Consider the following 72,089-nt stretch of genomic DNA (forward strand, 5'->3'; position numbering starts at 1 on the left):
AACAAAATTATTCTTTTTAAAAGAAGATTTACAACCATGTGGTAGTAAGCATGCATACAGTTGCAAATAAGCATGTGAGCATGTGGAGAATTACAATGTTGAAGCGTATCTTTAACCTTTTTAATTTACTACTCTAGAATGGCGTTTAAATATTTAGAATCTGATTATTTTATATCTGCTGGTTAAATTCGAAGCTATCTAACTAGAGAGAATGGATTATATTTCCTGACAAAAACATTTCATTGATGAAAGGAACAAACATATTTCTTCTTTTGTTATCAACCCAAAGCGTTCGGTTCAGCGTTCCGTCTATGTACATTATTGAAAAGTGTAACATAGTAGCTTAACGCCTTGTTAAAGCACGTGAAAGAAGGCATGTGGTCCGGGCACACCAGTTGACGCTTCTGTAAACGTTCTATATATATCGCGTTTGGTTTTTAAAACTTCTAGACACATGTTCAGAATTTTCAGCTTGATTTTGTCTAAGGATTTTAAAATAAAGTCTATCACTGGTTCATTTGTATTCACTTCTTCAAAGCCAAACCATTCTTCTGGTATCATCGTTCCTACGCAACTGATCTAAAATATCAGTGCTACTGGTATCGAACACCTTCTCATTTGATAATACATCACTACCCCTAGCCCTGTCGTAATAAGCCTCTTCATCAAGACAGCTTTGCATTTGTCAAGATCTATATCATCCGCGGAATTTCTTCTATTTGATGGAAAACGACTCCATCCAACATCCTCCCAACAATTTTGGACCCCGGGTCTGGGAAGCTTCGCACTATATCGATCTTTTGTAATTCATTTAAAAATGGAGAAAAAAATACAACTTCTTTTTTGCTATTCCCATTAATAAATAGCTCTTTAAGACTTATCAGTGAATTAGGGGAAAACAAAACGGCTGACCTATTATTTTCCATAGCTTATAAAGTATATTGGTGCTCATATTTTATATTGGTGTTTGTACAAAAGTGAACGAGGCTAAAAACACTTTTTTGGGCATATGTAAAAAGACTGTTTATATTAGTTATATGATAATACTTCTAAAACTGGCTTAGCGTATATCATAGAACAGGTTGAAGTTTTAGGCTTATATATCATAATTGTTGCTAGCATGAGTGCGCGTATTTGTACAATTTTCGTTATGGGTCTTATTATTTGTTTTGTTGTTGTTGCTTTTAAATTCAACGTGATTTTTATTTTCACACAAATAGCAATAAACATTGCATAGTATTAACATGGAACACACGTAGTTAATTAGAAATATTATGCTGATGGCTTACAATAATTTTTAATTGTTTACAACATACACGTACATAAGACCTTTTATAAGAATAGTGTTAAAATATATTTTGTAGGAAATTGCATAAACTGCTCAAATTTCCTTTTGTGTTATATCACGCATCCATATAGTTATTTTTATATATATAAGCCATACTGTATGACCGATCTATATAATAATACGTATACAATACATATTATCAATGATTAAGGGTCCTTCTCTATCTATTTCATGTTTTATGTTGTGTGAAAATCAACATGGGTTTCCAGCAGCAACTTTTTTATTTTTTTCAAATTATACGTTATTTTCTAACGTATTTTTCGAAATTATCAGTTTATTTATTTTATCTATACTTTGTCAGTTTATTTTGTGTTTCTGAGATATACATATGTATAGGTCTGTTTTTAATCTTGAACGGCGACTTTATCGTTGCATAAGAAGTATGCTGATTTGCCAATAAATGTTGAAACAGTATTGCTTGTATATCAGACATGCGAACCATTAAAAACGACGACGTTATATTGCTCGAGAACTGTTTCACATACATTTCAAATAACTGAGCGTCCTGACGTCCGACGAACGCGCGTTTTGATGAAGTGTATAAAACACTTCTTCAGCTTCGAATTTAACACAAAGATATCATTTCATTGCCATTTCTCATATACCGGCTTCCGTATGAGCTCTCGGGTCGGTTATTTTAAACCACCCTGTTTGCAAAATTTAATTTTTCTTCATGAATGAGTCTGCAAAACCATAAACATGTAACGCAGACTATTTAGCAAGAAGCAAGACATCTTTTGTACCGTTTTAGAGGTGAAACTTAGATTTAGTTTCATGTAATTTTAATATATGCCATAGTAATCTCTGGAGATTTTCATGTCTTACTTAGATTGAGCATTAATGTGAAATTCGAGCTTAGTCTTTTCCGTTGAGCTTTAACGTTCTTACTCTTTAAATCACAACAATCGTATCATAAAAGATTCTTTTCATTCTATTTCATTAATACACTTGATTCTTCTAAATTATACGAAAATAGATCGAGGTATCAGTTGACAATTATTCATTGAAAAATAATCCGGAAAATGTAATCTTCTCTGCCAACAAAATAGTATGATTGAAACCTACTTAATCGTTAAATGGGCTAGGTCAATGACATTGTCAACACGGTCATATCAACTTCCGCTCTATACGCTTAAAGTGATTAATTTACTCTACAATCAACAATATTGTATATTGAACAAAGCCGCTGTCAAGGCAATAATTAATCAATTAATTGCCAAACAGTGCGTTTGTTTACGCTTTTTCAATAAATCTTTTCTACTAGTACTATTTTAATTACTAGGACCAGCCCATGTCATCGTCCGGCGTTTCTCTTTGTTAAATACCCTCAATCAACTATTTCATTTTTAGACCCAGTTCGAAATTGATACGCTAATCTGTTTATATTGCATGACTATTCATAATGATTGTACCTTCAGACTGAAGTAATTGTATTGTTTTATGTTATTGGTTTCCATATAAGAGTTGTGTTTAACAAAAAAATTCGTCTGGAACAATTTGCTCTGTTCATGTTTTTGTACAATTAACACGGACTTTCGTAGTTTAATAAGTGTGTTTGAATCGCATCGTTACATCGTTGTGGCCTTTTGATTGTACAATATGTTATCACGAGCTTTAATCTCTTCATTTTTTGGGGAATAACATAGTCGTATAATTTGTCACAAAAATATCGCGCCAAGAAATATGAATATCAATACTCCTTCATCGTTTGAAAACCATTGTTTATGTTAATCCACAGATATGGAATCTCCTGAAACATTGCTGAGAAAACTAATTGAAATTTAAGTCGCACCCTATGGTCCCGTTGCATCCAATTTTCTTATCGACAGCGTGAATTCTCATAGGACAACGAACCTTAATTGACACTATAAAATCTTGTGTCCGATTCAAATTACTTTGTCGTTGGAAATTCAGAAATCCCTGTTTATGAAAGAATTGTTTGGCTGATCCGAACGATCAGTTGCAGATAACAATGATTCGTGATTGATAGTTACTGTCGCAAGGGTATGATTATTACTCGTTAGGGATTTACTTGACACGTTTAACCCGAAGAGCTCATTTAATTACGCATCAACACGTTCCTCCGAAACATCTCAAGCTGATGAAATCGTGATCCTTTAAATGCATCTCCATATCCGATTCACTCCCAACCGTTTTCCAGCTTAAATAGTAATTTGAAGATATGTTTTAATACCATATTAATGCAAACATGTTAATAAGGTCGTACAGAACTCTCTTGTTCTATTGCTCTGGATCGTATTATCACCGTACTCATGCCACAAACACCGTACCGTAGCAAATATGAGTCTATAATACCTATGTCATATACATTGTGTCACGACTTCTGCTACGAGTTGCGCAAAATATACTCGTACACACGCGTAGTCGCGTAGTGATTTAACCTCATCCCGAAAGATGGACGAAGTTTCATGCTTATGTAGAGCACACTCATGCAAAAGTCTCATATGAACGGCTAAACATACCGTAGAGATGTTAAAGAACACGCGTACATACATTTTGACACTTCACTAAGATCGTTATGAAACACAATGTCCTAATTGTGTGACAGTCTGACAGGTGTATCTACGACCAGTCAATAGCTAGAAAAATACTCTTATTCCTTGGTACTTGTGTTTCCCTATTAAAATGAATATTTTATAAGACGTCTCACATTAAGGCGAGCACTATTGTAGAATATCGCAGACGTAGATATAGTTGGATTTTTCTGCGTCATCCATGAATCACTGTTATTGCAAGCTTAAAGACCAAGACAATAGTGACTTTCTTCGGCGCTAATTTTGTTATTCGTTATTCGAGCGAAGATTATACTCTTGCGTGCGATAACGAGACAATGTGAGCCAGACTGGGAGGGATTGTTCGTCTTTGCGTTAATATTGGGGCGCATTACAATGCAAGATAAAACGTCAAAAAAAATTCTATTGAACCTAATAGTTTTACACATATAAACGGTATTCCAAAATGTTGGAGTTTACCAAGGAGACACATACAAATACATCGATTGGTCAGGAAAAAACAACGTTCCGCCTTTTATGAGACAACCGTTTGTTTTCTGCAAACGATTTAAAGAATAATTTTTACTTAGTTTTGATAGAACATAAAAAACACAGTGCGAACATAAGAATACGAGTTTAATGACCACAACAGTACATGTTTATTGCGAATGCATGTACGAAACGGTAATTGAACATGTGAACAACATTGTCAAGACTGCGAGGAGAATATCGACGGACACGGCAGTAATACAAATGACGTTTTCTGGTCAAAATATAAATGTTCTTTACGTTAAAATTAGAACAGAATCGTGGGTTTTCCCCGGATAATCTTACCAAGAAATATTTTAGTTCATTAACGTTTCTATATCAATGTTAGTAAAAGTTTGGAAATCTAGATCTTGAAATATATTGGTACATGTATTTTATAACAATAATATATGTTCAAGATATTGCATTCCGATAAGAGAACAATAAACCAAAAACGTGTATATGTCTTTATAACTGTATATCGGTTTACTTATTGTTTCTATCTGAAACATCGGAAGACCACTAGCAATTAGAATAAAGTGTTTCTTCTTTTTTCGTAATAGTGATACAGTTTGGGTAGCAACAATTTGTGGACGTAAATATCATGACCTTTTAAAGACTCAAGTCTGAAAGAAGAGGGTGTTTATTACTCACGAAACCTATGAACAGAAACAGTGATCAGTCTTAAAATTGCTCCAGAATGGTATTATCTAAGTCAGAAGTGTATATCAATGAACGTTTTATCACTCCTAGATGATTGAGTCATTCGTCTGTAGACTGGATTCTATACTGGCAGTCAAAGATAACTGTGCACAATAAAAGGGTGTCGTCTGACTCTCCTTGAATGTTATTAACCACAGTAATGCCATCTGACACAGAAATGTCCCCCCCACAGGAAGAAAGGATGTCACCTTTATCAGAGTCATCTTTAGAAGATTTCATTTCTGTAATAATTTAACGACCAGTAAGTACGTTTAACAGACATAGTAACATTTTTATACAAGTATGATTATGAAAAATGAATTATACGAATAATAAATACAATGGCTGCTCTAGATCATATTTAATTAGATCAGTCTTAATGGAACATGTGTTGCTTTGCTACAAAGCCAATACCAAATCGTTTCTGTTTAGCATCCGCGGACTGATAGATTTGGGCATTTTATATCAGAACAGAATTGATTTTGTGTGATACCATTAGATTAATACACTTAAAAAAGGTTTTATTTGAACTCATTTTGTAGTTGAAATTTGTCTCGCAATTGAGAATGGTCCAGAATTGACTAAGGAGGCTCTGTTGTCCATATTCATAAGATATCACTCATTTAGTAAAAAAAATCGGGAGGTTCGTGTTTGTTTTTCAGGAAAGGTTTATTAGATATTAGCTAGATAGGTTTTTTCAATAAGTGTTGACGCATAGCATAAACCAATTGGCCTAAAGAAAAAGGACACATGGTTGATATCATATCGACATCATATTTATGTTTTAAAACGGATGGTTAAAATTTGTTGAAATCGCCAAATCAAGGTGTTGTTATCATCTACCACTTCAGTCGAAATTGTTTAATGCTATTTTAGCTGCTGTTTGAAATCACCTGAAGATATCTATATCTATTTTAATCGCATTTTTGTGATTTATGCCCTGCGTCCTCCATCAGATACAAGTTTTTCTCCGTAAAGGTTGTGCTTGCAGCTGGTAAATTACGTACATTGCCTGACTTTGATAGAAATATGTATTAATTTATCCTTAGGGGACTATTAATCTTCACTGTAATACGTTTCAGAAAACAAAACCGGCATGTCAAAGGCCGTCATTATTTGTTAATTGTTTTTTTTCAAGAAATACCACCTAACTCAACTAAACTTATCTTTATTTCCACCAAAGACAGTGCTTTGCTCCAAATATACAACAAAAAATACAGGGACAAGCCCAATAACCGTAAATGCAAATGATTACTCCGTTTAATGGCACCAGACACACGACATAAAACGTTCACAAAATAGCTTGAAATCGTAAAAATGAATTTACTAGTCCTCTTCTTAGCTCGTCAAATTTTTCTGTTTAATATTTAATAAAGAATCAAATTTTTCTGTTAAATATTTAATAAAAAAAATTAAATATGTTTTCCTTTAACGTGTTCCACAAATTCAAAGAAAGCATCAACATTTCAAGTTACCGTTGTATTTTTAAGCAAAACATTGCTCGTTTAAAATAACCATACACAACCTTGCAACATATTTTACGGAATGGTGAAGGTAGGTTCAACAACTTTGAACTGCTTATACTTTTCGTATTGTTCTAGCAAGCTCTTCGATAGTAATTGGAAGCATTTAAATTCGGCGTCATATACAGTTTTACCTCATGCTAAACCTTGTGTCCGGTTTAATATATCCATCACGTATTTTTCTGTAGTATACATGTGCAATTTAACATTGCCCAGTTTCTATCGGACAGAAAATATATCAATGCGCATGTTTGTTAACAAATTCATTGGCAAAACTTATTGCTCAATTGGCAATATTTCAGAAATAATACGTTTATTTCTTATTTTGTACTTATGCTGAAAATATATTTGAATATAGTAGTACATTTTCCATCGAATTCATAAGAGAAAATTGTGGTATTTCGTCTTGATTTCATGACCATATAATTAAATTAATATTTAATGTATTGAAACTTCAAATGATGTCATGAACGAAGCACAAATTATGACGTAATGTTTCCGGAAATGACGTCAGAATTTAAAAGAAAATTTCGAAAAAAGTATAGTGTTGTTGTTATTGTTCGTATCGGATATCAATTAGATAGCTTTCTTCTTATTAACAGAATTAAAATGATGAACAGTTTCTGTGTTTTTATGTTATGTTCATATTATTCCGTGTACAACATGTCAGCAATGCATGTATAGCCCAAGTAATGACATTGCTTTGTGGTAATCTGCTCATTACTAGAGTAGTTGAAACAGGTAGGTCGTTTTTACTAATGTTATACTGTAAAACATGTGATATAAAGAGTCTGACACTCGTTATCATATAATACACAATGTTAACTAATCAACTCGTCTAACATTTCAAAGGCGGTCAATATTTATTGTATTAAAACTTGATATGACGTCATAAACATATAAAAAATTATGACGTCATATCATCAGAAAAGACGTGCGATTTTATTTTTTTTAAAAATCGTGAAAGTATAGTGTTGTTTTTGTTCGTATCGGATATCATTTCGGTATGCTTTCTTTTTATAAACATAATTAAAATGATCGCATGTTTCTGTGTTTTTAAAATACTGCTCATTCAGGTCAACAAAGGTGTAAATCAAGTGAAAATTGCTAAAAAAAATCATTTATTTACCTCATTAAAATAGTGTAGTTATTTGATAAATACTCATTTCCCATCATATTAATCCGAAAGAGGACCGCATAAAATGTACTCCTAAGATGCACCACCCATATACGAACCACCACCTAAAACAAGCAACAATCTATAAAAGTTATGTAGCATTTAAAAGTTTTGATTAATATACATTGTGCTTCAAATGCTTATTAATGAATGACCTGGGTTCATGTATCATGTATGATGTATTTATATTGTCGACATTTAAGGTCATTTAAAGGTTTTATACTATCTCAATGTTAAACCTGTAGTAGGCATTATTTATTAGTTGAGTGACAATCAGTAGGTTTTGGGAAAGAGTGGCAACAAAAGTAGTATAAGCAATGTTATATACCTAAATGTTTGGCAAAGCAGGTAGTATATGGAACTGGTGTCATAATTTGGTGAGGACCAAAAAATATAAGATGGCCATCATCAATTGCGTCAAATATTTGTGGCAGAATTGTAAATTGAATGATTCTTCATTTAGAAAAAAAATATTTTACGGTACAACTTCATATTGGCTTTTTGAAACGGGAAGGTTTCATTCAATTGCAACTCGCAGAAGGTTAACAAAAGGTTGTTATGAGACTCTTATGGCAAATAGTGCTAGGCTTAGTGTATCCTCGAAATTACAACAGCATGTTATCTATCTATTTTACAAAGTCCTTTATTGTTGCATACATAACTGACTTCATCGATGCCAAGTTCATTTGAATGTAAGCATTAATTTTTGACCGTGAAAGTTTTTAAAGTTTAATGAAAACAACAAGGTCCCAATATATGTTGCCAAAGGCGGTCGCCAAAAACAAGCTGTTTCTAAAAGGCTATCATGTCACATTTTAACTGTTTTACTTTAAAATTTGTATTTAAATGAATATGATTGAACTGAATAAATTATGTACATCATAATGATATACAAAATTAAGCAATTCAAAATTAAAGTCAAAATAATCAGTTAAATTCCGAAATGCAAATATACCCAATATCGACTGTGCTATTTATTATTTCGGGATTTTGGATGGAAGTTGATATGGAAAGGAATCATAACAACATCAAAATCATAGAACAGTTTAATTTTACATCATTTCTTTTTCGATATTTAGACTTAATAAAAATCAAGTTAACTTCAATTGTTCTTACTTTAGCTAACCCTGTGCTTAACAAGTTACATGTATACTATTTGTGTGAATGTTATGTATGCCAAAATATTTCGGGTTTAATGTATTAGTGTTAAGCAAGCCAACCAAGGGCTTATTCAACCATAGCTTGTCTACCATCAACCCTTATCTGCCAAGCATACATTAAATACTGGCTCTTTTCAAGTCTACCAACTCTATTGTATTCAATAAACATTTTGGTACTCCGTTTGCTGTCATGCATGCCAATAAAGGGCCATATTAAGCCAATGCAGTGTACATTTTGGTTGTCAACTTTGACGCAAGGTTGAATTTCGTATAGTCCAAAATGCCCAGTAGTTATGTTCAATATTTTTAATTTGCCAACAATATCAATAAATTGATTTCTGACAAAATAAGAAGAGTTAATGCACATATTAAAAGAAATTCATAAGTATGGGATATCCGGGCAGCCATCTTGGACGTCGTCTTGGATCCGATTTTGAACGCGATTTTATCTAAAACGCTTTTTGAATACTGAACGTTTGCGTTTTATTAAAAACAATATCATTTAGCTTATTCTTGACAAACCATCAACGCAAAGGGATTAACATTTTAGTATTACATAAGGACTATTAGTTACACTGTTAGTAGCTGGGGGTATTTGATATACATCCCCAGTAGTTTCATACCATGCAAGAGCGAAGCGAATATATATCTCACCAAGTTCTTTTAATAATAAGATTATATTAAGATATAATGTATTTGTTACGAAAATATTCAGTGACGCTTAAATATTGTCTCAAAATTATATTTTAAGAAATACAAAAAGTTTATGTAATCAAGTTTATTTGGAACAAATGCAATAACAACAAAATTGTTTAACAGCATACAGTATATATTTTCTCAGAAAGATTACATTAAATTATAACTGAACACAAAAGATGTATCACAGTCAATAAATGTATAATAATAAGAAAAACAACAGTTTAACAATTAACTGTTTTTAACACTTAAAAGTAAAATTTCTTGAAGGTAACTCCTCAGCACATTTACAGATTGATTTCTTGTTGCATGGAAGCGTCTCTTCTGGATTTAATTTTAACCTTTTCTCGACGGCTTCGTCACTTGTTGTGCTTGCACACCGTTTTTAGTCGCCATTTTGTAACCAATGACTAATGTAAACAGTCGATTACACTCAACTGATTGCTTGAATAAAATGGATATTCAATAACGTGCATGAGTTAGCTCCCCTACAGTGAAAAGATAAGCCGAGTGAGAAGTTAAAAATTATTCGGCCGCCATTTTGGTACGTCTTCTGCGGAGTATGAAAGTGACAGGGGCGGTATGAAGCATACTGGAAATGACAGGGGGTGTATGGATTATACACGTCGTGCACGTGACAGCTCTAGGCCAATCGGATAGAGTCATTCATGTAGGAGGTGAGATATATTAACGATACAGCAACATGAATCTTATCACGGTTACATGTATGAAGTATGCGCTAAATCTCTCAGTACAATTCCCATTAATTACAGTATTCTTTAATATTGAATATAAAATAAAATAAATGCAACAAAGTATAACTATTTCGTCAGTTATATTTGTTTTCGCGGTCAATTTGGATGCAATAATGACTGAAGAATGTTAAGAATTTCATTAAATGTCCATTGGAATTTATCAAGTCATATGTATGAACTGTATAGTTTGTTAGAAGGATCAAAGCAGTAAAATGGCGAAATGCTAAAACTTCAACTTCGACAACTTCACCGCAATCTTAAATAATAAGGTCACTATAAATGGCGCGAACCCATCATTCGAAATTTGTATAAGAAGGTATTGGATGAAGTTTCCTTTTTGGCACACGACCTTTACAGCCGAAGTTTACATAAGCACACCACCCCTGTTCAAGTGTCATATGGGAAGCTGCAGACTAAACACTTGAAAGTATTGCCAAGCATATAATGTAAGCTGTACCTATCATTATTCAATTCTGCATTATTTATTCAAGAGCCATTATTTTCCAGTATATTTCTTAGCAATTACAATTCTTTAAATTCAACAAAATATTTCTTTTAAAAAGAAGCTTTACAAGCTTGTGGAAATAAGCATGGAAAATTTGCAAGTAATCATGTGAGCATGTGGAGATCTGCATGTAAACATGTGGTGATTTGCAAGTAAGCTTGCCATTTTCGAATTATTTTTCACTTCGGTACGACCATTTTAATCTCAATTTATAATACCATAACATTTTTGGAGTACGGTCATACATCGGTTCGAACGGTGTTTTTTTTATCTAAAAACAGGCAAACAGCACAACTCTGACTTAGATTCAATGCATCAAAAGACGCCACTGTATGTCTACGGCTTAGTTAAATGGCACAAGGGCATTAATGTATCAATTAAAACCAAAAGACAAAGGCTACACAACCAAACACACAGGGCTCGAGACTGTTTACCAACAGAAACATATTGATGCAATAGTATTCAACAAAATAATGATTAAACATCAATTGGCAATGTTTTACTCTTGAATGGCGTTTAAATATTTGGAATCTGATAATATTATCTCTGCTGGTAAAATTCGAGGCTTTCTAACTAAAGGAATGCTTTAAATTTCCTGATCAAAACATTGAATAAAATGACAAACAGGTGTCCGTCTATGTACAGTATTGAAAAGTGTGACATAGTAGCTTAACGCCTTGTTAAAGCACGTGGAAGAAGGCATGTGGTCCGGGCACACCAGTTGACGCTTCTGTAAACGTTCTATATCGCGTTTGGTTTTTGAATTTCTAGACACATGAATTCAGAATTTCAGAATTCACAGGTTGTTTTCTGTCTAAGGATTTTATAATAAAGTCTATCACTGGTTCATTTGTTTTATCTTCTTCAAGGTCAAACCATTCTTCTGGTATTGTGTTTTCATCGCTCCTACGTAACTCATCTAAGTCCATTTGATTGAAAACGACTCCATCCAACATCCTCCCCAAATTCTCTGGACCCCGGCTCTGGGAAGCTTCGCTTACCGATATTGCGTTGTGAGACGGGGTCCATAAAGCCTACCTGCATCTTAAAATACAACTGTATATGCTTTTGGAAGCACAGATCCGAACTAGTGCCAAGCGGACAAAGGCAGTCGTTGATTGCATGGTTACTTCGCACTATACGGATCTTTTGTAATTCATCTGAATATAAAATACAATTTTTTATATGCTAATTCTTATTATATATAGCTCTTTACCACTCATCCGTGAACAAAAGGGTTGACGAAGTATTTTCAATATTTTACATATTATAAGTTATATTGGTGCTCATTATATTAAATTGAGCTTGTACCTAAGTGAATGACATTGTTTTGGCATATGTAAAAAAATGGACTCTGGTTATATATGTAAAATGATTCTGGTATGATATATCATATCATAGTTTCTCTACTGAAGTTTTAAGCTTATATATAACCTTATTTCTTACTGTCAGTGTAATTATTCAATCATTAAGGTACAGGCTAATAAGTCTTAAAGAAAATATAATTAATTGTGGCGTACATGTGTGCGCGTATTTGTACATTTTCGTTATGTTTTTTTGTTTATAAAAAAGCATATACACCTTGCATCGATTGTATTAGCATGGAACAACTGCAGATAATTTGAAATTATATGCCATTTTATGTTCATTAATTGCACTATATTTTTAATTTTCATAGTATTCACGTACATGTACACTACCAACGGCCGATGAAAGAGATTGCGTCATCGCGGGAATTCGCGGCGATATATTCAGCAGTAGCCTACGCGGTGGAACGCGTCATCGCCGTGCTAATCTCAGCTTCCGCGTACGACTTCCGAAAATATGCACACGGTGTATCCCCACGATGCGACTTACCGCGATATTTCAACAGGTGAAGGTCGTACATGATGAATGAACTTGTAAATTGAACCGTGCTCGCAGAATAGATTCTACTTCATTGCGAGATTTAACAACCTCTTCCCTTAAACTTTATAATAATGTTGTTTGAATATTGAGTGAAATAGTCAAACAATTGAAAAATGTGTGGAATTTTATTCAAATATAGTACTTATTCACAATCACAAAAGTAAAATGAGGGCATTTAAAAAAATTTCGAACAAGGTGACAGTAGCGTCTTAATACTTTCACAGTTGCAAAGCATAATGTTTAGCGATAAAACTACATCTTGAGTATGAACTTAGATTTTTAGATTACGTATCGAGATTGTATCAGTGTAATAAAACTGACAAGACTTATATGTATAGGGTGTGAACAAAGAAAATGCCTTCAAATAGTTTACAGCTACGCTACCTTAATTACTGTTCATTAACACTTCGCGTCGCCGCGTATCGCGGTGGCTCTACGCTGTGTAACGCGGTCGACATTATGCTTCAATCGCCGCGTATAGTAAAAAAATAGATCACAACTGCGGTAAGGAAAAATCGGCGAATTTCGAAATGTGCAAAAATAGCGTAGTTGGTAGTGTACCTAGGATCTTTAATCAGATTTTTTTTTAGATTTATTTGTTTGCAGAAAAAGTAGTTTCGAGAGTATTTTTTGAAATTTTAAGTTTCTTTATTTCATTCAAATTTGTCAGTTTATTTTATGTTCTCTGAGATGTATTTATGTTTAAGTCTGTTATTTTTGTATCCGAAAAGACAACTTTATCGTTGCATGTCAAGTCACTGAAATTGCAATGTTTTTAATGTTAATGTTTAAATAGAATGTATATTTGCAAAAACACGTTGAAACAGTATTGTTTGCATATCAAACATGTTATTTTGGCATGTTAACAACGCGTAGTTGCAGAATAAAAATTTGATACATAATTACACGCGATTGAAATTTGGGTGTTTTAGAAGAGTAATTCAGATAGATATGTTTAAATAAAACCAGTACTATAAAAGTTCTAAAACCATTGAAATCGGCGACGATGCTCGAGAACTTTTACACATAAACTTCAAATAACTGCGCGCCCTGACGTCCGACGAATGCGCTTTTTGATGAAGTGAATTAAACACTTCTTCAGCGCCATGTTAAACACAAAGATATCGTTTCATTGTCATTTCTCGTTTACCGGCTTCCGTATGAGCTCTCGGGTCGGTTATTTCAAACCTGTGTACAAAAACTATATTTTGACAATTTTTCTTCTTAGAAATGACTTAGACTGCAAAACTCAGATTTTTTCGTTATTTTCATTTTCAATGCCATGTTCCATCGTATTAAGTTATAACGTTTCATGGAGAAGGAATAGATAATATAATCGCAGTGATTAATATGCTCCAGAATCTATCCGCCTAGCTTTAAACGCTGAAGCAAGAAATCTGTTTTGCCCTTTTTGATGTAAATCTGATATTTGATTTAATGTCATTTTGATATCAGACAGAGCAATCTCTGGAGATGTTCATGTGTCACTTAAATTGAGCTTTAATGGGAAATTCGAGCTTAGTCTTTTCCGTTGAGGTTACACGTTATTACTCTATAAATCACAACAATCGTATGTTAAAAGGCACTTTTAATACGGTTTCATTAATGCACTTGATTCTTCTCAAATGTACAAATATAGGTCGAGGTTATATATTCTAAAATTGACAGTATGTGTACGAGCCAAAAATGCGAAGTTCTATTTTGATTAGTCAAGTCAAGTCAAATATTATTTGTAAAGAAAGGCCTCCGGCCCATGATACAACATATATAATACAAAACATAAAAACTTTTGAGTTGTGTTTTCTTAATGACAGTCATTTTCCCCTATCGTTTTGCTTCATTATTACATAAATTAAGAATGCTATATTTTTTATTCGGTCATCGTTTATACTTTGCATAAGATTTATGAAGTTTTGGATGTTTTGCTTTCCTGTATATCACTGATCGATATAAAACTGCATTTCTTGCCTGAATTTGTTACATTGAAACAATACTTGAAATTCATCTTCTACAAATCTGATATCAAAATTAATAAGGCAATATCTACACACTCGATTTTCTCTTTCATAAGCAACGTATAATATTACATCGTGCATATAACGAAATATAGTACTATTAATATATAATACTACACAATCCGCATATTCATGGCATATTCTAGTAGTAAAATCATTTTTAAATAAATAATTCTTAATGTAAACAGCTATTCCACCACTATTATGCAAAGCGTTTAAGGATTTCGATCTAACACAATCAAACATGTATAATTATCAAGAAAATTCAAATTCATTACTAAAATCACTCCACGTTTCTAATAGACCAATAATGTCAAACGATTGCAAATAGTTTGTAAAATGTTTATCATCAGTTCACTTTCTTAAACCGCACACATTCCACGTGATAGCGTTTATGTTTACAGGGCCTTGACCTGCATCCTAGTCCGTCCCGCCTACTGCCTCGCTTTAGTATCCGCCCTAAATATTTGTTTTGAGTTTTTGATAATTGTCTCACAGTCTTTATAGCGTCAGGATTTAGCAATAATAGGACATGCATCTGAATTCCTACTACCCACGCGAAAGCCCAAGATTGTCTGAAATTATTGCCTTACTTTCAATTCGCTGTCCTCCCATTTTTCACCAAGCCTTCCTTGAATTCAATAAAAACGCAGACTGTTCCTACGAGAATGCCCCTCGAGAATATCAACTTTGACATAAGCTTACCAAGTTCTTGCTTAATTTTGAGATTTTCTTGCCTGAAAGATTCGTTTTCAGCCTTTAGAATATTAACATAATTGTGTATGTCGTCCACTTAAGAACTAATGGCGGCTAGGACCGTGCGCACTTCCGCTTTCATATCCCTGAGAAAAGCCAAAACTTAACTATCTTTACTCAATCTGGTCGCCCGCTTTGTGGCTTGTTACTAAGATTAACCCATGTCATCGTCCGGCGTTTCCCTTTGTTAAATACGTTTACCAACTATAGCATTTTTACACCAACTTCCAAATGGATACGCTTAACAAGTTATATTGCATGACTTTCCCTAATGATTGTATATCAGACTGAAGTAATCGTATTGTTATTATGTTATTGTTTTCCATATAAGCGTTGTTAATATAAAAAAGAATCGACTAGAGCAATTTGCTCTGTTCGTGTTTTGGACAATTTACACGGAATTTAACAATTAAACCAGTGTGTTAAAATCGCATCATTACATCGTTGTGGCCTTTTGATTGTACAATGTGTTATGACAAGCTATTATTTCTTCATTTTTGGAGAATTACATGATCGCAGAAATTGTGACAAGAATATCGTCAATATCGGGCCAGGAAATATGATTATCAATACTTTTTCATCGTTTGAAAACCATTGTTTATGTTAATTCACAGATACGGAATCTTCTGAAACATTGCTGAGAAAACTAATTGAAATTTAAGTCGCACCCTATGGTCCCGTTGCATCCAATATTCTTAACGACAGCGTGAATTCTCATAGGACAACGAAACTTAATTGACACTATAAAATCTTGTGTCCGATTCAAATTACTTTGTCATTGGGAATTCAGAAATCCCTGTTTATAAAAGAATTGTTAGGCTAATCCGAACGATCAGTTGCAGATAACAATGATTCGTGATTGATAGTGAGTGTCACAGGGGTAGGATTATTCCTCGTTAGGGATTTACTGAACACGTTTAACCCTCATTTTATTACGCATCAACACGTTCCTCCGAAACACCTCAAGCTGATGAAATTGTGATCCTTTAAATGAATCTCCATATCGGTCTCACGCCAAACTGTTTTCCAGCTTAAATAGTTATTTGAAAACATGTTTAAATACTAAATTAATCAAACATGTTAATAAAGTCGTACAGAACTCGCATTATATTGCACTGAATCGTATTATCACCGTACCCATGCCACAAACATCGTACCGTAGCAAATATGAGTCTATAATACCTTAGTCATGTATATTCTGTCACGACTTTTACTAGGAGGTTTTTCGCAATTTGAGCGAAGATTATACTCTTGTGTGCGATAACGAGACGATGTGAGGCCGACTGGGATGGACCGTTAGCCATTGCGTTAATATTGGGGGCGCATTAAAGTGCAAGATAAAACGTCAAAACAAATTCTATGGAACTTAACAGATTTACACATGTAATCAGATTGTAATCTACTTTAACTTAATTTTAATTAAACATTGAAAAAACAGTGCGAACATTAAAATACGAGTATAATGACGACAACAGAACACGCATATTGCGAATGCATGCACGAAACAGTAATTTAACATGTGAACAATATTGTCAAGACGGCGAGGAGAATATTGACGGACACGGCAGTGATGCGACTGACATTTTCTTGTCGAGTATATACATGCTTTTTTAAAGTAGAACGAGTCATGGGTTTTCCTCGGATTATCTTACTAATAAATATTTTAGTTAATTAACGTTTCCAAATCAATGTTAGTAAAAGTTTGGAAAACTAGATCTTGAAATATATTGGTACATGTATTTTATAACATATAATTATTTATCTCGAAGAATGAGTGATATTAATCGTGTACTTGTCTTTATAACTGTATATCGGTTTATTTATTGTTTCTATCGAAAACTTCGGAAGACCACTCGCAATTAGAATAAAAATTTTTTTCTATTTTCGTAGTAGTGATACAGTTTGGGTAGCAACAATTTGTGGACGTAAATATCCTGACCTTTTAAAGTTTAAAGTCTTAAAGAAGAGGTTGTTTATTACTCACGAAACCTATGAACAGAAACAGTGACCAGTCTTAAAATCAATGTTTATCAATCAACGTTTTATCACTTGAGTCAATCGTCTGTAGACTGTAGACTGGAATCTATACTGGCAGTCAAAGATAACTGTGCACAATAAAAAGGTATCGTCTGGCTCTCCGTGAATGTTACTAACCACAGTTATGCCATCTGACACAGAAATGTCTCCATCACAGGATAAAAGGATGTTACATTTATCTGAGTCATCTTTAGAAGATTCCATTTCTGTTGTAATTAAAGGACCAGTCAGTATGTTTTACAGGCAAAGTTTAACATCCGCTGACTGATAGCTTTGAGCATTTTATATCATAACAGAATTCATTTTTGTGTGATTCCCTTGATTAACACACTTAAATAAGGTTTTATTGGAACTCATTTTGCAGTTGAAATCTGTCTAACAATTGAGAATAATCCAGAATGGACTAAGGAAGCTCTTGTGTCTTTATTAATAAGATATTACTCATTCAGTAATATTTTATTCGGGGGTTAGTTTATTATAAGGATAGCTGGATACGTTTTCGTACGAAGAGTTGACGCTAAGTATAAAACAATTTCGTATGGCCTAAAGAAAAAGGACTCATCGACTTCGCCATCAAATTTGTGTTTCAAAAAGGATGGTTAAAATTTGTTGAAATCGCAAATTCAATGTGTTGTTATCATCTTCCACTTCAATTGTTATTCCTTAATGCTATTTAAGCTGCAGTTAAAAATCGTCTGAAGAGATATCTTTATCTATTGTAAATCGCATTTTTGTGGTCTATGTTGTGTCGGTGCTTAACATCCCCCATCAGATACAAGTCTTTCTCCGTAACGGTTTCGCTTGCAGCTGGTTTATTACGTACATTGCCTAACTTTGATAGAAATTTGTATCAGTTTATCCTTAGGGGATTATTCATCTTCGCTGTAACGCGTTTCAGAAAACAACTCCGGCATGTCAAAATCCTTCATTATCTGTTAATTGTTTTTAACTTTTTTTTTCACCAAAGACGGTTCTTTGTTCCAAAAATACAAGGAAAAATACAGAGATAAGCCAAGAAGTCGAACATTTAAAAATAATCCCTGTTTTGTGACAGAATTGTAAATTGAATGTTGCTTCATTTAAAAAAATATTTTACGGTACAACTTTTAGATTGGCTTTTTAAAACATCATGATTTCATACAATTGCAACTCGCAGAAGGTTAACAAAATGTTGTTATTAGAGTCGTCTGGTAAATAGTGCTAGACTCACTTAACACTCGAAAGTACAACAGCGTGGTATCTTTCTTTTTTACAAAGTCCTTGTGTGCAGCATGCATAACTGACTTCATCAATGCCAAGTTCATTTGAATGTAAAAAAAAAGTTAGCGTAGAAAACCTATGGGTTAATTTTTCTATATTTCTTTTTATTTATAGTTTTTATGAAAGCAACTAGGTATGATTCCAATATATGTTGACAAAGGCATGTCGCCAAAAACAAGCTGTTTCTCAAAGGCTATCATGTCATATCTTAACTGTTTTACTTTAAAAAAAATATTAAAATGAACTGAATAAAACATATACTTCATAATGATATACAAAACTAAGCAATTCAAAATTAAAGTCAAAATAATCAGTTAAATTTCAAAATGCAAATATACCCAATATCGACTGTGCTATTTATTATTTCAGTATGTTGAATGAAATTTGATATGGAAAGGAATCATACCAACATTAAAATCACAGAACAGTTTAATTCTACATCATTTCTTATTCCATTATTAACTTCATTTTTTCTTACTTTACCTAAACCAGTGTTTAACAAGTTACATGTATACTATTTGTGTGAATGTCATGTATGCCAAAGCATTTCGGGTTTAATGTATGAGTTTTAAGCAAGCCATAAAGTGCTTCTACCAAGAGTGCCTTGCACGTGCAGAGCCAATTCTATATTGTCTATTTTAGTCAAAACAGGTCCCCAACAATCCTCTTTATGGTTACAATAAAGCCCATGTATGCCTTATTTAATAAAGAGTGGGTTTCCAATAGCTCAATACTCCATATTGTGGTTTCGGTCAGGCCCACTCAAAACAACCAGATATTTTCTTCAAAGGCCAACCAAAGGCTTATTCAGCCATAGTTTGTCTAACATCGACCCTAATCTGCCAAGCATTTATTAAATACTGGCTCTGTTCAAGTCTACCAACTCTATTGTATTCAATAAATATTTTGGTACTCCGTTTGCTGTCAAACATGGCAATAAAGGGCCATATTTAGCCAATGCAGTGTAAATTTTGGTTGTCAACTTTGACGCAAGGTTGAATTTCGTATTGTCCAAAATGACCATATTTTTAATTTGCAAACAATATCAATAAATTGATTTCTGACAAAATAAGCAGGGTTAATGCACATATTAAAAGAAATCCATAAGTATGGGATTTCCGGGCAGCCATCTTGAACGTCGTCTTCGATGCGATTTTAAACGCGATTTTATTCAAAACGCTTTTTGAATACTTTAAAAATTGCGTCTTATTAAAAACAATATCATATAGGTTATTTTTGACAAACCATCAACGCAAAGGCAGATGTTTATAAGAAAGTTGACATTTTAGTATTCCATAAGGACATTAACGATAGAGCAACATAAATCCTATCACGCTTACATGTATGAAGTATACGCTAAATCTCTCAATATAATTCACATTAATTACAGTATGTTTTAATAGTGAATAGAAAATAAAATAAATGCAACAAAGCAAAACTATTTCGTCAGTTATATTTGTTTTCGCGGTCATATGGGATGCAATAATGACTGAAGGATGTTATGAATTTCATTAAATGTTCATTGGAATTTATCAAGTCATATGTTAAGGTATGAACAGTACAGTTCGTCAGAAGAATCAAAGCATTAACACACAATTTAAAGTAAAATGGCGATTTGCTAAAACTTGGCGACGTCTTCACCGCCATCTTAAATTAAAAGGTCACCATAAGTGGCGCGAACCCATCATTCGGAATTTGTATAAAAAGGTCTGGATTGAAGTTTCCTATTTGGCCTCCGGACTATACAGCCGAAGTTGGCATTTAGCCCACCAACTCTGTTCAAACGCCATATGGGAAACTGCATTAAAAAGAATACGTGATCTTTTGCGAGCTTATTGCAATTAGAGTATAGTTTTAAAAATATTTCCAAGAATATAATGTTAGCTTTTCCTAGCATTATTCCATTCTGCATTATTTGTTTAAGCATCAGTATTCTCCAGCATATTTCTTAGCAATTACAGCACTTTAAATTCAAAAAAATAATTATTTGTAAAAGAAGCTTTACAAGCATGTGGAAGTAAGCATGCAAAAATCGGCAAGTAAGCATGTGATCTTGTGGAGATCTGCATGTAAACATATGGTGAATGCAAGTAAGCTTGCTCTTGACGAATTACTTTACACTTTACTTTAGGTATGGCCCTTTAATCTCAATATGTAATACCATAACATTTTTGGAGTACGGTCATACATCTATTCGGTGATCTTTTTGCAATAAAAGGCAAACAGTATAAAACGTATATTCAATGCAACAATAGGCGCTGTATATTTACGGCTTAGTTTAATGGCACAAGGGCATTAGTGTATCAATTAAAACCGAAAGACAAAGGCTACACAACCAAATACACAGGGCTCGAGACTGTTTACCAACAGAAACATATTGATGCAATAGTATTCAACAAAATAATGATTAAACATCAATTGGCATGGCTGCATATGATAAGAAACAAAAGTATCTTTAACCTTTTTAATGTTTTACTCTTGAATGGCGTTTAAATATTTGGAATCTGATAATATCATCTCTGCTGGTAAATTTCGAGGCTTTCTAACTGAAGGAATGCATTTAATTTCCTGATCAAAACATTGAATAAAATGACAAACAGGTGTCCGTCAATATACAGTATTGAAAAGTGTAACATAGTAGCTTAACGCCTTGTTAAAGCACGTGGAAGAAGGCATGTGTTCCGGGCACACCAGTTGACGCTTCTGTAAACGTTCTATATCGCGTTTGGTTTTTGAATTTCTAGACACATGAATTCAGAATTTCAGAATTCACAGGTTGTTTTCTGTCTAAGGATTTTAAAATAAAATCTATCACTGGTTTATTTGTATTATCTTCTTCAAGGTCAAACCATTCTTCTGGTATTGTAATTTCATCGTTCCTACGTAACTGATCTAAGATATCATTGTTTATAGTATCGAACTCATTCTCATTTGATAATCCATAACTACCCCTGTCGTCATAAGCGTCTTCATCAAGATAGCTTTGCATTTGGTCAAGAATTTCTTGAAGATCTATATCATCCGCGGAATTTCTTCCATTAGATGGAAAACGATTCCATCGTCCGGCGTTTCTCTCTGTTAAATACGTTGACCAACTATTACATGTTTACACCCAGTTTCAAATGGAAAATCTAAACTGATCATATTGCCTCACCTTTCATAGTGATTGTACCTATAGACTTAAGTAATTGTATTGTTATTATGTTCTTGTTTTCCATATAAGAGTTTTAAATATCAAAAAGAATTGGGAAATATAAATATAAATCCCGTTACATCCAATATTTAACGACAGCGTGAATTCTCATAGGACAACGAAACTTAATTGACACTATAAAATCTTGTGTCCGATCCAAATAACTTTATCATTGGGAATTTCGGAAATCAGACAGACAGACAGACATTTTTATTTAGACTTGTACAATGTACATCATCTACATAAACATATATATTTTCATAAAACATGTCCACGTGTATATACAACATGTAATGGTAAATACGTTTTGTTTTATAAAACACAACATACTATGTGTAACAAAGCAACATACTATCATTTACTATGTGTAACAAAAAAATTGGAGGCTGAACTTAATATTTATCTTTCAACATTCAACAAATTATTTCGAATAACAAGAGCATATTTAATATACAAAGCTAGTTTAATTAATTCATTTCTATCATTTGATTTCAATAATTGTAGAAATTTGTATACAGAAGGGTGCATATAGTAACAACGTTTTAGATATTTCTTTCTAACATCGGAATAACATGGACATATGCATATTAAATGAATTCTCAGAGGAAATACAGATAACCTTAGTCTGGAGAAGTACAAGCGTAAATTTTTGGTAAAATATCGAGGTATTTTTCGTATTCTAATGAAGATTTAATCTCCTTATATATTGTTAAAACTGTACTATTGTTAAGTGTTCCGAGCCAATTTTGCTGAAAAATATCTAGCAGTCTACGTTTAAATTCATACAAAAAAACTTTACAATCTATATTGGCAACATTGTCAAATATATAAGAAAAACCATGAGCGTGTAACAAATTCTTAACATTTGATACCCAATTTCTTTTACCATTATTATAATCTGACAAAGCTTGCTCATATACAGTTTTTAAAATAATATTATCAGTTTTAACTACTTTAAACCAATAGTTCATTATTCTCATATATATATATGTATATAAAGCGGATATCTTCCTAGTTCACCATAGATACAGGCATTACATGTATTTGGCCTAACCTTCAGTAGTCTTTTTCAAAATTTTAAGTGTATTCTCTCTATTTCTTTTGATTTAGAATTTCCCCAAAGTTCACAAGCATAATTCAAAACAGACAAAACAAAAGCGTCAAACAATTGGCAAAACGTTTTTGGACTAATGTCATAATCTTTACATTTGCAAAATAGAGCATTCATAGCCTTAAGGGCTTTGCCAATTAAATGTTCTTGATTAAGTGCAAAATTACCCGTGTAGTTGAAAACAGTTCCAAGATAGTTAAAATGATTTACTACATCAATAACGTTTCCATTATAGGTCCAACGTTCAGTGTCCAATAATCCACCACGTTTACGAAGAACCATAATTTTAGTTTTAGTGGTATTCACTATAAGTCCCCATGTATAACAATATTCGAATAATGTGTCTAAATGATCTTGCAATTATTTAGGTGTTTTACCTACGATGGCCTATCATCTGCGAATAACAGTAACATCAGTACTATATCATCAAATTGTAAACCGGATTCAACATTGTTTTGTAAATACAATTCAAAGTCTTCAACAAAGACAGAAATAAAAGAGGGGACATAACTTCCCATTGGCGTAAGCCAACAGCATAATTAAAATACTCCGAATAGTTAGAACATGATTTGACACAGGATTTAACTTGTTTGTACATATCGCGTATAATTCTAAGAAGTTTGCCTTGGATTCCACATTTATACATTTTAAGCCATAATGCATTTCTATATATGGAATCAAAACATTTCATCATATCGACAAATATAACATATAATCGTTTATTTTCATTTAAATATTTTTGTACTAATGACAAGTATAAATATTGCATCAACCGTAGATCTGCCTTTGTGAAATCCGAATTATGCATCCGAAATTATGTTATGTTAATTGCAAAAAAGTTCAAGTCGTTTGTTAAGCACAGAGGCAAATAACTTAGACATACAACTAACAAGGGTAATACCTCTATAATTGTTTACATCATTAACATTGCCTTTTTTATGCAAAGGGATTATAATACCATCCATCCACTTATCCGGATAAATACCCGAGTTCAAAATACAATTGAATAGATCACATAAATGCGCCGATAATAAATCTAAACTTTCAATAAAATATTCATTTAGCAAGCAATCACTGCCAGATGCTTTCTCTTTTCAGAGACTTAACAGCTTTTTAAAATTTCATCTACAACGATAGGTTGGTCAAGTTCTGGGAACGTTTCATTTGGTTTATTAATCCCTGTTTATGAAAGAATTGTATGGCTAATCCGAACGATCAGTTGCAGATAACAATGATTCGTGATTGATAGTGAGTGTCACAGGGGTAGGATTATTCCTCGTTAGGGATTTACTGAACACGTTTAACCCAACGAGCTCATTTTATTACGCATCAACACGTTCCTCCGAAACACCTCAAGCTGATGAAATCGTGATCCTTTAAATGCATGTTTATATCCGCTTCACTCCCAAACTGTTCCCCGCAGCTTAAAGAGTTTTTGAAGATGTTTTTAATACTAAATTTATGCATACCTTTTAATAAAGTCATACAATACTCGCACTGTGTTACACTGATTCGTACGATAACCGTGCTCATGACTTAAACAACGTACCGTAGCAAAAACGAGGTATGTTCTTAATTGGTGTTCGCACATATTTGTGGACAAATGACAACCGAGGATTTACCCTACTTATTGCATCTCCATATCATGCAGAGCAGGTTTGACAGCGAATATAAACACTTATGTTTGTAGAGGGAATTTTATTGATCTACATGATTTGGTCAAGTCGTCTATTTTTCATAGATCGTTCTGCCCTCTGCACATGAGCGAAGTAACTATGATTGACAGTTAAGGGTGCTGTTTTTAATCAGTTGAAGCTTACGTCATGAACCCGAATTTAACAATAAATGTGTATTCAGCTATCAATTCGTATTGACATCTTTTAAATCCACAATTTAAATATTATTGTTCTTTTAAATATGAATAACAGTAAAGTTTTGCAATCTTTACTGTTATTCATATTAGCAAAAAATATCAACAATTTGTTAATTTTAAACTAAAAGTATAATATACGTTCAAGTTTCAGTGCTTTTCCATTTTTGTACAAACATCAATCAATTTTATTCGCCTTTATAACCTATTCACAAAGTCGCGACAATATTCCATCGCCGACAGTCATATAATGAAACAAACGCCTTGGCAAATTAACTTTCGCGCCAAAATACCACGTAACTACACAGAGGGCGGAGCTAGTGGGTCAACTTAGCGAACACCAAATAAGTTAGGGTTTATTTTCGCGATATACAGAAATTGGTGAAAGCTTTCTCGGCCTGTGGCATTGCTGCATTTTTTAGATCGCCAAAATGAACTTTAACTTATAGCATATACGTAGCGCCAACTCAAGCAAAATTATCATATCAGTGCTTTAAATTACGGTGAGGTTGTTAAAGAACACCATTACATACATTTTGTTGACACTCAACTTAGACAAATTGTTTTGAAAGATCACAATCATGTCTCAAGAATTGTGCTGATTGTGTGACAGGGGTATCAGCGAGCAGTACATAGCTAAACAATGCCCAAATCCCATGGTTATTGTGTTTCCCTATTAAAATGAATATTTTATAAAGACGTCTCATTTTAAGGCGAACTGTATTGTAGAATATCGCAGACGTAGATATAGTTGGATTTTACTGCGACATCCATGTATCTGTTATTGTAAGCTTAAAGACCAAAACACTAGTGACTTTCTTCGGCGCTAATTTTATTTTTTCGCAAATTGAGCGAAGATTATACTCTAGCGTGTGATAATGATACGATGTGAGCCAGACTGGGAGGGATCGTTCGTCTTTGCGTTAATATCGGGGCGCATTTAGGTGCAAGACAAAGCGTCAAAACAAATTCCATTAAACCTTACAGTTTTACATTTGTAATCAAATTGTAGCCTACTTTATTGTCGAATGTACTGTTTTCCGATTTTCGTGTTTATTTAGTAAAGATGTCAGAGTTATGTGTAAACAGTATTCGAAAATTCTAGAGTTTACCAAGAAGACAGATGCGAATACATCGATTGGTCGAAAACTACAAAAAATGTTCCGCCTTTTATGAAACATATTTGATATTTTCTGCAAACAATTTAAAAAAAAAGAATTTTCACTTAATTTTAATAGAACATTGAAATACAGTGCGAACATTAAAATACGAGTACAATGACGACAATAGAACACATGTATTGCTAGTGCATGCAAGAAACAGTAATTGGACATGTGAACAACATTGTCAATGCGTTGAAGAGAATATCGAGTGACACGGCAGAGATACGAATGACATTTTCTGCTCAAAAATATAAATGTTCTTTACGATAAAAGTAGAACGTTTCCCCCGGATGATCTTACCAAGAACTATTTAGTTAATTAACGTTTCCATATCAATGTTAATACACGTTTGGTAATATAAATCTTGAAATATATTGGTACATGTATTTTATAACATCGTAATATATGTTCAGCAAATGAAAAGAAATTGCATTTCGATAAGAGAACAATAAACCATTTAATTATTTGTCTCGTAGAATGAGTTATATTAATCGTATATATGTTTTCATAACTGAATATCGGTTGACTTATTGTTTCTATCGAAAACTTCGGAAGACCACTAGCAATAAGAATAAAGTGTTTCTTCTATTTTCGTAATAGTGATACAGTTTGGGTAGCAACAATTTGTGGACGTAAATATCATGACCTTTTCAAGACTCAAGTCTGAAAGAAAAGGGTGATTATTACTCACGAAACCTATGAACAGAAACAGTGAACAGTCGTGAAATTGCACCAGAATGGTATTATCTAAGTCACTTGGTATGTTATTGGGTTGATGTGTATATAAATCAACGTTTTATCCCTTGAGTCATTCGTCTGTAGACTGGAATCTATACTGGCAGTCAAAGATAACTGTGCACAATCAAAAGGTATCGACTCTATCTCTGAAAGGTATTAACCACAGTAATGCCATCTGACACAGAAATTTCTCCCTCACAGGATGAAAGGATGTTACCTTTATCAGAGTCATCTTTAGAAGAGTCCATTTCTGTGGTAATTTAATGACCAGTAAGTATGTTTCACAGGGAAAGTAACACTATTTACTAATTTATCAAAACAATGAATTATACGAAAAATGAATACAATGGTTGCTGTAGATCATATTTAATTATAGCAGTCATATTAAAACATGTGTTGCTTTGCTACTAAGACCATACAAAATCGTTTCTATGTTTAGCATCCGCGGACTGATAGCTTTGAGCATTTGATATCGATCAGAATGCATTTTGTGTGATTCCCATGATGAACACACTTAAATAAGGTTTTATTCGAACTCATTTTGCAGCTGAAATCTATCTAACTATTAAGAAAGATCCCGAATGGACTAAGGAAGCTCTGGTGTCTTTATTAATAAGATACCACTCATTCAGTGATATTTTATTCGAGGGTTCGTTTATTTCAGGATAGATGGATACGTTTGTGTACTAAGAGGTCACTCTAAGTATAAAACAATTTCGTATGGCTTAAAGAAAAAGGGCACATGGCTAACCGACTTCGGCATCAAATTTGTTTTTTAAAAAGGATGGTTAAAATGTGTTGCAATCGCCAATTCAAGGTGTTGTTTTCAACTTCCACTTCAATCGATATTCCTTAATGTAATTTAAGCTGCAGTTAAAACTCGCCTGAAGAGATATCTCTTTCTATTGTAAATCGCATTTTTGTGGTCTATGTTGAGTCTGTGCTAAGCGTCCCCCTTCAAATACAAGCCTTTCCCCGTAAAGACTTCGTTTGCAGCTGGTTTATTACGTACATTGCCTAACTTTGATAGAAATTTGTATCAGTTTATCCTTAGGGGATTATTCATCTTCGCTGTAACGCGTTTCAGAAAACAACTCCGGCATGTCAAAATCCTTCATTGTCTGTTAATTGTTTTAACCTTTTTTCCAACAAAGATTGTACTTTGTTCCAAAAATACAACGAAAAATATAGGGATAAGCCAGGAAGTCGAACATTTAAAAATAATCCCTGTTTTGTGGTAGAATTGTTAATTGAATGCTTCTTTATTTAGAAATTAATTTTATTGTACAACTTTCAGATTGGCTTTTTAAAATGCCATGGGTTCAAACCAGTGCCACTCTCAGAAAGTTAACGAAAGGTTGTTATTAGAGTCGTGTGGCAAATAGTGCTAGACTTATTTAACAATCGAAGGTTCAACAGCATGGTATCTTTCAAGTTCAAAAAGTCCTTCTTTGTAGCATACATAACTGACTTCATCAATGCCAAGTTCATTTGAATGTAAAAAAATATTTTTTGTTACCTTATAAAAGTTAGCGTAGAAATATGTGACGCGTCATTAGACTTTTGGCCCGAAACCGATAGCCTCGATTTCGAGAAAAACGTGCGCAAAGTTGAAGCGTAAAAAATAAGAAAGTAATGAAGTTTTTTATCGTAAAAACAACCATTAAACATTTTGTCACCCTAGATTGTTAAGTCAAGTATATTCTTTAAAATGTAATGTTCATAGAAATAGTGTTTTTTAACCACTTTCTTTCGTATTGTTTATTACTTTTGGTGTTATCTCCCGTAGTTGTCATGTGCTATTTTTTAACCAAAATTTGAGGATGTAGGTTGAGCTGAACTAAAGGCATTTACATCAAATTATAGGAATTTGTTGGTAAGTAGAATTATTTTCATTGTTTAAGCATATAATTTTACGAATGTGTATATCTTTAATGTAATGCAATATATTCTAAATTCGGTTAAATGGATGGAACTTGATCGCAGGAAAACAAAACGGAAGTGAAATTTGACAGTGTGACGTTGAAAATGTAAACAGATCAAAATCCAGCAGATATTCCTTTTTTGCATACTTATGATGACTGAAAAAGGACATAATCAATTTTTCATCATCTTACCGCGGCCAACTATCAATAAAATTATTGATGGATTTTACAAATTAATTTTGAGTTGCAGTTTAACTGTAATTTTAGCTATGTTGATGAATTTAAAGTTGTAAATGAACTTTTTTAGCAATGTTGACTTATGTGCATAACATTCCATCTCATGAGGTTCAGGTACATTGAAATAAATTTCTGTTATGATGAAGATGATCATGATGATTATGAAAATAATAGACTAATGCAGTTGGGGAAAATGTTTATATAGAATTTGAGCACAATACTGTAAAAGTCAGGACCAATATTAATGACTGTAGCTGCAAGCTGCTTTTTGGGAATGCATGACATTCAGACTAACAGGAATTTTCTTTGGCATGCAATATTGTGTACATGTTGATCTGCCGGGGCATCACCCCAACTATAAACAGTTAAAGATTTGTATTTCTGTAAATACATATTTTTACAACATTATGATCACATGTGAATTTCAGGTCAAGCACCTGCTGTACACAGAACAACAATCCATTACAGCTTTGATTATGCCGAGCAGGTCTTCTACCCATACTAGGCACAGCAAGAAGGCCCTGCTTTGAAGTGTTCTATAAATCATATGGTAAATCTTATTTATAAATTGAGTGGTAAATACAGTTTTGCCATTTGACTTAATTATTATAGGGGAAATGGAAAACCTTTATATTTTGTAAATTCACTGAAAAAAACAGAGAAGCGCTCACATTTGCTCTGGGCGCTCTTGTTTAAATATTTTATATCCCTTTTATTCAAAGTTCTTACTTGAACATGAAATTATAGTGTAAATAAATATATATATATATATCTTTTCTATTTCAAAGTCTGTTTTTTTCAGGTTCACAGATATTTATCTCAGTGATAAGGGTTTAGCTGTTATGTGGCCAATGGTGTGGTACCTCATTTTGAACATCATCCATATAGAGAAGACTTTGCATACCTGCACATTGACAACTGTGTTGGGCGGAATAAAAAACAATGCAGTCATTGGGTATGATTGACAAAAATAGTGTTGAAATGCATCACTAATGCACTGCATATTGACACATGAGAACATTAGAATAACAAAACAATGTAACATTTATTTATTTTTCAATACAAGTAATCAGAAATCTCAAAATATTTATTAGACTTATAAAAATAGTTTGGGCTTAAATCTGTTCTCTTACTTCTCTAAATGTCATAGAATGAAGGCAATAAATTGTATGTTATTCTATGTTTAAGGGTCTGATGTATTCTGAAGGGAGAGAAACAGCATTTACTAAAATGGAAGCAGGTGACATAAAGTTCAGTCCTGTCAGAGATGTGGAAGGTAAGTTGTAAGTTTTTTTTTAGTTTTTTTTTAATTTTGTTGCTTTAAATGTCGATTTAAAGCCATATTAAAGGATTTTGTGTACAAAAAATATTGAAGTTTGGTACTTTATTTAGACACTGATGTTGGTTATAATACCTTATTATGTGAAAGAAAGCTTGTGTTAAAACAATAGGTATTATATCATAATCTAAACAACATGTTTATTTATTAAGACCAAATGGAGGCAGCACACATCTTTTGTGGATTGATGACCTTGGCAAACTGGTTATATTCTTTGACTGGTTGGAGTACACCAAGAGACCCCTGAAGTACATTCTAAACTTAAGGAAATATCATCACTTCAGGTATAACAAAAGTATTATGGACAGTATCACTGCCTGTGTATGTATATCTAGACTAATTTTCCATTTTATTCAGATGTGAGTTTTGATGTTCAAGTTTATTTGCATAATTATTCCAAACACTAAGTATTGTACATATGAACATTATTTTTCAGAACTTCAGCTGACAACCCAGTGAGTGAATTCATGAGATAGCATGCCAAGGACAGTGAGATTGAAGTTAAAATTGACAAGCCCACAACAATGGCTTTTCCATGGAGAGTATCCTGAACCATCCAACTAAAAGGACTTGATGCAAAAAGGCTCTGATACCTTAAATAAGTGAAAAGAACTTTTCAGTATACTGATATGTGATCTTTATAAACTAAATCAATTTTTTTTTGACAATTATTTTTTCAATAGAAACTTGTTTATGTGAAATAAGGCTACCAGTGATTTTGAGTGATAAACTGTGGTTTTAGCAAATGAGTGATGGAAGGGTGCTGCACCCAGTCTTTTGTTGGTAGAACTCTTCTGCCATAATGGAGACCACTTTATGATTATTAATTATTAATACAAACTTAAAAAAATCTGGCAGTTGAAGCCTATAAATGCTTGAATTGAAGACATTTATCATACTGTTTGTCAAAATTAGTTAATTCACAGCCTGATAAAATGTACCTTACCAACTTTTACCTATGAAAAAGCATCGAGAATATCATTTGTCATGTACTATGTGGCCAATTGCATACTTCTTGAAACTACGTAATGACTTGTACATGCTAAGTAGTTAGTATGTTAAGAAATTGTTTTCATTTTGTAAATGTGCCCATTTATTAACTGATCTTATTATATAATAGTGTAAATTATGCAGTATTGTTATGTTTATTAAATTAAGAGTATATTAACCACCATTTCATGTTTTATGAGCTATGAATGATTATACAAAAATCACATTTGAGGTTAAGTTGGTGTGATACTGATCATGTTTGTGGCCTGTTGCCATGGTAACCAGGATAAAAAACAAACCCTTTAAGACCATTCAAAGAAGATAAATAATAGTTAATTACAGTGGTAACATACTTTAACCTCTACATATACATTGGTTTGTATTAGGTGCAAGTTCCAACCTAATGTCAATTTATTGTGAAAAATTTCCAATAAACTACAGCAAATAGTTTTTATTTATTCTGACATTTGTCAAATACATAAACCAGGTACAGTAAGGTTTGAGGATATCAATTAACAAATCAATTATTACCGAATGCTTCAAATGACTTTTATTGTATATTTAAATGCAAATTTAACCCCAAAACGCCTTTTTTCAATAATGGTTGCCATGGTAACCAATTTATTTTCTCAATAATAATTGAGAATGGTTTTGAAAATATGTTGTTGTTATAATGTGGGAATTGTAGTAAATGCATATTCATTGCATCTGTGAATACAAATGTTTCAATAAATTTTTGAACTTTACCGAATTTCCAGCTGTTTCTTAAACAAGTGCCCTTCTAGTTTTTGTCATAATTTCGTTAAACATAGGAATTTTTGAATTTTCTCTTCAGTGTTTTTATCCTAAAGAATATGAGTGTCAGAAATTACTCGTATCTCATTTTCGCCCAAAAAGTGGTTTCGGGCCAAAATTCCCGTGACTGGTCACATATAATGGGTTAAGTCTTCTATATTTCTCTTTTTTCAGTTATTTGATCGTGTAAACTTTTAAAGTTTTTATGAAAGCAACTAGGTATGATCCCAATATATGGTGCCAAAGCCGGTCGCCAAAAACAAGCTGTTTCTAAAAGGCTATCATGTCACATTTTAACTGTTTTACTTTAAAATTTGTATTTAAATGAATATGTTAAAAGTTACAACTGAATAAATTATGTACTTCACAATTTAAGGTCAAAATAATCATTTTAATTTCAAAATGCATATATACCTAATACCGACTGCGCTATTTATTATTTTAGTATGTTGAATGGAATTTGTTATGGAAAGGATTCATAACAACATCAAAATCACAGACAAGTTTAATTTTTCACCATTTATTTTTTCCATATTAGAACTTAATAAAAATCAAGTTAACTTCTGTGAGGTGAGGTTTGTGCACGTAAACTGGTTTATACCCCTCGTAAATTTACATTTTACTCACCGATCCAAGGCGGTACCTAATAATCATTGATAAACATACCTAGTTTTTTTTATATATGTATAGTATGTATGCACTGTGCTGTTTGTGGAGTTTTGTGCTGTTCTTCCATGTTTCTTGTTTGTGATATTTTGTTTTTGTGTTCTATGTCTTTGGCTTTTACCTAGTGCCATTAAACCGGGTTTATGTTTAAACGTTTTGCTACTGAGCTTGTTTCTGTAGTTTTTCACATAAGTATTAATGTATTAGTGTTAAGCAAGCCATAAATGTTTCTACCAAGAGTGCCTTTCAAGTGCAAAGCCAATTCTATATTGTATCTTTTAGACACAACAGGTCCCCAACAGACATCTATATGGTTACAATAAAGCCCATGTATGCCTTAATTAATAAAGCGGGGGTTTCCAATAGCTCAATATTCAATATTGTGGTTTCGGTAAAGCCAATTCAAAACAACCAGATGTGTTCTTCAAAGGACAACCAAGGGCTTATTCAACCATAGCTTGTCTACAACCAACCCTAATCTGGCAAGCATTTATTAAATACTGGTTCTGTTTAAGTCTACCAACTCCATTGTATCCAATAAACATTTTGGTACTCCGTTTTCTGTCAAAAATGCCAATGAAGGGCACTATTTTCTGACAAAATAAGCAGAGTTAATGCACATATTAAAAGAAATATATATCTTTGACGTCGTCTTAGATGAAATTTTGAACGCGATTTTATCCAAAACGCTTTTTGAAATTTTTAACGTTTGCGTTTTATTAAAAACAATATAATTTAGCTTATTCTTGACAAACCGTCAACGCAAAGGGAGACGTTCATAAGAATGTTAACATTTAAGTATTCCATATGGCAATTAACGATACAGGAACATAACTCTTATTACGCTTACATGTATGAAGTATGTGCTTAATCTCTCAGTACAATTCACATTAATCCACAGTATTCCTTAATATTGAATAGAAAATAAAATAAAAGCAACAAAGTATAACAATTTTTTATATTTTTATAACTATAAGTTATATTTGTTTTCGTGGTCAATTTGGATGCAATAATGACTGAAGAATGTTAAGAATTTCATTAAATGTTCATTGAAATTTATCAAGACATATGTTAAGGTATGAACAGTATAGTTTGTTAGAAGAATCAAAGCATTAACACACGATTTAAAGTAAAATGGCGATTTGCTAAAACTTGGCGACATGTTCACCACAATCTTAAATTAAAAGGTCACTTTGAGTGGCGCGAACCCATCATTCGGAATTTGTATAAGAAGGTCTTGGATGAAGTTTCCTATTTGGCACCCGTTCTATACAGCCAAAGTTTACATTTAGCACACCAACCCTGTTCAAGCGTCATACGGGAAGCTGCAGACTAAACATTTGAAAGTATTGCCCAGCATATAATGTAAGCTGTACCTATCATTATTCCATTCTGCATTATTTATTCAAGAACCATTATTCTCCAGTATATTTCTTAGCAATTACAGCTCTTTTAATTCAACAAAATAATTCTTTTAAAAAGAAGCCTCACAAGCATGTGGAAGTAAGCATGCAAAAATTTGCAAGTAAACATGTGAGCATGTGGAGATCTGCATATAAGCATGTGGTGATTTGCAAGTAAGTTTGCAGTTTTCGTATTACTTTTCACTTCGGTACGATCATTTTAATCTCAATTTATAATACCATAACATTTTTGGAGTACGGTCATACATCGGTTTTTTATCTAAAAACAGGCAACAGCACAACACTGACTTAGATTCAATGCATCAAAAGACGCCAATGAATGTCTACGGCTTAGTTAAATGGCACAAGGGCATAAATGTATCAATCAAAACCGAAAGACAAAGGCTTCACAAACGGCTCGATACTGTTTACCAACAGAAATATATTGATGCAATAGTATTCAACAAAATAATGATATAACATCAATCGGCATGGCTGAATATGATAAGAAAGAAACGTATCTTTAACCTTTTTATTTCATTACTCTTGAATGGCGTTTAAATATTTGGAATCTGAAGAAGGAATGCATTTGTTCTGATCAAAACATTGAATAAAATGACAAACAGGTGTCTACTTTTTTTGTTATCAACCCGAAGCGTTCCGTCTATGTACAGTATTGAAAAGTGTAACATAGTAGCTTAACGCCTTGTTAAAGCACGTGGAAGAAGGCATGTGGTCCGGGCACACCAGTTGACGCTTCTGTAAACGTTCTATATCGCGTTTGGTTTTTGAATTTCTAGACACATGTTCAGAATTCACAGGTTGTTTTCTTTCTAAGGATTTTAAAATGAAGTCTATCACTGGTTCATTTGTTTAATCTTCTTCAAGGTCAAACCATTCTTCTGGTATTGTGTTTTCATCGTTTCTACGTAACTGATCTAAGATATCATTGTTTATCTAAAAAAAACATTGTTTATAGTATCGTACTCCTTCTCATTTGATAATCCATAACTACCCCTGTTGTCATAAGCGTCTTCATCAAGATAGCTTTGCATTTGGTCAAGAATTTCTTGAAGATCTATATCATCCGCGGAATTCTTCCATTTGATGGAAAACGACCACATCCACTATTGTCCCCAAAATCTCTGGACCCCGGCTCTGGGAAACTAACCGATATTGCGTTGTGAGACGGGGTCCATAACGCCTACCTGCATCTTTAAATACAACTGTAGATGCTTTTGGAAGCACAGATCCGAACTAGTGCCAAGCGGACAAAGGCGGTCGTTGATTGCATGGATACTTCGCACTATTCGGATCTTTTGTAATTCATCTGAAAACAAAATATAATGTTTTATTTGCTAATTCTTAATATATATAGCTCTTTACCACTCATCCGTTAATTGGTAAAAAAAACAAAACGGCTGACGAAGTATTTTCAATATTTTAAATAATATAAGTTATATTGGTGCTCATTATATCATATCTATATAATGATATGCTTAATGATATGTATAAAATACAATTCAATGATCAAGGTCCTTTGTTACCTATTTCACTTTTTATGCTTTGTGAAATGTTAGAAATGAAACCAACTTTGTTCTGCACAGTACATGGGCTTACAACAATAACTATTATAAAACTTATATGTTATTTTCTTGCGTATTTTTGGAAATTATAAGTTTATACGTTTCATTCAGACTCTGTCTCCCCTACACTGTGTAAGATAACTTACATGCCATGACGCTCAATTGCAGAATGAAATTTAAATACATAATTAAACGTGATTAAAATTTGGGTGCTTTAGAAGAGAACAGTCTTATAAAACAAGTACTATTAAAGTTTTATAACGATAAAAACGGCGACGTTGCTCGAGAATTGATTCACATAAATTTTAAATAACAGCGCGCCCTGACGTCCGACGAACGCGCTTTTTGATGAAGTGTATTAAACACTTCTTCAGCGTCAAATTTAATACAAAGATATCGTTTCATTATCTTTTCTCGTTAACCGGCTCCCGATCTGCGAGCGCGTCGGATATTTCAAGCGGCATTGTTTACAAAATTATATATTTTGACAATTTTTCTACATGCCAATGAATGAGGCTGCAAAACCAGAAACACATAAATCAGGTTATTATGGAGAAGGAATGGTGTATTCAATTGCACTGATTAATGCTCCAGAATTTATGCGTCTAGCTTTTAACGCTTAAGTAAGACAAATGTTTGACCGGTTTCGACGTGAAGCTTGGATTTAGTTTGATGTAATTTTGATATCAGCCAGAGTAATCTCTGGAGTTGTTCATGTCTCACTTAAATGTAGCTTTAATGCGAAATTCGAGCTTAGTCTTTTCCGTTGAGCTTTAACGTTATTACTCTATAAATCACAACAATCGTTTGTTAAAAGACACGTTTCATACGGTTTCATTAATACACTTAATTTTTCTCAATGTACGAAAATAGTTCGAGGTATCAGTTAGCAATTATTCATTGACAATAATCCGGAAAATGCATTCTTCCCTTGTCATATAAATGTTATGATGGAAACCTACTTGGTCAAGGCAATAGTTAATCAATGAATTGCTCAACAGTGCGTTTGTCTACGTTTTTTCAATTAACGTTTTCTACCGTAGTCACATTTTTATTTCATAGTGTCAAGAATAATTATGTCCTAAAACTGACAGTGTGTACCTTACAACCAAAACATGCGAAATATTACTTAAATAACGAAGACAAGCCCATGCCATCGTCCGGCGTTTCTCTCTGTTAAATGCGTTGACATTACATGTTTACACCCAGTTCCAAATTGATAAGCTATACTGATCATATTGCCTCACTTTTCATAATGATTGAATCTATAGACTTAAGTAATTGTATTGTTATTATGTTCTTGTTTTCCATAAAAGAGTTTTAAATATCAAAAAGAATCGGCGAGAACAATATGCTCTGATTTAATCCCTTCATTTTTGGAGAATAACATGGTAGCAGAATTTGTGACAAGAATATCGTTAATATCGCGCCAGGAAATATGAATATCAATACTTTTTCATCGTTTGAAAACCATTGTTTATGTTAATTCACAGATACGGAATCTCCTGAAACATTGCTGAGAAAACTAATTGGAATTTAAGTCGCACCCTATGGTCCCGTTGCATCCAATATTCTTAACGACAGCGTGAATTCTCATAGGATAACGAAACTTAATTGACAGTATTTAATATTGTGTCCGATTCAAATTACTTTGTCATTTGGAATTCGGAAATCCCTGTTTATGAAAGAATTGTTTGGCTGATCCGAACGATCAGTTGCAGATAACAATGATTCGTGATTGATAGTGAGTGTCGCAAGGGTATGATTATTACTCGTTAGGGATTTACTTTACACGTTTAACCCAACGAGCTCATTTTAGACGTTATTCCAGAATGTTAGAGTTTACAAAGAAGACACATACAAATACATCGATTGGTTGAAAATTTAGCAAAAACGTTCCACCTTTTATTAGACAGTCGTTTGTTTTCTTCAAACGATTAAAAATAAAAAAAATAACTTAATTTTAATTAAACATTGAAAAAACAGTGCGAACGCATGCACGAAACAGTAATTAAACATGTGAACAATATTGACAAGACGGCGAGGAAAATATTGACGGACACGGCAGTGATGCGAGTGACATTTTCTGGTCGAGTATATACATGTTTTTTTAAAGTAGAACATACTCATGAGTTTTCCTCGGATGATCATACTGATAAATATTTTAGTTAGTTAACGTTTCCAAATCAATGTAAGTAAAAGTTTGGAAATCTAGATCTTGAAATGTATTGGTATATATATATTTATAACATATAATTATTTATCTCGAAGAATGAGTGATTTTAATCGTTGATTTCTCTTTATAAATGAATATCTGTTTACTTATTGTTTCTATCGAAAACTTCGGAAGACCACTAGCAATAAGAATAAAGTGTTTCTTCCATTTTCGTAATAGTGAAACAATTTGTGTAGAAACCATTTGTGGACATAAATTTCTCCCACCTCAGATAAGTAGATCCAATAATTTAACCATGCTAGAAATTCTTACCTTGCCCAAGAGCGAAAATAAAATGCCCGTATGGAACTCCTTTTTAATGGTCACCACATTGAAGTTACCTCCCTTGTTGAAGACAGTCGTCTTAAGCATCATGAAAACCTTGTCTTGTGGCAATATTTAGAATGCTAATTAACCATTTCTCGCTTCAAATGTCACCATAAAAAAGTTTTCACGCACCTTTCAAGAATTAATGCTCCACTCTCATCAGAACTATTTAAAAACCGATAAGACTAGGTGTCGGCACACAACGAAATGCTTCCGGGTCGTAGTACCCCTTCAAGTAGTTCTTAAAAAAATGTTTCTCCCCCTTCAGGTAGCATTTGATGATGTGTACATTGTATTCTTGTATGTATTTTCAAGTTTACACAGTATTTATATCATATTTGATGAAAATTATGTGATTTTGAATGATATTTTGCAGGATCTCTTTCTTGGGTGGATGGATTCAGAGATAACCCCAGAGATGCGGCCATGACTGTGGCACATGGACGTTATAGATAGTGACTGTAAAGAAATGAAGATAGCAGAAAAACGAAACTATCTTGATATGGTTTTCTGGTGTTTAATCAACAGACAAGGTGTTCATTATTTGTGGCAAAATAGTGTCATAGCTCAAATCTATTCTGCAAAGTCATAATAAAGTGGTGAACTGGAGTGATTTTACATAGAACAATGGTAAACCTCGTTTCCTCAAACCACCCTTCGCTCGGGTCGGGATGAACACTTACACTCTCGGCCATGAAAGATACTTATAATCCTGACCTTTTAAAGTATAAAGTTTGAAAGAAGAGGGTGTTTATTACTCACGAAACCTATGAACAGTCTTAAAATTTATCCAGAATGGTATTATCTAAGTCACTTGGTATGTTATTAGGTAGAAGTAAAAATCAATCAACGTTTTATCACTTGAGTCATTCGTCTGTAGACGAATCTATACTAACATTTACTAATTACTCAAAACAACGAATTATACGAATAATGAATACAATGGCTGCTCGAGATCATATTTAATAATAACAGTCATAATAAAATATGTGTTGCTTTGGTTCTTAGACCATACAAAATCGTTTCTATGTTTAGCATCCGCGGACTGGTAGCTTTTGATATCATAACAGAATGCATTTGTGTGATTCCCATGATTAACACACTTAAATAAGGTTTTATTGGAAATCATTTTGCAGTTGAAATATATCTTACAATTGAGAACGATCCAGAATGGACTAAGGTAGCTCTGGTGTCTTTATCAATAAGATACCACTCATTCAGTAATATTTTATTCGAGGGTTCGTTCATTTCAGGATAGCTGGATACATTTTTGTACTATGAGTTGACGTATAAAACAATTTCGTATGGCCTAAAGAAAAAGGACTTCGCCATCAAATTTGTGTTTTGAAAAAGGATGGTTAAAATCTGTTGAAAACTCCAATTCAAGGTGTTGTTATCATACTCCACTCCAATCGTAATTCCTTACTGCTATTTAAGTGCAGTTAAAATCGTCTGAAGATATATATATACATCTATTGTAAATCGCATTTTTGTGATCTATGTTGAGTCTGTGCTAAGCGTCCCCCATCAGATACAAGTCTTTCTCCGTAACGGTCTCGCTTGCAGCTGGATTATTACGTACATTGCCTTGCTTTGATAGAAATTTGTATCAGTTTATCCTTAGGGGATTATTCATCTTCGCTGTTACGGGTTTCAGAAAACAACACAGGCATGTCAAAATCCTTCATTATCTGTTAATTGTTTTTAACTATTTTTTTCACCAAAGACGGTTCTTTGTTCCAAAAATACAACGAAAGATATAGGGACAAGCCAGGAAGTCGAACATTTAAAAATAATCTCTGTTTTGTGGCAGAATTGTAAATTGAATGTTTCTTTAATTAGAAATTAATTTTATTGTACAACTTTCAGATTGGCTTTTTAAAACGCCATGGTTTCAAACCAATGCAACTCTCAGAAGGTTAACAAAAGGTCGTTATTAGAGTCGTGTGGCAAATAGTGCTAGACTTATTTAACACTCGAAAGTTCAACATCATGTATCTTTCTAGTTCAAAAAGTCCTTCTTTGTAGCAGACATAACTGACTTCATCACTGCCAATTTAATTTTAATGTAAAAAAAAAAATATTTATAATTTTTTTCTTATAAAAGTTAGCGTAGAAATATAATGGGTTAATTATTCTATATTTCTCTTGTTTTAGTTACTTGATCGTGTAAACTTTTAAACTTTTTATGAAAGCAACTAGGTATGATCCCAATATATGTTGCCAAAGCCGGTCGCCAAAAACAAGTTGTTTCTAAAAGGCTATCATGTCACATTTTAACTGTTTTATATTTAAATGAATATGTTAAAACTAGGGATGGCAACGAATACCCGAGTACTCGATCAATCATCCGAGTACCCGAGTACCAAATTACTACTCGAGTACCCGTTATGGTGTTGTTATTTAGTTTATAAACGGCCAAATATATGATATATAAATGCAATTATACCTAATATATGTGCTATTTATTATTTCAGTATGTTGAATGGAATTTGATATGGAATTGAATCATTACAACATCAAAATCACAAAACAGTTCAATTCTACATAATTTCTTTTTCCATATTAAAATTTAATAAGAAATCCCCCGAGTAAATCTATATTTTACTGACCGTTCAAAGGCGGTACCTAACAATCCTTGATAAACATACCTAGTTTTTATATATATAACAATAGTATGTATGCACTGTGCTGTTTGTGGAGTTTTGTGCTGTTCTTTCATGTTTCTTGTTTGTGATATTTTGTTTTTGTGTTCTATGTCTTTGGCGTTTACCCAGTGCCATTTAACCGGGTTTATGTTTAAACATTTTGCTTATGAGATTGTTTCTGTAGTTTTTCACATAAGTATTAATGTATTAGTGTTAAGCAAGCCATAAATGTTTCTACCAAGAGTGCCTTGCAAGTGCAGAGCCAATTCTATATTGTCTCTTTTAGACACAACAGGTCCCCAACAAAGTTCTATATGGTTACAATAAAGCCCATGTATGCCTTAATTAATAATGAGGGGGTTTCCAATAGCTCAATACTCCATTTTGTGGTTTGGTAAAGCCCACTCAAAACAAGCAGATATTTTCTTCAAGGGCCAACCAAGGGCTTTTTCAACCATAGCTTGTCTACCATCAACCCTAAGCTGCCAAGCATTTATCAAATGCGGGCTCTGTTCAAGTCTACCAACTATATTGTATTCAATAAACATTTTGGTACTTCGTTTGTTGTCAAACCTACCAATAAAGGGCCATATTTAGCCAATGCAGTGTAAATTTTGGTTGTCAACTTTGACGCAATGTTAAATTTCTTATTGTCCAAAAGGACCAGTAGTTATGTTCAATATTTTTAATTTGCAAACAATATCAATAAATTGATTTCTGACAAAATAAGCAGGGTTAATGTACATATTAAAATAAATCCATAAGTATGGGAAATCCGGGCAGCCATCTTGGACGTCGTCTTCGATGCGATTTTAAACGCGATTTTATCCAAAATGCTTTTTGAATACTTAAACAATTGCGTCTTATTAAAAACAATACCATTTAGCTGATTCTTGACAAACCATCAACGCAAAGGGAGATGTTTATAAGAAAGTTTTAAGTATTCCATAAGGACATTAACGAGACAGCAACATAATTCCTATCACGCTTGCATGTATGAAGTATGCGCTAAATCTCTCAATACAATTCACATTAATTACAGTATGCTTTAATGGTGAAAATAAAATAAATAAATGCAACAAAGCATAACTATTTCGTCAGTTATATTTGTTTTCGCGGTCATATGGGGTTCAATTATGACTGAAGAATGTTAAGATTCATTAAATGTTCATTGGAAAATGTTCAAGTCATATTAAGGTATGAACAGAATAGTTCGACAGAAAAATCAAAGCATTAATAAACAATTTTAACTAAAATAAAATGGCGATTTGCTAAAACTTTGCGACGTCTTCCCCGCAATCTTAAATTAAAAGGTCACTATGAGTGGCGCGAACCCATCATTCGGAATTTGTAGAATGTCTGGGTTGAAGTTTCCTATTTGGCCTTTGGACTATACAGCCGAAGTTGGTTTAGCACACCAACTCTGATCAAACGTCATATGGAAAACTGCATTAAAAAGAAAACGTGATCTTTTGCGAGCTTATTGCAATCAGAGTATAGATTCAAAACTATTTCCAAGCAAATTTCTTAGCAATTACAGCGCTTTAAATTAAAGAAAATATTTTTTTGTAAAAGAAGCTATACAAGCAAGTGGAAATTAATCATGCAAACATTTGCAAGTAAGCATGTGAGCTTGTGGATATCTGCATGTAAACATGTGGTTAATTCAAGTAAGCTTCCTCTTGACGAATTACTTTACACTTTACTTTAGGTATGGCCCTTTAATCTCAATATGTAATACCATAACATTTTTGGAGTACTGTCATACATCTATTCGGTGATCTTTTTGCAATAAAAGGCAAACAGTATAAAACGTATATTCAATGCAACAATAGACGCTGTATGTTTACAGCTTAGTTAAATGGCACAAGGGCATTAATGTATCAATTAAAACCGAAAGACAAAGGCTACACAACCAAACACACAGGGCTCGAGACTGTTTACCAACAGGAACATATTGATGCAATAGTATTTAACAAAATAATGATTTAACATCAATTTGCATGGCTGCATATGATAAGAAAGAAACGTATCTTTAACCTTTTTAATGTATTACTCTTGAATGGCGTTTAAATATTTGGAATCTGATAATATCATCTCTGCTGGTAAAATTCGAGGCTTTCTAACTGTAGTAATGCATTAAATTTCCTGATCAAAACATTGAATAAAATGACAGTGTCTACTTTTTTGGTTATCAACCCGAAGCGTTCCGTCTATGTACAGTATTGAAAAGTGTAACATAGTAGCTTAACGCCTTGTTAAAGCACGTGGAAGAAGGCATGTGGTCCGGGCACACCAGTTGACGCTTCTGTAAACGTTCTATATCGCGTTTGGTTTTTGAATTTTTAGACACATGTTCAGAATACACAGCTTGTTTTCTGTCTAAGGATTTTAAAATAAAATCTATCACTGGTTCATTTGTATTATCTTTTTCAAGGTCAAACCATTCTTCTGGTATTGTGTTTTCATCGTTCCTACGTAACTGATCTAAGATATCATTGTTTATAGTATCGAACTCCTTCTCATTTGATAATCCATAAATACCCCTGTCGTCATAAGCGTCTTCATCAAGATAGCTTTGCATTTGGTCAAGAATTTCTTGAAGATCTATATCATCCGCCGAATTTCTTCCATTTGATGGAAAACGATTCCATCCAAAATCTCTGGACCCCGGCTCTGAGAAGCTTCGCTTACCGATATTGCGTTGTGAGACGGGGTCCCTAACGCCTCCCTGCATCTTAAAATACAACTGTAGATGCTTTTGGAAGCACAGATCCGAACTAGTGCCAAGCGGACAAAGGCGGTCGTTGATTGCATGGATACTTCGCACTATACGGATCTTTTGTAATTCATCTGAAAATTAAATACAATTTTTTATTTGCTAATTCTTAATATTGTAATGACCCTGTCATTATGCAGGTTACTCACCTGGACATGTACTTGCCATCTTTCTGTAGAACTAATATACAATACTGAGAGATATTTAAAGACTATGATATGTTTTATAAAGTTGCACTTACCTTAGGTAATGTCTGTTTAAATTCCATCCAATTATATAATTCCTGTTGCTATGTACATACAAGGGGGGTTCTCCACCCACCTTACATATACGTGTTGAATGAATTTGAACTGATAAGTATAACTGTTTTATCATCTTCGTAATTAGATAAACATTATTTATTAGTAGTTGTCCTATAATAATCATTTATATTTTGAGCCACTTCGCTACTGCTTGATTTTATGTTTTGAATTTGTATTTTTAATATTGTAAACAAACTGTCATTGCTGCCGGACCGCCCGGTGGGCACTGTGAGTACCGCCCTACCGGTCCTTCTGTTCTGTCAGGGCGGTCCTCCGGTCCTTTGGTGATTGGTCAGCGTTCCTCCGGTCCTCCGGTGATTGGTTGGATGTTTGACCGGTCCGGCCGCCATAGGTCAGATTTGATCACGTGGGCATATTTGGTTCTCTATATAAACAGCGTTCCTTTCGGAATCAAGAGCTTGATCTTTGACGTCGGATAGCTCGTTTTGGGTAAGGTTACCCTCGTATGTTTGAGCTGGGTTTTTTTTATGTCAAATAGCTCGTTTGGTTTAGAAAACACCCGTAAATCTGATCTATTAGTCTAGTACTTTGACATTACTTTAATATTTATAACAAGTTGTTTTAACAAAAGATAATTAATAGTTGACAAATATAGAAAACTAGAGAGCCCATGCAACTTAAACTGATATCTATTGACTACACATGTGTTTAATATTTATGATTCAAAGTTAAAGAATACACTATAAACCGTTAAACATTCAACTCGGTGTTCGTTGTATTTCAACATCTTCCCTGACTTGAAAGAAGTTTTGCCTTGACTTCGTAGGTCGTTACACTGGTGTCAGAATTGCCGGATAGATATTAGTGTCTAAATATCTAAATCCACGCCTGGACTGTTGTGTTTAATCCATGCACATTTGATAAACATTAGATGTGATTCGCCATTGTATATCCAAATGTTTTTAAATATAGCGCGAGCTTTACTACGTGTGACGTCATCGTTCTACTATACAGTTCAGACTCTTTGGGTCGTACAGTAATTACTGTGTAATGATTTTAAAACAAATGCTTAAAAAAATAATTGATTAAACGTGTATGTAAAACGAAACTATTGCAAAATAAGTGAAATTGGTCATTTCTTGTGAAAGTGATGTTGATAGACGTTTGTAGCCAATTTATATAAAATGTACCCTAATTGAACAGTAATTATTATGTAAATTGTGGTAAATTGTGCAATTTACAAAGAATAAATTATATATTAATTTCCATCGAAGATACCAATTAGAAACATAATGGCTCATTCAACAGATGATGAAGTTTTCTTTAATTTACCTAATCAAGTGTCCGAAGAAGAGTTTCAAATGGACACCGTTAGTGAGGTTTTTTCGTCTAGTTCTCGCTCATCTCGGAGACGACGGGCACCTGTACGTCGGGATACTTCTGTCTCCTCATCTGATAATGATGAGCCGCAGTCCCGTTTCCCTATTTCCCGTTCTGGCCCAGGGAGCAGTCGTCGAAATGTGAATAATAGCCACTATGATTCACACCGTTCCCGGCATGAATCGCGTTTCGTTAAACCAGAGCCCTATAATGGAGAGGAACCATGGGATAGTTACTTTTCCCATTTCGAAGATTGTGCAGGGCTTGGGGATTGGGACGATAGATCCCGGGTCCTGTTAATGGCGTCCAGTCTACGTGGCCAGGCACGCACATATTATATGAGCTTGGATACCATCGACCGACGGGAGTACCGCCGCTTGACGAAGCGCATGCGCGAGCGCTTTGGAGGAAGTGACCATGCCCAGAAATACTTAAATGTTCTGGAATCCCGTTAGAGGAGACCCGGTGAAAGTATTGTCGCCTTGTGCGATGACCTGAGACAGTTAGCGAGAAAAGCTTACAGACAGCTGGATTCCCAAGCTCAAGATGCCATTGCATTAAACCAGCTGTACAAACTACTTCCGGTAGAGGTCCGTTGTCGCTGTTCCGACCACAACTGCATGACAGTATCAGACGCAGCACGAGTGATCGAAACATATGAGGCCATAGTAGGGGAATCCTTTCCCAGGGCGACTCGAAACGTAGTCCGTGCTGTGGACACCGACGGCCTTGATACAAAAATGGAACGCTTGTTCAAAAAGATTGACTCTCGTTTAGAGAAACTAGAGAGCGTTGCCCTGGTGCACACAACATCTTCCGACAATAAGCAGCGTACTCCCCGCTGTTACCAGTGTGATTCGCCGGATCATTTATACCGCGAATACCCGGCTCGAAAACAACGACAGGGGCATATGCAAAGCGCCGCCCCACAGGAAAACGACCGGCGGTCGAGTCAGTAGGCCGTGGCTTGATCCAGGAAGACGAGAGGCCTATCGGGAATGTTCGAACCGGAATCGTTAATGACAGAAAATGGGATAACGGGTTTTATGCAAAAGGAAAAATTGGAAAGACCGACGTGGAGGTATTGATTGACTCTGGTGCAACGTGCTCATTAATATCTAGTAACTTGTATCAACATTTGCCAAAAGAAAAGAAAAATCTACTTAAACCATTTCAAGTTCCAGTGTTTGACGCGAGTTCTAATCAGATTAATACGCATGGTTCAACAGCTTACAATTTTACTTTGGTGACCGAATGTTTGACTTGGAAGTACTAGTTTGCGACATATCACAAGATTGCATTATAGGCCAGGATTTTCTATTAGAACACGTTGAATGTATAAATTACAAAGAGGGCAAAATACAAACAAAGTATAATATAGTAGACTGCTATGTTGGTTCAGAAAAAGTACAAAAATGTCGCGTTGTTGTTCGAAAAACTACAGTCATTCCGGGAAATTCTGCCATTTGGTTACCCGTTACGGTGCGAGATAATGACAAATTAACTGCGCATGGTTTTATTGAATCTAATTATAGTGAACAGGCAAATTGTTCCTTGCTACCTGGGATTGTAGATACCCAGGCTCCTGATTGTAAGGTGAACTACGTGAACTGTAGTGACGACCCTGTAACTCTTAATGTAAATCAAGAGATTGCTTTTTGTGAGCCATATATAGATAAAGATATATGTATTGAAAAACAGTCAGTTAGATCTGTTTCACAAAACAATTCATACTCCTCTTATGATACGCAGAATTCGGATAAAACAGTATTGCCTGACTTTCTTCGTGAATTATTTGAGCGCAGCTCTGTTCATTTAAACACTTTTCAACAGGAACATTTCAAATGTTTGCTAGCGAAATATGAGGGTATTTTTGCAAGAGGCCCTGCAGATTTAGGTAGATATGACCGGGTTCAGCATAGGATTCATACAGGGCAGGCTTTACCGATTAAACAGCCGGCGCGCCGCCTTCCGATGGGGAAACGAGCGGCTGAGCGACAAGAAGTTGAAAACATGCTTACACATGGAGTAATTGAACCATCAAATAGTCCTTGGAGTTCACCAATAGTCATGGTTACCAAGAAAGATGGTTCTATTCGGTTTTGTGTAGACTATCGGGCTCTCAATGCTGTCACAAAGAAAGACGCATACCCCCTGCCAAGGACGGACGCCTGTCTGGATGCCCTCGCCGGAGCTCGATGGTTTAGTCAAATGGACCTCTCTTCCGGCTTTTGGCAAGTTGGCATGGCAACGGAGGACCGAGACATACGGCTTTCGCCACTAGCGTTGGACTCTACCAATGGACTGTTATGCCGTTCGGCCTTGCCAATAGTCCTAGTACATTTGAACGCTGCATTGAAGATGTATTGCGTGGTTTACAATGGGTAGAGCTCGTTCTCTACATAGATGACATTATTTCTCCGGCCCACACTTTTGATGAAGGTCTTCAACGTCTAGAGAACATTTTTAATCGTCTTCAAGCTGCCAATTTAAAACTTAAACCGTCTAAATGCCTATTCTTTCAAAAGAGTGTCAAGTTTTTGGGCCATGTGGTATCCGAGAGTGGTGTTTCCACTGATAATGATAAGGTTTCGGCCGTTCGTGATTGGCCAGTTCCTACGTCAGTTAAGCAAGTGAGGAGTTTTGTCGGTTTAGCTTAATATTACAGGCGGTTTGTTCAAAACTTTGCATCGATAGCTCGACCGCTTCACAAATTGTGTGAAAAGGGTGTTAAATTTAAATGGACAAGCGAAGCCCAAATTTCATTTGATAAACTAAAATACGCTCTTACCACTGCGCCAGTCTTAGCATACCCCCTTCCGGACATACCTTTCATAATTGATAGCGACGCAAGTGACCACGCTGTTGGGGCAGTACTATCCCAAAAACAGGGAGACCACGAGCGCGTGGTGGCCTATATGAGTAAGGCGCTGAGTCGGCATGAACAGTCCTACTGCACCACCCGGAAGGAGCTATTTGCAGCACTTTCTGCCCTCCGGACATTTCATCATTATGTGTATGGACAGCCAACGTTATTGAGAACAGATAATGCTGCAGTCAGCTGGATTAAGCAGTTAAAACACCCAACTGGTCAAATGGCGCGTTGGCTCCAGGAAGTGGAGACGTATGATTTAACGGTCGTGCACATTCAAACGCTGACGCCTTAAGTCGGCGGCCGTGCAAAGTTTGTAGCAGACAACAGTCGCTAAATCACTCGGCGGATGACACAGACGTTGATGTCAGTAGCGATGATAGACATTTTGCGCGGAACGTAAATGTCAGGCCATACATCGATTGGTTTTCACCGGAAGAGCTACAATCTGCCCAACAAAATGATACGGGGATTTCTTTATTGTTGACTGCAATGTCAAACGACCACCCGAGGCCGGACTGGGGTTCCATTTCCGGTCTTAGCTCTTTTGTTAAAACATTATGGAGGCAATGGGATCGTTTGTCAGTAATAAATGGACTATTACATTGTTCATTTATCGACCCGATTGATAATTGGCAAAATGTTTGCTTTGTTGTGCCTAAAAGTTTGCAAATTAAAATCATTCAATGTTTTCATGATATACCTACTGGGGGTCATTTAGGTACAGAAAAAACTTTAGGTAAAATCAAACAGTCATTTTATTGGCCGGGAATGAAGTCAGACGTTTAAAAGTACATAAATGCTTGTAACAAATGCACAAAACGAAAGAGCCCCTTGCCGGCGAAAGCTCTTTTAAAACAACAACTGTCAGGTGAACCAATGGAAAGAGTTTGCCTAGACATACTGGGTCCTCTACCAACAACAAATAAAGGGAACAAGTTTGTATTGATTGTAGTTGATACCTTTACAAAATGGACCGAGGCCTATCCATTACCAAATCAAGAAGCTAGGACTATAGCTGACGTATTTGTAAACGAGTTTGTTTGTCGATTTGGCACTCCTTTACAAATTCTTACTGACCAGGGAACAAATTTTTGCTCAGAATTATTTAAAAATGTATGTGATTTATTGAGCATTGACAAAATTCGAACAAGCTCGCTTCATCCTCAAACCAATGGCATTGTAGAACGTTTCAACAGAACTTTAATTTCTATGTTATCAATGTTTTGTGAAGACGAACAGAATCGTTGGGACGAGTATATACCACAGCTTATGTTGGCTTATCGGTCGTCTGTCAATAGTTCAACGGGCGTAACACCAAACCGGATGGTGTTTGGCCGAGAGGTTCTACTTCCGGTGCGGGCTGTTGTGGGCATCCCTGGGTCTGAGGATGTTCCGCGAAACACGGATGATTATGTCGGCAGTCTGGAAGACCGGTTAACAAGAGCACACGAAGTTGCTCGTGCATCACTTAAGAAACACAGCGTTGCGCAGAAACGAAATTACGATATCCGTTCTCGTCGGCGAACATTGTCTGTAGGCCCCGTTTGGGTTTACAATCCATCAAGACGTATAGGTGTTTGTTCTAAACTAATTCCTAAGTGGAAGGGTCCATATCTAATACTCCAAAAGATTGATGACGTCACATATCTTGTAAAGTGTGGCCCTAAGAAGCCACCCAAAGTTTATCATGTAGATAGGCTTATAAGTTACAAGGGAAATAACATTCCACAATGGATCAAAACGATTCTAACAGCATTATAAAGAAAACAATAACAACGACACAATCTGAAGAAAATTGTAGTTCTGCTGCAGTATTAGTTATTTCGAATGTAGTACCCAACGCCGTTAAATATGCTACACGTTGAGTGTTCCTGATGGGCGCTCGTTTTGGGTAGGAAGACGTTTCCTATCCGGATGTTTCACCAGGGTTTGGTGTAATATCGTTTACTTGATGTGTTGGTAATATAACATATCGGAATAATTGATATATTTGCGTATATATATCGTTTTATTTGTGTGCTGACTTAAATGACGTTATATATTATATTGCAGGTGATTAATGTTTTTGCAAGGGCTCTCATTTACTTCTGAACACTAGTTTAAGTACAAGTGAAGTGACAACATATTTTATTAAGAATTAAAAAAATAACACAACATTTATTAGTTATAAGAAATAACTTTTTATCTTATATTGTTTTTAGTCAACATGGATAAATTCTGTTGGATATGCAAGACCTCTTTCATCAATTCAAAACTAAGAGTAAGACACATGGAATCCGTTCACTCCTGTTCAACTGTCAAGTGCCCATATTGTAAAATCGACGTAAAGCGTCCACGGGACTTCAGAAGACATATGGAAAATAGCCATTCAGAAATTAAACCTCCAAAGGAAGCCTTTGTACCAAAAGAATTGTTTCCATTGGCAGTTAATAAAGAACAGTATCGGAAAACTAATGGGTTGTGTTTGGGCGGAGACGGATTTCAATTTTGGATTGAGGCATTGCGACCTAAAGTTAACATCCAATATACACATATTGCCCACATGGTGGACTTTATCCTTGTGGAAGGCTGTGTCAGTGCAGTTAAATTCAGAGCCGAAGTTAAAGGAAATTTCACTTTGGATCAAATCTAATGAAGGCCGTATCAAAGCGAATGGCTGCTCTGCCAATTGCACATTGTTCCGACCCAACATTGGCAGGGAAACAGGTCCATGGTGCCCATCCAATTGCCCAACACTTAGCAGCAGATCTCCAGACATCCGTTCTTTGCTTTCGCTCGATTATAGTCGAAGATCTCCCAGAATTTCAAGCAGTTCCTCTTGCGGCCACGCCATGCCAGGACGAAAATCAACAGGACTTGTCTCTTGCGCTTGATTCACCTTCCCTTCCTACTGGAGCATCGTGTCCAACCCCTATTGAGGACTTTTCCCCTATTATAGAAGAGCAAACTTCTTCTAATTTCATGGCGTATCATCCAGAATTTGTGGTTCCAGTTCCAACTTACATTCCAACACCGATAACTACAGAAGTATCTTCTTTTTCTGAAGCTCCTTACATGGCCAAACCAGTGGTTGTTACATCCTGTAGTCAGATTCAGACGTCAGACGTTTCTTCACAACCTGTCCATTGCTCGGAAGCTCATCGCGCTGCCTGTCTTCTGGAGAAGGGGGGCCTTCCGCTTTTTCCAGCTGCCAGGAGGGATTGGTCTACCGGATCAGTTGTGTTTCGGGTAGGCTCAGGGAAATTCGTTTGGCCACCAATTAACTGGAAGACCATGCTAGGAGATACAAAGGCCCTTCATGCCGAATATACAGCCATGCGGATGGCCGAGGCACTTGGCGAACAAGTCCATAATCGCATTACCCTCATGGAGCGTTTTAACTTTCTTGTCCTGGAAGGAAGTGCTAACATTAAAGCCGATCCAGTTTCATTTCCAATTTATAACAAATTGCGGTCCATGGTCCTTGGAAAGTCGAGTGATCTTTCCTGGCTCGCCATGATGGAAAACGCCTGCCAGTTACGAGATTCAACATTGGACAGCATCCTTCTGCAATGCAAAAACATTCCAATGAGGCTGTAATTTTAACATTGTTATTTACACTTAAGTTAAATTATTTCCTTTAAGACAAAAGTTACTGAACTGTTACAGTTCATACAGAATTCATTGTGAAGAAAATTTTGTCTTCATGAGTAGATGAATTGTCACGAGTATGCATCTCGTGTAACTGAACTTTTTTTTTTAATATAATATGAACAGTAAATTACCTTCTTAATATATCCAACCTGCAATAATAACATTCTGATTTCTGTGACATTGTTTTCTTTTGATCATGTGCGCTGCAATAGACTGCGATTTTTACCATGACACCGTCTTTGTTCCTAAAATGCGTAATGGAAGCGGTAGCGGAACGGAAATAATTTGGACCTTATCATACCTAAGAAATGAATGTTGTCTGTTATCATAAGTAATACGGAGCTCATGATAAACGTAAAAATATATATGATAACAATTTTATTATGTGATATTAAAGTTATATATGTGACATTGAATGTGTCAATGACTGTGCTTAGACACTTTTGATATATGGTGATTAATAATATTGTGTTTGGCAATTTAAATATGTGTTAAACATTATAACTTTGCTTTCAGTGGCTCAATTGACATTTTAGTTTAAGGCAAAGTTGCAAAATTCAGGAGAATTTTATTTTTGAGGGTTGGGGAGTGTGTAATGACCCTGTCATTATGCAGGTTACTCACCTGGACATGTACTTGCCATCTTTCTGTGGAACTAATATACAATACTGAGAGATATTTAAAGACTATGATATGTTTTATAAAGTTGCACTTACCTTAGGTAATGTCTGTTTAAATTCCATCCAATTATATAATTCCTGTTGCTATGTACATACAAGGGGGGTTCTCTACCCACCTTACATATACGTGTTGAATGAATTTGAACTGATAAGTATAACTGTTTTATCATATTCGTAATTAGATAAACATTATTTATTAGTAGTTGTCCTATAATAATCATTTATATTTTGAGCCACTTCGCTACTGCTTGATTTTATGTTTTGAATTTGTATTTTTAATATTGTAAACAAACTGTCATTGCTGCCGGACCGCCCGGTGGGCACTGTGAGTACCGCCCTACCGGTCCTTCTGTTCTGTCAGGGCGGTCCTCCGGTCCTTTGGTGATTGGTCAGCGTTCCTCCGGTCCTCCGGTGATTGGTTGGATGTTTGACCGGTCCGGCCGCCATTGGTCAGATTTGATCACGTGGGCATATTTGGTTCTCTATATAAACAGCGTTCCTTTCGGAATCAAGAGCTTGATCTTTGACGTCGGATAGCTCGTTTTGGGTAAGGTTACCCTCGTATGTTTGAGCTGGGTTTTTTTATGTCAAATAGCTCGTTTGGTTTAGAAAACACCCGTAAATCTGATCTATTAGTCTAGTACTTTGACATTACTTTAATGTTTATAACAAGTTGTTTTAACAAAAGATAATTAATAGTTGACAAATATAGAAAACTAGAGAGCCCATGCAACTTAAACTGATATCTATTGACTACACATGTGTTTAATATTTATGATTCAAAGTTAAAGAATACACTATAAACCGTTAAACATTCAACTCGGTGTTCGTTGTATTTCAACATCTTCCCTGACTTGAAAGAAGTTTTGCCTTGACTTCGTAGGTCGTTACAATATATATATAGCTCTTTACCACTCATTCGTTAATAGGTAAAAACAAAAAACGGCTGACGAAGTATTTTCAATATTTTACATATTATTAGTTATATTGGTGCTCATTATATTATATTGAGCCATCTATATAATAATGTGTTTAATGATATGTATAAAATACAATTCAATGATCAAGGTCCTTTGTTACTTTTTTCACTTTTTATGCTTTGTAAAATGTTACAAATGAAACCAACTTTGTTCTGCACAGTACATGGGCTTACAACAATAACTATTATAAGAAAAATATATGTTATTTTCTTGCGTATTTTTTGAAATTATCAGTTTATACATTTCATTCAGACTCTGTCTCCCCTACACTGTGTAAGATAACGTACATGCCACGACGCTCAATTGCATTGCATAATTAAATGTGATTAAAATTTAGGTGTTTTAGAAAAGAACAGTCTTATAAACAAGTACTATAAAAGTTCTAAAACCGTAAAAAACGGCGACGTTGCTCGAGAACTTTTTCACATAAACTTTAAATAACTGCGCGTCCTAACGTCCGACGAACGCACCTTTTGATGAAGTGTATAAAACACTTCTTCAGCGTCAAATTTAACACAAAGATATCGTTTCATTATCATATCTCGTTAACCGGCTTTCAACGTGCGAGCGCGTCGGATATTTCAAGCCGCACTGTTTACAAAATTATATATTTTGACAATTTTTCTACATGCAAATGAATGAGACTGCAAAACCAGAAACACATAACTCAGGTTATTTCGTTATTTTCATTTCCATTGCCATGTTCCACCGTATTAAGTTATAACTGTTCATTGAGAAGGAAGGGTGTATATTATTGCACTGATTAATGCTCCGGAATTTATGCGTCTAGCTTTTAATGCTTAAGTAAGACATATGTTTGACCGGTTTCGACGTGAAGCTTGGATTTAGTTTGATGTAATTTTGATATCAGCCAGTTTAATCTCTGGAATCGTTCATGTGTCACTTAATTGAGCTTTAATGGGAAATTCGAGCTTAGTCTTTTCCGTTGAGCTTAAACGTTATTACTCTATAAATCACAACAATCGTATGTTAAAAGGCACGTTTCATACGGTTTCATTAATACACCTAATTCTTCTCAAATGTACGAAAGTAGTTCGAGGTATCAGTTGGCAATCATTCATTGACAATAATCCGAGAAATGCACTCTTCCCTTGTCATATAAATGTTATGACGGAAACCTACTTAGCCGTTTAATGGGCTAGGTCAATGACGATTTCAATTAATTTTCAATTTCATATTAACTTTCGCTCAATACTCTTAAAGTGAATAATTTACTCTACAATCAACACTATTGTATATGGAACAAAGCCGTGGTCAAGGCAATAGTTAATCAATGAATTGCTCAACAGTGCGTTTGTCTACGTTTTTTTAATTAACGTTTTCTACCGTAGTCATATTTTTATTTCATAGTGTCAAGAAAAATTACGTACTTAAGTTGACAGTATGTATCTTACAACCAAAACATGCAAAATATTACTAAAATAAATAAGACAAGCCCATGCCATCGTCCGGCGTTTCTCTCTGTTAAATACGTCGACCAACTATTACATGTTTACACCCAGTTTCAAACGGAAAATCTAAACTAATCATATTGCCTCACCTTTCATAATGATTGAACCCATAGACTTAAGTAATTGAATTGTTATTATGTTCTTGTTTTTCATATAAGAGTTTTAAATATCAAAAGGAATCGGCGAGAACAATTTGCTCTGATTTAATCCCTTCATTTTTTGGAGAATAACATGGTAGCAGAATTTGTGACAAAAATATCGTTAATATTGGGCCAGAAAATATGAATATCAATACTTTTTCATCGTTTGAAAACCATTGTTTATGTTAATTCGCAGATACGGAATCTCCTGAAACATTGCTGAGAAAACAAATTGTAAGTTAAGTCACACCCTATGGTTCCGTCACATCCAATATTCTTAACGACAGCGTGAATTCTCATAGGACAACGAAACTTAATTGACACTATAAAATCTTGTGTCCGATTCAAATTACTTTGTCATTTGGAATTCGGAAATCCCTGTTAATGAAGAAATGGTTAGGCTAATCCGAACAATCAGTTGCAGATAACAATGATTCGTGATTGATCGTGAGTGTCACAGGGGTAGTATTAATCCTCGTTAGGGATTTACTGAACACGTTTAACCCTCATTTTATTACGCATCAACACGTTCCTCCGAAACATCTCAAGCTGATGAAATCGTGATCCTTTAAATGCATCTTAATATCCGCTTCACTATCAAACTGTTCCCCAGCAGCTTAAATAGTTATTTGAATACGTTTTTGTAATACTACATTAGTGCAAACCTTTTGATAAAGTATGGCAATACTGGCATTGTGTTGCACTGATTCGTACTATAACCGTGCTCATGCCGTAAACATCGCACCGTTGAAAACATGAGTTTATGATACATAAATCATGTATATAGTGTCACGAATTATTGCTGCTAGTTGCGCAAAATAAACTCGGGTAGTGAAATAAACCAACCGTACAAAAACCAGCCGAAATGATGGGGGAGTTTTGTTCTTATTTGGTGTTCGCACATAATGCTAATGACAATCGTGGATTAACCCTAATTACTGCAGCTCCATATCATGTAGAGCAGGTTTGACGGTGAATATAAACAATTATTTTCGTAGAGGGAATTTTGTCGATCTACATGATTTGGTCAAGTCGTTTTCATAGATCGCTCTGCCGTCTGCGCATGAGCGAAGTAACTATGATTGACAGTTAAGGGTGCCGTCCACAATTAAAATATTATTGTTGTATACGAATAAAAGACTTAAAAAGGTCATCCAAGTAAAGTTCTGTATAATGCATACATACCTATAATATATCAACAATTTGTTCGTCTGTGGCGCTCGCTCCATTTTCTGTAGATCGCCAAAATGAACTCTAGCATGCCTAGAGCCAACTCATGCAAAGGTCTCATATCAGGGCCTTAAATTACAGTAGAGTTGTGAACAAGTGTACATACATGTTGTTGACACTTGACATATCGATTTGAAACACCGCAATCATGTCTCAAAAATGTCCTGATTGTGTGACAGGGTTATCAACGAGCAGTACATAGCTAAACAATACCCTTATTCCATGGTTATTGTGTTTCCCTATTAAAATGAATATTTTATAAGACGTTTCATATTTAGGCGAACGGTATTGTTGAGTATCTCAGACGTAGATATAGTTGGATTTTCCTGCGACATCCCTGAATCTCTGTGATTGCAAGTCTAAAGACCAAAACAACAGTGTCTTTCCTCGGTGCTAATAATATTATTCGCAATTTGAGCGAAGATTATACTCTTGCCTGAGATAACGAGACGAGGTTAGCCCGATTGGGATGGATTGTTCGTCTTTGCGTAAATATTGCGGCGCATTAAAGTGCAGGACAAAGCGTCAAAACAAATTCTATTGAACCTAACAGTTTAACACATGTACTCAGATTGTAGTCTTGTTTACTGTCGTATGTACTGTTTTCCGATTTAAGTTATTTTCTTGTTTATTTATTTTAAATTTAAAAGTTATATGTAAACGGTATTCCAAAATGTTAGAGTTCACCAAGGAGACACATACAAATACATCGATTGATCGAAATTTAAAAAAAAAATCGTTTCGCCTCTAATGAGACAGTCGTTTGTTTTAGAGCTGCAAAAAAAATAATAAAAAAATGTGTTTTTGTTTTGTTTTTGTTTTACTTAAATAAAGCAATGAAACGACAGTGCGAACATTTATACACGAGTACAATGGCACCAATAGTAGAGGTATATAGCGAATGCATGCACGAAACGGTAATTCAAACATGTCAACAACATTGTCAAGACCGTGACGAGAATATCAACGGATACGGCTGTGATACGAATGACATTTTCTTGTCAAATATATTAATGTTCTTTACGATAAAAGTAGAACAGAATCATGGGTTTTCCTCGCATAATCTTACCAAGAAATGTTTTAGTTAATTAACCTTTCCATATCAATGTAAGTAAAAGTTTGGAAATCTAGATCTTGAAATATATTGGTACATGTATTCTATGACATATTAATATATGTTCTGAAAATGAAAATGAATATTGCATATTAACTTAGTAGGCAAGAGGGGTCCCATTCCCCGAATAACACAATTTTGTTTGATGCGTGAAATGAATAAATGATGTCTGAAGTTTAATTTTTTTGATGTTCCCCCCCAAAAAATAATTTCCAAATATGCTTTAAATTTAAAATGGCCAAGATGGCCGCCATAAAACGAAAATAACCCATTTTTAAAAAATGTGCCTCATTTAATACAAGTAAAATATATATATTTACTAACATGCTTATCTTATAGCGGAATGTAAGTGTTTCAATATTTTTTGTCAAAATAGACATGTTTTGTTAGAAAAAAAAATATATGTAAACAATGTGAAAATATACTGATTTTTCTCTCTTTTTTCCATTACACCTGGAATCATAATTTATTATTTTTAGTTTTTCTTGAAATTAGTGTAAAATTATGATTATTTTTCAGTATTTAAGTATTTTCTCTGAAATTGAATAAATTTTAGTCTAATAATTTACCAACTTTTAACAAAAAAAAAACAGAACCAAAGTGTGTGGGGTAAATTGACCCTTATAAGAATATTTCATTAAAAATAAAAAAATAAATCCAGATATCTTATTTTATTGTTTGAACACAAAACTAAATAGATATAATCGTAATACACAGTTTATTAGGTCTTGAATGTAATTTATACTCACAATATAAGTGTCAAAATGTACATGGTATACATATAATATGGATAAGATTTAAAGATAACGTGAACAAAAGTTATAAAATGGAGTGTGTTTTTATTGCTGTGATTATTAACCTTTTTTGTTATCTTTTTTCAGTATTAAATGAAAGGAGTTTTAGTAAACGAAATGTAGTCTTTACCCTACAGTGAAACAAATGAATAATAAATACAACATTTAATGATTTAACACTAGAGACAATTTGGGTGGGGTAAGTTGACCCCAATGTATTTGTCTGCCCCAAAGAGTTGTATATCAAAGATGCACACAACAAATCAAACCAATAATAACATGTGGTCTTTTCAATGAAGCTATTATGTGTCTTAAAATGCTGTTTTACTCTTTATGTTTATGTTTATACAGTCATGTCATATATATAATATAGAAAATCTATGTAGAAAATGAGACAAATTTTCGTAATTTTATTCCATCCAGAATTTACACACCTAAACATCATCTCTAAATGTGTTTTTTTGCCCTTTTTACGGGCATTGTGTTTTTTAAGTAAAAATTATTCTTAAACAAAAACATATCTTAACATATTTCCTTTTTTCTGTTATGTTCCCACAGTAACATATATAATACAAATATTTAATTTGATCAAACAGTAAGTATTCATATTAGTTAAAATGCAAATAAGTTACATAAAACAACAAATCATTATCCTCTAAATCAACTTTGTATCAACTTGCAACATAAAATGTCAGGATAAATGATAAATACAGTATTCATTTCATCGCGATATTAAATAATGTACACAGTCTGAATTACCATGAACAAGTTTGAATGAATAATATGAGTCAATGCAAAAGAAACAGTCTTGGTAAAATTTTCTTTTCTCACATGTTTTCATAAACTCAAAATCTCAGTCATGTTTATTAGTACTTGTTGTAGTCATTTACTAATTTACAGCACATCATCTTCATCATCACAATCAACACAATCAATGATATCGTCTATTTCGTCAATACAGTCGAACCTCGCTATGTCGACGTCGGATAAGTCGACTTTCCGGTTATGTCGACTTTTTTTTCCGGTCCCGAATTTATCCTTTTTATTCTATATAAAATAAATCAGTTTGTGTCGATTTTTTTATCTCGACGTTTTCGCTATGTCGACCTCGTTTTTCAGTCCCAGTGGTCGAATTCCACACATTTCCTATGTTCTTTATGTCGAACTGTAGATCGAGACGTAGATGTGAAAATATTCATGACGGTTTGCGGCATGTCGCAAAATACCGTGCGTGTCAATATAACAAACTGTCATAATTAGGGGATACAAAAATGTAATTGGTAAGTGCGAATAATTAAAGTTGTTTGTTTATGTATTTAATTAAAGAGACATTTATTGCTCAAGCTCTTTGGTATTGTATAAAACATGACCATTTTATTGATAAGATATCAATCCCGATTTGGCACAGAAAAAATAACTTCAAAATGTCAAATGTTAGTTCCACTGCTCTGGTCGACCAATTCAGAGAAGGACCCGGTATAAAATCTTACTATGTACAAATGTATGCAATTGTGGTTTTATATGTGTTTTGTGAAACGTAAAAGAAATAAATTTGACACAAATAATTCTTCTTTTGTTTCACTTTATTTTTCAATAATAAGTTTGCTGTTTTCACGACGAAAATATTTAACAAGACCGTTCAATTGTGACAATTGACATCGGACAATCCAACTCAAACGTGTTGGGATTGGTGATATTTTTTGTAATTCGGATGAGTCGACTTTTCGTTATCTCGACTTTTTTTACTAGGTCCCAAAAAGGTCGACATTACGAGGTTCGACTGTATCTTCATAATCTGTGTCTGCTTCAGTCGCAACAGCCATAACAATGTCCACTAATGATGGTGGTAGAATGGAACCAGATGACCACACTGGCTCCAAAATTCCGTCACCATTAACTTCCCATCCTTGATCCTGAAATGGTTCTGGAGATATATATATATATATATATATATATATATATATATATATATATATATATATATATATACTCTTTATTTCCTCTGATCGAGATACATATATAAATTAACATATAAATATATAAATGCATGTGTTAACAATATAAACGAAAAGAAATATGTCATGATAAGTACATGTGAAGATATACTAATGATACGATCAGATATACATTTGCAAGCAAAAAGACAACACAATATAACAAAATGTGAATTTGTAAAGAATATGAGTCATCATCGAAATCTTGCTAACTTATGTTTACATGCTAATTGAAATTGAAATGTATTTTCAAGATAGTTAAGTATTTGTAGACAAAGTGAATTGCTATTCTCAAGAAATGTTTGTGTACCTTCTTTTCTATGAAAGCTAAATGTTTTTTTTCCAATCAAATATTGCAACTTTGCCTCCTCATTACCAAACGAAATCAACGAACATATGTCGTGTGGAAAGTTTTCTGAAAGCGTATTTTTAAAATTATTTCTAATATCAGACGATAAATTGCATGAAAATAGAACATGCTTTACGGCATTATTTATAATAACACCAAACGCGTGACATAACATAACTGACTTATTTTCGTATATGCTAGGTTCAATCTAAAGTTTACTAACTTCAAGAGCATGTCGCCTTGATTGAAAATCGTTTGCACAAGTCCATATAATGGCCGGTTCGATTCTTGTATGTAGGAGCATGAAGCGACAAAAAGTTACGTCACTTTGAACTCTTAGTTTCCAATCGTCTAATTCCGTATTATACACTAACATTTTGCATTTACGTTTCCACATTGACTTTGTAGGAAACATTCCTGTTTGTATATATCTAATAATAAAATCAGATAACTTGTATTTTGACAAAATTCTTATAATGTCTGGAACAAATCCTTTTTGAATCAGTTCTGCAAGAAAATAAGGCTAGTCTTTTATTGAAGATCTGTTTTGTAAGCACCGATGTCGGCATATTGCACAGCCGTTCGAGGAACATAAGCTTCTTTAAATTTATTTCGCTTTCTATACGTTTCCAGCCTAACATCGCTAAACAAATATCGGTTCGTGTTCGAATGGGAAATCTTTGAAATGGTTTTTTCCGTCATTCGTATAAAACGTTCTAATTGCATGCAGTTTGATTTCATTAGATTGTTCCAGAGTTCTGCTCCGAAAAGAAGTTTTGGTATACAAATTTTTGACACTAACGATGCTGATGTAAGGGGATTGATGTGAAACGTTCCGATGTTGATTGATAGTAGGGAATAGAACGATGATTCCGCTTTCTTGCACGCTACCGATATTTTATCATTGTCTGTCATTTTGTCGTTTAGTTGTATACCTACATGTCTTATTTTATCTGTGCGTTCAATTTTGTTTGGCCCTAGATAGAAATTAATGTTCGTTTTATTTTTGGCAGTGTCACCGAAAACCATAACAAAACTTTTTGTCGAGTTTATTATGTATCTATAATTACATATATAATCGTATGTTATGTTCAGGTGATTTTGAAGACCATTTGGTAAAATTGCCGCTAACGCGATGTCATCAGCCAACGTGGTGTTACTTGTTATTACGTTTATAACATTTAAACCTTGTCCACTTCGCTCCACTGAATCTAAAAGCCCATTTATGAACAGATTATATATCCAAGTTGAAATAATTCCCCCTGGCGTATACCTTGCAACACGGGAAAGAACTCGGAGGTTAAACCGTTTGCAATGATACAACTATACATATTACTGTGCGCGTCAACTATAAGGGACCAAATTTTGCCTTGAATTCCAAGTCCTGCAATCTTGTAAAATATTGCATCTAACCATACAGTGTCAAAGGCCATTTTTGTGTCGAGCATAGTGACGTATACTTTGTTGTGGAGCTCAATATTGTGATAGATGGATTCTTGCAAATTAAAAGACGCAGTTATTGCCCCTGTATTCTTTTGGTATGCGTTTTGCTGTCGGTTTGGAAATTCAATGTTGGTTTTTTTTACCCATTTTGCAATTATGTCATGTAAGACTGTTTCAAATAGTTTATATATATTTGGTAATAACGTTATAGGTCTATAGTTTCCGGGGTCACTTCTTGGTTTACCATTATCTTTGTAGGCAGGAATAATTAATCCCATTTTACACCTTTTTGAAATTTTGCCTGAGATTATTATTGTATTGAATAACGTTGCCAGGGCCTTATGCAATGCATCGCCTCCATATATTAAGTGTTCATTAAAAATAACATCGTATGATGAGGCCTTCCCCCTTTTCAACGTTTTAATATACGTATTAATTATTTCGCTAGTGATAGTTTGATTTATTTCTGGAATGCTATTTGCGGTACTGTTTTTTTTATTTTTAGTTGTTTAACTTTTTCCTCTACAAGCTTTTTAAAATCGTTATCAAAGTGTTCACATTGAAGAGGTGAGTACACATCGCGAAAATAGTTTGTAAATGCCTTTAAAATATCGCCTGGTTCTCTAACAGAGATGTTTTTGTAGAATAGATGGGTACAGGCAGATGGTCTTTTGTTTTTCCTAGATTTAATTAAGCTCCAAAACAATCTGCTATCGCATTCAGCTGCTTCGATAAGCTGACTATTGAAGTACTTTTCAACGTTTTCAATTGCTATTTTTTTGTGTCGTTACAAAATTTGCTTGCAGCGTTTATATTTCGCGTATGATTCGTTATGCCATCCCCTTGGCTCTCCTTCAAGAACCCATACTCGTCGTGCTTCGCGTTGTAAACTATATGATTTTTTCACTTCCGGCGTCCAGTAAGGTTTCGCATGGCGATTAAATTTAGATTGTGGAAGACATTGGTTAGACGATAATATTATTGCTTCGATAGCTTCGTACATTTCATCAACGTGAATTGTATTTCTTATTTGTAAATTTATACCTAGTTTTGCTTGATATTCTGATATGTGTGTCTGATTTATTTTTTTGCCATGCTATGTGGCGATTTACATTTTCATTGATTATCCGTATGACTGGTACTTTCACAATTGCAAAAACAGGCAAGTGATCAGAAACATTAAACATGACATCGTCTAATATATTTACACATTCAATAAGATTTTTATCTCTATTTGAAATAATAATATGGTCTAACATAGATTCCATAGTAGTATAGGTATATCTTGGACCTTTACAAAGTGGAAAATGTACTAAAGTTAGCAAGTCATTTGTACGTAAAAAATTCGTGAACACTTCATTTCGAAAATTACTTTGATTATTTCCTACAACAATATCAGCGTTCATGTCTCCTGGAAACATTACTATTCCATATTCTGAAAAAGTATCATATATAGCATATAAAGAATTCATGTAATTACCGAAAACATCATTGGCGTAATTTCCTTAAGGCATGTAAACACAGAAAGCAAAAATCTTTACAGTTCTACAATCTATTTCTATTCCACAAATTCTATCGTTTATGGATTCGTTAATATGTTTAACGCTAAAGTCTAGGTTGGATTTATACATAATAGACACGCCCCCTTTTCCACAACAAAGGTTATTATATGTGTTAAAGTTTTGGTCACATATTGTTATATTTCGATAACCATTCTGAATCGTGTTGAAAAAATATTTTGAGTGATCGAAAAGTTTATGTTCTGTGATAAAAGCTATATCAATTTGATATGTTAGTAGAAGATTTGAAAGACTGGCAGCTGAGGACATAACACCTCGGACGTTCCAAGTGCAAACTCGTAGGCTATTATTGTTAAGTACACTTGTATTAGTTAATGTCATTTGATTCTAGTGGATACGAGGCATGATCGTTGTTTTCATCGTCATAGTATTGGTAAGCCTGTCTATTGTCATACCCATAATGGGTTTGTTCGTTCCCATGGTTCCGAACGTTTTCCGGTCGATAGTTGTTTGATTGGCGATGCTGGTACCATTGACGTCTCGACATCCACCGTCGACACTTCATAAAATTCGGCCAAAAGTTATAGTCTTCAAGTATATAACCTTGGTGGGCAGGAACAACTACCTTTGCTGCAAGGTCACCAGATTTGCACTGAAACACGTATGATTCAACAGGAGTTAGAGTTCTGTCCGTTAGATACTGATTTAGTCCATGTTCGGACGAATCTGGGTCCATATTACTAATAAAGTAGCTTCGTGTTCGCCCATGATACTTGCCTTTGAATTTAAAGATTGATGACTCATGAGGATTGGTATTTACATTAGTAGTTGACTGTCTCTTAGACGTTATTATAGTTTCAATTTTGTTCGTGTTTTCTTCCGGGTAATGTTCATCAGCGTCTTGGATATTCGTTTGCTGCGATTTTCCCTGCTCACTTCTCTGTTGCCGTACCCAGCGCGACTTCTCTCTATCAAAGTACATGGTATTTTGCTGTATCGTGCGTGTGTCTGCCATAGGAATGTTTGTATTGTTTACACAATCGCCATTTGGTGTTGCCTCATATTTGCTAGAGTCATTTTGAAAATTTTTGCTCTGTAAGTTGAGCTCCGACATTTCCTGTTGCTCATGTCTATTTTGTTGGTTAGTCTCTTTTTCAGGAGCTACCTTTGGTTTAGATATGAAGTTGCTTTCAACTATTTTCGTACCATTCCGTACTACTTCCGCATACGAAAGGGATTGCGTTTCGGATAGAGCGTTTGTAGCATCTTTTGCTTTGCAATTTTGTACTTGCAACTTTCGCTTTTTCGGCCCTCTTGTACAATCCAACTCGATAATTAACCCTCTGAATGTGTGGCAACACATTGGACTTGCAAGGTGGAAGCTTGGACAGATCAACATTAGTCTTTGTACTCAGCTGCTCCTCATCACCAGACATCTTCTTTAGCATTTTGTGCCGAACAACGTCTAGGGACTGATCTCTAGCAAACCCATACATAAGACAGGTAAAGGCTTCAAGCATTGCAATCATCGAAGGGTGTAAAGACTAGTCAACACCAAGTTTCCTGAAATGAACATGATTTTGCAGAGTTTTAATTGTTTTAATGAGTATGTACAGTATTTTTTAAATAGCTTCAGTTAAAAAATAACTTAACAAATACTTGTTATCCCTGTTACAAACAAAGCATTTAATGTTATGTAACTTTTCAGCAGTCATATAAACTAAAAGTTAAGTATCAAACATTGTATATGATAAACTTTACCTGAAGACTTCTTGGTATTTTGGAATAGCCAAAAGTTTCTTTAAAGGTCCTATTTTCCCTATACCCTTAAAGCTGCTAGTGACATCCTCCCCGGTAAAGACGTACAAGTCAAGACACAATGTGCAGAACTCCCTACCTTTTGTGTCAGCGAGTTGAGATACATTGATCAACTTGCGATTTTTTCCGGTCCCCAGGTCTATGTAGATGTCCAAATCTATGGACGGTGCATGATGCAGCAGAATTAACAATAAGTCTGTGTTTGGTGTTCAAACCACTGTTGCATTGTAGCCTTGTGTTGCCGCATACTTCAAGTAGATCGCCACCCGGGTATCAGTTTCTTCTTTGTTGGAAGATAACTCTGGAATCTCATCACAGTTGACCTGAAATGAAATATTATTATTATTACTATAATTATAATTTATATTATTATTGTTTTCAATAATAATCATAATCATCATCATAGTAATTATTATTATTATTATTATTATTTTTATTATTATTATTATTATTATTATTATTATTATTATTATTAAATTATTATTATATTATTATTATTATTATCATTATTATTATTATTATTATTATTATTATTATTATTATTATTATTATTATTTATGAAGTCACCTCTCCATTTGCGGAACTCAACCGGTATGCTTGACCATTAACTACAAGAACTGCTAGTAAACATTTCTGAAGACGAAATGCTGCTTCATTTTTCCCCCATAACTTTAGCAATAATTTGCATAACTGAACTTTGTTTTCATCATTAGTAAGAAAAAGTTTAAAGTCAGTTGGTTTTCTAGTTGCAGGGCCATCTACAATGTATTTCTGTGACACACCACGTCTTAACCGTTCTTGGGCCTTATTAGACATAGCGTTGTATGAATCTGTTGAGAAAACGAAATGGCGCTTTGCTACCATCTGGTCAAGTATTTGAAAGCCTATAGCACCAAATGTAGGTCCCAAATTTGTCAATGAATGAAACAGGGCATTTCCGTCCTGAATGTAAAGCGCATCAGTTTGGTATGTTTCATCTGGAGCTATGTCTTCCAACAACATCGGGATGATTGCGGCTTGGTTGGTCTTCATAAAAAACCCATCTGGTGTTCCTAGGCTATGTGGAACTGGTGTAAGTGGATACTTCATTACCTCTTCAAGCTGAATTGGTTCACGTAGCTGTTGTGACTTAACAAGCAGTGTGAATGCAATATTACTTTGTTCTTGGTACTGGACAATCTAAAATATAAACGGGTATTATGCTTCGCGTTTCTATTTTCCTAGTATATAACACTTATGGTTCATCGTAAATTTTTTTAGTTGTAAAAAATTAAGTACTATATTTGTTTTGATATTTGTTTTTTTCTTTATTGTCAGTAAGTCATGTTCCATATAATGAGCTATCATGACTATAATCATTTATAATATATTATATATTAACAAAAGCTCGTAAAAAAGTTTACCTTTCCCTGTGATGCTGTGAGTTTAACTGTCTTGTTTGTTGATTCCATTGTTTTTAGTTTCAACCTTTGTATTGGTTCAAATAAAGATTCTTCCGAGCTACAAGATACAAATCGTTCAGTAATGAACACAGCTTTGGCATTCCTGCCAATCTTGGCAGCTCCAAGAACATCCTTTTCTACTTCTGTCGATGCCTGGGCCCTAGAAGCTAGACTGTAAAGGTGGTCTTTGTCAGGACGAGCAAACGGGTTACTGAAACTAGTAATTGCCGTTATGGTGTTTTGTACTGCCTCCTCAGACTTCTTTACCTCAGCTCTTTCTAGTTCACGGTGTTCACCAGCTTTTGGACAGTCAGGATCATCAACTAGGCCGCATATATCAAGGAGACCCTCAAAGAATTGGGCTCCAGTTGAAGTTTTCTGGCACGATCGTTGATAAGCCCAAAACATTAAATATAGGCCAGTTAATCCTCCTGTAATATATAAAGGGCATTGTACGATTTCTTGATTTAATTTTTATTCATGTATACATTCTTATTCGAGTAAAAAATAACAAATGAAACTTGTGTCAAATAAAAGTACCTGCTGACTTTGCAAACTTCATGAACGTTTCCTCCATTGTTTTATCGACAGAACTTCTCGCCCCAGCAATCATAGAACGCGCTACTGATATACCTCCATTCTTCAGCAGATCTCTCGCGGGTGTGTCATATCAATGTTGGTTTAGAACAAGTCAAACCAAACAAGGTATCTGTAATACAATAATAAATGTTTTCATATCAACAACATTAACATAAAAAATATAAAACGTAAGGAAACCTTTAAAACACATAACAGCTAAGCTAGTATGCAAAACAAATATAGTATAAACGTACGACAGTGATCAAGGCTCTATGGGTTAACGTATAATAATACATAGGAAATACTGTTGTATCACATATAGGATAAGACAAAATTGTCCATGCATGAAATAATATGTAAACAAGAATGCAGTAAACAAATAGTTACCGTGAGCAATTTGGGGCATCGTATGCAAAGAATATATTTGCCATGTCCCCATAACGCTTGTGGAATAGATCTAAGTTGTTGGTTTTCACTGCATACAACAACGCAACCGCCAAACGTGCATGGTCAATGAAACTCATCCAGAATATACCTGTCTTGCCAAGGTGACCATCTCGAACCTGCTTCTCATAGCGTATAAACTGTCCAAGAACCTCTATGCATGATCATCTTCAAGCACCTTCTTTAAGTTCTCTCTAGAGAGTACCTCAACACAAGTGAGAAATGCTACAGGGTTGTCAATCTGGATATTCATTTCCTGGACAAACTGTTCAAGTAAGAGCCTTTCCATTGCCTCTGCTACGGTTTTCATACAGAATAATGCTTTTGCAAAAGCCATACCCTTTAACACATTGCCTAGGCAGCCACTTGTTACAAGGTCAGCCTCTATAAGGATTTCGGCGTACCCTGACCCTGCGCATTTACGATGTGTAAGCATTCCGATGCAATTCATCACAGTGTGGAATGAACCTGGTGTCACAATGTATTTCTTGTATATGTCTGGGTGTTTCCAAATAAGAGGCATAGCTTTCATGCATCCTCCAAGGTCAAATGTACACAGGACATATTCTTGGCCAACTTCATTTGTAGCTTGTTCATATTTTTTTAACAACTCCTGGATGACTGAATATTCAGTAAACGGCTCATGAATCGGCGTGAATTAGTCAATTGTTGACTTTCTTTGTGGTGCTGCTCCTGTTTCAGACACAAAACCACCAAATGCAGGAAAAACTTGTTTTTCCATGCTACCACTGCCAACTACCCTTGCCAACAACCAAATCCTGTACTCCTGGAGGCAATTATGGAACACCTTTTCATTTGCACTCGGTGCAATGTACGTCGATTGCTCCGGAAAAACCGGCCCAACTCTAAAATAAATGTGAACTGATTCAAGTGTCTCATCTGAGTTGAACGGCAATGAGCGACTTCTATTTCGCTCATAAAGTTGGAGTGTGCGTAAAGGTCCTCTTTCAAAGCCAGGTTTGATATCTTGAATCATTATTCCCCCAGCACTATTTACAACATTAGAACCATGAATGTTGGTTGTAATTTTGTTGAGATTGTCCCATTCAACATGAAATACCTCATTTGCATTCCCTGTGATTATGGAGGGAGTTAATGTAGTGAACGACTGCTCAATGGCTTTAGCTGTTGCATTTTCAAGCTCTTATGCAAAGTCATAACACTCACAATGACCTAAGCGATTGCGAATTGTTGTCAATTGTCTACTACGAAACAAATGCCTGACAGAAGTGCAGACAAGAACATATTTTGGCATTTTCCAATCACCTTTTGTCACAGCTCTGCAGATATCCTGAAATTTTAATTAATACTTTAAAAAATTTAATAACAAATAAGTCCCAAAGTCCATTGTATGTAGTATTACTTTGTACTATGTATATAACATCAACGGTATAATGGTATATACAAAAATAAAGCTATATTATTTGTATCATCAATGTAAATGGTATTTATCTAAAAGTTTATATATGAGGGCAAAATGTCTGCTCAAAAGAAAGAAATCATACTATTTTAGATGGGAATATATTTACAAAGGATGGGGAAAATAAACGTTTGATTTCATGAAAACATCTTGTAATATGACCCCGGCCGCTGGTTTGACACAATTAAATGTCAGGGGAAGTTGGAAAAACAGTATCATTTTTATATTTTCAATTCCAATTATGTACAGTGTGTTAGCTCTAATTTCCCTTAAATCATACCATGCTCCGCACCCAATACCAATCACTGGTAAAAAAATCCGTTCCAACGCAACTAAACGCCGCTGTAATGGGTTATGGTTTGTGCTCGTCTTTTCAATATTTGCTTCAATTGTAGTTGAATGTTGGATTGTTGAGCTTATCTTATTATCTGGTGACATTCACCCCAATCCTGGCCCTGATTCAGTTTCACTAGCATCAGAGTCAAGCTCAGAGTTATCCAAACTTCTCTTGTCACAACACCATGTTTCATTCATCCATTACAATGTACAAAGCTTACAAAGCAAATTAGATATACTTTTCTCGGAACTGAGTGGGTTTGATATAATAGCTTTTACTGAAACATGGCTTAATGATTCAATTTCCTGCGAAGATATATCATTTAATGGTTATCACACGGTTGAGAGACGCGATAGACAAGGAGACAGTCATGGTGGTGTTTGTGTCTTCGTCAAAGATTCTATTCATTTTTCGCGTCGTCCTGATTTAGAGCTCCAATGTCTCGAATGCGTATGGGTCGAGATTACACTAAAGAACCGTAAAAGGTTATTATTTGGTACATTTTACAGACCCCCAAACTCCTCTACCGCATTTTGCGATTCTATAGAGGATTCTGTGGGACTTGCCTTTGATACAGGAATAAGTGATATAATCATCACAGGTGACTTTAACTACAACACCAGCAATATAAGTTACTCTAGACGTGTTCAAACTTTATGTTCACTATATGGTCTATCGCAGGTGATAATAGAGCCAACTCACTTTACTGAAAGTACCTCATCAACACTAGATCTGATTTTCATTGCTAACTCTAATAGTTTAATAACATCGGGTGTCGGAGATCCTTTTCTTCCATCAAACATTCGCTACCATTGCCCAATCTTTGGCATTCTTAAGTTTGCAAAATGTAAGTCTTCCTCTTTCTCGAGAGAAATATGGTATTACGATAGGGGTAATTACGATGAGTTGCGTGATCTTCTCGAGGGAACTGATTGGGACTCTCTTTCTAATTTGAATATCAATATATACACTGACCATATTACCAATGCCATTTTGACTAACGCAAAAAGATGTATCCCGACTAAAACAGTCGTTATTCGACCAGATGATGTACCCTGGATGACTTTACATGTAAAAAATCTTATTCGCAAACGTAAACGTTACTATAGTAAGGCTAAAAATACAAACTCAACCCAACTATGGGGTAAATTTCGTAAACTTCGGAACGAAACAACTTCGGCTATTCGTGACGCAAAAGAAACATATTATTCTAATCTCTCAGAAAAAAATTGCTCAGGGTCTTCTCAGTCTAAAGGATGGTGGACAGTTTTGAAGTCGTTTGTTAATCCTCAACCAAGGCCAAACATTAATGCAATCCAAGATCCCTCTGATGGCGATCTCTGCCTAGATGATGCTAGTAAAGCTGAAATTCTCAATACCCACTTTAAAAATAAATCTTTATTAGATGATACCGGCCACATTGTTCCGCCAGTCAGTAATCATAACAGTAACCGCAAAATTGACAATATCACAGTGCTCGCCCGTTGTGCTCCCTATTTAATATGTCTCTCTCAATCGGTAGATTTCCAAAATCATGGAAAGATGCTAATGTGTGTGCAGTTTTCAAAAAGGGTGATTCCATACTTCCTGTTAACTATCGTCATATCTCCCTACTTAATACAATGGAAAAGGTGTTTGAAAGGGCAATATATAAACACTTCTTTAACCACCTTCGTGACATAAACTTTTTTACCCCATTCCAGTCAGGCTTTCGGCCAGGCGATTCTACTGTTAATCAGCTTGCATACCTTTACAACACATTTTGTAAGGCATTAGATGATGGCCTAGTGGTTAGAGCAGTATTCTTTGATATCAGTAAGGCATTTGATAAAGTTTGGCACAAGGGCTTGATTGTGAAGCTACAAGAAACTGGTGTCGATGGCAATTTACTTTCGTGGTTTAGTGACTATCTTAGCAAACGTAGGCAACGTGTAGTTCTCCCTGGCTCCATATCTAGTTGGGTCTTTCTTAAGGCTGGTGTACCCCAAGGTTCTGTTCTAGGTCCCCTCTTATTTTTGATATTTATAAATGACATTGTTGTCAACATTTGAAGTAATGTTAGGCTATTTGCAGACGATACTAGTCTTTATATTCTCGTTGACAAGCCCTTAAGGGCCACTGAAATAATCCAGAGAGATATTGATAGCATAAGTACATGGGCTGATAAATGGCTAGTCACCTTTAATCCTGCAAAAACTAAGTCAATCCTGTTCTCCAGGAAACGCCTACCGCGTACTTATCCAGATTTGTCTATGTATGGTCAACAAATCTCAGAAATCAATTCGCATAAACA

At 34.5% G+C, this 72,089-nt stretch overlaps 1 long non-coding RNA gene across 1 annotated transcript; it reads left to right on the plus strand.

Annotated features, from left to right (window-relative positions):
• The first annotated feature begins 28,735 nt into the window (after positions 1-28,735).
• LOC128232274 (uncharacterized) lies at positions 28,736-32,195 on the plus strand. The gene is made up of 6 exons (XR_008260515.1): positions 28,736-28,834; positions 29,549-29,670; positions 29,923-30,075; positions 30,309-30,396; positions 30,612-30,743; positions 30,896-32,195. It is a non-coding gene; the product is annotated as an uncharacterized LOC128232274 (long non-coding RNA).
• The last annotated feature ends 39,894 nt before the right edge of the window (positions 32,196-72,089 follow it).

The sequence above is a fragment of the Mya arenaria genome, chromosome 4, assembly GCF_026914265.1.
Source record: "Mya arenaria isolate MELC-2E11 chromosome 4, ASM2691426v1".
Lineage (NCBI taxonomy): Eukaryota > Metazoa > Mollusca > Bivalvia > Myida > Myidae > Mya > Mya arenaria.